This window comes from Spinacia oleracea, chromosome 3 (assembly GCF_020520425.1).
Source record: "Spinacia oleracea cultivar Varoflay chromosome 3, BTI_SOV_V1, whole genome shotgun sequence".
Classification (NCBI taxonomy): Eukaryota; Viridiplantae; Streptophyta; class Magnoliopsida; order Caryophyllales; family Amaranthaceae; genus Spinacia; species Spinacia oleracea.
This window is the reverse complement of record NC_079489.1, coordinates 108,141,721-108,208,849: the sequence shown is the minus strand read 5'-3', so window position 1 is coordinate 108,208,849 and position 67,129 is coordinate 108,141,721. Positions and strand designations below refer to the sequence as shown.

At 40.3% G+C, this 67,129-nt stretch overlaps 1 long non-coding RNA gene across 3 annotated transcripts; it reads right to left on the bottom strand.

The window, feature by feature from the left end:
* Positions 1–20,077: 20,077 nt before the first annotated feature.
* LOC110788413 (uncharacterized) lies at positions 20,078–41,895 on the bottom strand. Of its 3 annotated transcripts, none has more exons than XR_002533313.2 (5): positions 41,743–41,895; positions 41,316–41,467; positions 40,494–40,610; positions 38,699–39,594; positions 20,078–20,335 (listed from the first exon to the last, which is right to left on the bottom strand). It is a non-coding gene; the product is annotated as an uncharacterized lncRNA (long non-coding RNA). The 3 variants fall into 3 exon arrangements; XR_002533314.2 differs by having other exon boundaries at positions 41,716–41,778; XR_008930848.1 differs by lacking the exon at positions 41,743–41,895 and adding an exon at positions 41,603–41,711.
* Positions 41,896–67,129: the final 25,234 nt, after the last annotated feature.

The following is a 67,129-nucleotide window of genomic DNA, read 5'->3' as shown; positions in this document are numbered from 1 at the left end:
AGTCGTAGATGTTGCCGGAAACGGAAACATGGTACGTATCGGAAAATATTATCGGAAATGGAAATATTGCCAGAATCGGAAATATTGCCGGAAACGGAAATATTGTCAGAATCGGAAATATTATCGGAATCGGAAAATAATTCCGGAAACGGAAATATTAAATATTTGTTCGAAACGGAAATTGATTCCGGAATCGGAAATATTAAATATTGTTCGTATCGGAAATGAATTCCGGAACCGGGAATTTAATCGGAAGCGTATCGTACGAATTAGCATCGGACGAGGCCTGCCGGACGAAGGCCCAGCACGAAGTCGGGCCATCGCCCAGCAAGCCAAACGCGCGCACAGCCAAGACAGCGCCCAGGCCCACCGCAAGGCAGGCCCAGCGCGCGCCAAGGCCATGGCCTCGCTGCGTGGGCTGCTGCTCGCACGCACATGCATGGGCGGCCCTCGTGGCTGCCGTGTGTGTGTGAGTTTGTGTTCTTGCATGATTCCTAAAACTATTAGAGTTAGTATATGATTAAATTCCTATTCCTAAAAGGATAAATTAATTAATTAGAGTTCTTGTAGGATTCTAAGTTTAATTAATTCGTGTCCTACTAGGATTCCAATTCCCTTTCCATAACTCTATAAATACGTGCCTAGGGTCACATATTTTCAGAGATTAATTCAAGTATTCAAAGTGAGTTTTGAGAGAAAAATTCAGCCATATTTCTTACCTAAGAGTGCCGAAAATTCTAGTACCTTAAGGGCGATTCTAGTTGGTCAATCTTAAGGCGGATCCGGACGTGCTGTGGACTATCTACGGAGGGACGACACTTAGAGTCCTAAAGACTTGTTCTTGTTCGGTTCGGGCGCAGCTAGGGAAGGCACGCAACAAAGAGTATGCATCTAAATTATGCTATATGATTATGTGTAAATAATATTTATTCCTGGCTTAATGGTTGTTTCCGCATGATTTATGTATTGTCATATGTATCATAACCTAACAGTGGTATCACGAGCCCCTTATTATTTTCATAATCTAAATTGCATGAACATGGTTAAATATTACAAATTTGCAAGAATTAAGAGGGGTGATTAATTTTCGTAATTGTTAATTAATTGCAAATTGCGTTTATTTAATTATACGTACGCAGTTTTTCGGCAGTTTCTTCGTTACTCATCCAAATCGAGTGATTTTTGTGTCAATTCCGCATGAAAAAGGCATTCTAAAATTTTGACAAAAAAAATATTTTTCTGCCGAACCCAGAATTCTCAAATTCGAAGCCTAACTATGACTTTTCGAAGGTTTTAGTTTTTCGAATGCAAAATTTCGTAAATTTAAGATGTTAAATTAAATATTTGCGATTCTTGTTGATAAATCTTGAATTTTTGATTGACCTACTGTATATGTTTAACAAGTTTGAATGCCTAGCCTTGTTAATTATGCAATCTAATTTGTAATTATGATTAATTTGTTGAAAATTAGAATAATTTAGAATTAATTTGATTTTCATAATTAATTATAATTTAATTAGAAACCTATGATTAAAAACCACCATAAAAATTGTAAATTTATGATAAATTTTAATTTTTATGACCTAGACTTGAATCCATGACAATCGGAAATCAATTGAATAATAAATTTTCGATTTTTTCGCCCTAAAATTATGAAATTAATATTATTTATTAATTTGTCATTAATTTTAAATATAAATTTTAAATTTTTATGCGATTCGTTCATATAACTTGCACGCACAAAGCAATGGACGCTTCGTGTTACCCTTAAGGGGTGTTGTATAGTGCGGGCATGCGACGACGAGCAAGGGAGCTTGTCGCCCGTGCGGCACGAATGCAATGAGCAAGGGCATGGTGCACGAGCACAAGGCAGCAGCCCTGCCTTGTGTCGTGGGCCACGAGCTATGGACGAATGGGCATGGGCGAAAGGCAAGCCATGGCAGTCGCGTGTGGGCAGCAAGCGAGCTGCGCCACAACGCGCACTGCCTCGCGCAAGGGCGCGCAGCCTCGCGCGCAGCGAGCGCAAGCTCGCGTGCCACGAGCGCTGCGCCCAGCGTTGATCGCGCGGAATTGCTCGCGCACAGCGAGCGATGGCTCGCGCGCACAGCGAGCGATGGCTCGCGCGCACAGCGAGCGATGGCTCGCGCGCACAGCGAGCAATGGCTCGCGCGCACAGCGAGCGACGGAGCACGCGCAGCGAGCGCTGGCGAGCGCGCACAGCGAGTGATGGCTCGCGTGCGACGAGCGCTGGCGCGCGCGCAGCGAGCACCACAGCGTGCGATGGCTTGCGATGGAAGATGCAGCAGCTATGCGACGAGCGCATGGGCTGCGCGCATATGGCCAACAATGGCTGTGTGCGTGCGGCCCATGGGCGTGCAATGCGTAGGGTGTTTGCGTTGCGATTAAATCGTTTTGAATGTTTAATTTGAAATTTTTCAGTTTACGTAATTTTAATTAATTTTAAAATTAATAATTTAAATTATTTTCTTGGATTTTAATTTTGAATATTGTAATTATAATAAATTTTATTTATTCTAATTATTTTACTAAAATTAAAATCATGAATTAATTTAAATACGACTGAAATTAAATTAAACTTTTTGGATTCAATTATGAATTTATATGAGCTTTAAATTTTAATTAAATTTGTATGTTTCCGGTTAGACTTGAAATACATTTTTATGTTTAAAATTAGTAAAGCATATGAATTTATTGGTTTAAGTGGGAGCCCTTTTAGTCATAAAACTCTTGATTAGGTCTACAAATCCTTAAGGTTAAAACAACTTGATTAGAATTAATAAGGACTGAATAATTGGTAGATTATTAGTGCCCTTGATTAATTGCTGCAAATGTTTACGTGATGCATAATGTGTTTTACTAACCAGCTATGTGGGCCATTCATGATAATGAATGGGTGAATGGTATATATTGTATATGTACTGTTTTGCAGGTTATGAAGTGACTAGTATGGCCCAAATAGGATAGAAAATATGGTCTGCGTACCATTAATTTGAATGTAATTGGTCTAAAGTACCAAAGTTATTTTTCAATTCAAATATGGTCTGCGTACCATCAAATAGTTGTAATTAGTTATAGCTTATCCTATTTGAAGAAAATGGTGCCTCCCACGGAGATTTTCAAGACGGACTTTGAAGTTATAGTTTCAAGATGAAGTCAGGCCATACTAGATCACATTTATCTTATGCATGTTTTAAGTTATTTATTGCTTTTAAATATGTCTTAAAATGCATGAGATCAAAAGCTTGATTATGTTGCATGATTAAGGATTTTAGTTCACTTAAAATCTAACCAACATAGTAAGAGCCTTAAGTTCCCAACTTAAAAAATTGAGTTAAAAGGTGCCATGCCAAAATATACACTTGCTTGGATATCCTTTACATCAATCTAGTAATAGTTTTCGCTCAGCGAGGTGTTACTTATTGGTCCTAAAGGGGCAAGGTACACAAATAATTGTGAGTACATGTTAGTTTTGGTGAAACTCAACGATATAAGTAAGGAGTCCTTTTATGTCGTGGCAAAATCGATAGGTTTACCTAATAAGTTCTTAGACGTACCTATCAACCAAGAATAGTTTCTAGACTATTAGCAAAAGGCTTTTTCTTACCTAAGATGTTCTAGGATTAAGTCGACAAACTGTGCTTAGTTCTTCAATGATTTTAGGATCTTGGAATCATTTTATTCACACCTGCCGGAACACATAACTTGAATAAAATGCTTAATAAACATTGAATTATGCATGTATGCTAGAATTTAAGTTTATTAAGAGAAACTGTGAATGGTTATTTATTTGTTTATTCTTTTCAATTGTAGTTTTTAATATGGCAAACAACAATTCATTCAACATTCGATCAATTCTCGAAAAGGAGAAGTTGAACGGGAAAAACTTCCTTGACTGGCAAAGGAACTTGCAAATAGTTCTTATGCAGGAAGAAAAGGAGTATGTCCTAGATGAGGCGATGCCCGAAGCTGCAGGCGACGGGGTCACTCATGCAGCCCTCAATCGTTGGATTGATGCCAACAAGGATGTGAAATGTCTAATGCTCACCACCATGAGTGCGGATCTGCAGAAAACGTTCATCAACTCAGATGCTTTCACAATCATCAGTGAGTTGAAGAACATGTTCCAAGATCTGGCTCGAGTCGAAAGATTCGAGACTCATAGGCAAATTCTTGAGACCAAACTTAAGAAAGGCGAGCCCGTAAGTCCACATGTTCTCAAAATGATTGGACTCATTGAGAATATGAGTCGGCTGGATCAGCAATTTTCTCAGGAAATGGCTATAGACACCATCCTCCATTCTCTTCATAGCGGGTATGATCAGTTCAAACTGAACTACAGTATGAATAGTCTGGACAAAACGCTCACTGAGCTTCACGGTATGCTGAAGACCGCTGAAAAGACGCTCAAAAGTGATAAGCAGGATGTGCTTATGGTGCGTGGGGGCAAGTTCAAGAAATCTGGAAAGAAGAGGAATGCTAAGAAAGGTGGCAACAAGGCCAGCCCAACTAAGAAAACTGGCGCTAAATCTGTAAAGAGGAAGGTCAGTCAACCCACTTCTGAATCCGAATGCTTCTACTACAAGAAGAAGGGGCATTGGAAGAGAGATTGCTTGAAGCTAAAGGAAGATCAGAAGAACGGAACAGTCGTTCCATCTTCAGGTATTTTCGTTATAGACTGTATACTTGCTAATTCAACTTCTTGGGTATTAGATACAGGTTATGGCTCACACTTATGTTCCAATCCACAGGGACTAAGAAGAAGTAGAAAGTTAAGCAAGGGTGAAGTCGACCTACGAGTGGGAAATGGAGCACGGATTGCTGCATTAGCTGTAGGAACTTACTATTTGTCGTTGCCCTCCGGGCTAGTTTTGGAACTGGAAGAATGTTTCCATGTTCCAAGTCTTACTAAAAACATCATTTCAGTTTCTTGCTTAGATGCTAAGGGATTTTCCTTTTTAATAAAAGACAATAGTTGTTCATTTTATTTTAAAGAGATGTTTTATGGATCTGCTAGATTAGTCAATGGACTTTATTTATTAGATCACGACAAACAAGTATATAACATAAATACCAAAAAGGCCAAAAAGGATGATTCAGATCTCATATATCTGTGGCATTGTCGATTAGGCCATATAAACTTGAAACGCTTAGAAAGACTTCAAAAGGAAGGCATTCTAGAACCATTTGACTTAGAGGATTATGGTAAATGCGAATCATGTTTACTTGGCAAAATGACAAAGCAACCTTTCTCTAAAGTTGGAGAAAGAGCAAATGAACTATTGGGTTTAATCCATACAGATGTATGTGGACCAATGAGTACAAATGCTAGAGGTGGTTTCAGCTACTTTATCACTTTCACTGATGACTTCAGTATGTATGGTTATGTCTACCTAATGAAGCATAAGTCTGAATCCTTTGACAAATTCAAGGAATTTCAGAGTGAAGTAGAGAATCAATTAGGCAAGAAGATTAAGGCACTGCGGTCTGATAGAGGCGGTGAATATCTGAGCTATGAATTTGATGACCATCTGAAAGAATGTGGAATTCTATCAGAATTGACTCCTCCTGGAACACCACAATGGAACGGTGTGTCGGAACGGAGGAACAGAACCTTGCTAGACATGGTCAGGTCGATGATGGGTCAGGCCGAACTTCCATTAGAATTTTGGGGACATGCACTAAATACAGCTGCACTCACTATAAATAGAGCTCCGTCTAAAGCTGTCGAAAAGACTCCATACGAATTATGGTTTGGAAAGCCTCCAAATGTGTCTTTTCTTAAGATTTGGGGATGTGAAGTATACGTCAAACGATTAATTTCAGACAAACTTCATCCAAAATCTGACAAATGTATCCTTGTGGGCTATCCAAAGGAAACAAAGGGGTATTACTTCTACAATACATCTGAGAACAAAGTGTTTGTTGCTCGAGATGGTGTCTTTTTGGAGAAAGATCACATTTCCAAAATGACAAGTGGGAGAAAAGTAGACCTCGAAGAAATTCGAGTCGAACAACAAACTCTAGAGAATGCTCAAGATGACATTCAGGATGAAACTCAGAGATCTTTAGAAGTTTCTGGTGAGAATCATGGACAATCTAGAGATGTAACCCCGCGTAGATCGCAGAGATATAGATCTCAACCGGAAAGGTACTTAGGTATTTTGACGAACGAGAGCTATGACGTTCTATTACTTGAAAGTGATGAACCTGCGACTTACAAACAAGCTATGACGAGCCCTAGCTCCAAGCAATGGCAAGAAGCCATGCAATCTGAATTAGACTCCATGTCTGAAAACCAAGTTTGGGATTTGGTCGATTTGCCAGATGGCTACCAAGCCATTGGAAGCAAATGGGTTTTCAAACTGAAAAAGGACAAGGATGGGAAACTAGAAGTTTTCAAAGCTAGATTGGTTGCAAAAGGTTACAGGCAAGTCCACGGTGTGGATTACGATGAAACCTTTTCACCAGTTGCAATGCTAAAGTCTATTCGGATAATGCTAGCAATCGCTGCATATTACGATTACGAAATATGGCAGATGGATGTCAAAACCGCTTTCTTAAACGGCGTTTTAACATAAACTATGTTTATAACACAGCTTGAGGGTTTTGAAGATCCAGAGAATGCTAAAAAGGTATGCAAGCTAAAGAAATCAATCTACGGATTGAAGCAGGCATCCAGGAGCTGGAATATACGTTTTGATGAAGCAGTCAGTGACTTTGGTTTCATCAAGAACGCAGACGAATCTTATGTATACAAGAAGGTCAGTGGGAGCAAAATTGCTTTTCTAGTATTATATGTCGACGACATATTACTTATCGGAAATGACATTCCTATGTTGAACTCTGTCAAGATTTGGCTTGGGAAATGTTTTTTGATGAAGGATCTAGGAGAAGCACAGTACATATTGGGCATCAAGATTTACAGAGATAGATCTAAAAGGATGATTGGACTTAGTCAAAGCACTTATATCAATAAAGTACTTGATAGGTTCAAGATGGCAGACTCCAAGCGAGGCTACCGACCCATGTCTCATGGAATGACTCTAAGCAAGACTCAGTGCCCAAAAACACTTGATGAGCGTAGACAAATGAATGGGATTCCGTATGCATCATTGATTGGTTCGATAATGTATGCTATGATATGTACACGCCCGGATGTTGCGTATGCACTTAGTGCTACGAGCAGATACCAGTCAGACCCAGGAGAGGCACATTGGACGGCTGCCAAGAATATTCTGAAGTACCTGAAAAGGCACAAAGATGACTTCCTGGTCTATAGTGGAGATGATGAATTAATTGTTAAAGGCTATACGGACGCAAGTTTCCAAACCGACAAAGATGATTTCAGATCACAGTCTGAGTTTGTCTTCTGCCTCAACGGAGGAGCAGTAAGCTGGAAAAGTGCTAAGCAAAGCACCATTGCGGATTCTACAACTGAAGCGGAGTACATTGCTGCACATGAAGCAGCAAAGGAAGCTATATGGCTAAGGAAGTTCATAGGTGAACTTGGTGTAGTCCCCTCCATTAAAGGACCAATAGTCTTGTATTGTGATAATAACGGAGCTATTGCACAGGCAAAGGAGCCTAGACACCACCAAAGAGTCAAGCATGTACTTCGTAGATTTCACCTTCTACGAGAGTTCGTTGAAAGAAAAGAAGTCGAGATAAGCAAGATTGGAACTGATGACAACATATCAGATCCATAGACTAAACCTCTGCCGCAGGCGAAGCACAACTCGCACACTGCAGCTATGGGAATCAAGCATATTGGAGAATGCCTTTGATGTTCTTATTTAATGTTTTAAAGTTTTAGAGTTTAATACTTTGTAAAACATTATTGGTTAATCATTCACAATAAATGAATAGAATTCATTTTCCATTTAATTTGTGGTTTATTAAATGATGAGTCCCTTCAATTTGACGAAATATTCAAGATAGACTGTCAGGACCAGTCCTGTGACTAAGAAATGTCTATCAAGTGAACTTGAATGTCAAAAGTTGAAAATGGTCCCTGGTCAGAGTTTTCTATAAAATTGGACGCATAGAAAACGTTAGACGACTAGAATGCCAGATGACTAGTAGTTCTGTTTCTTGAACTATGTGGACATGGGAATGTCATAATCATTTGCATAGATACTTACTTTGGGAAGACTAGTATCGGACAGACCTATGAAACTTTACTATAAGTGATGAAAATCTGTCATAAGTAAATTTCATTAAAATTATTAGACACTAAATCCTCAATACCTGAGTGATTTGAGATTACTTGTTTGAGAACTGGTTACTTTGACGTTGACCAACCATCGCACCGTAAAAGGAGGCTATAAAGGCAACGCTCAGGTAAACACCTATCAAACGAAGTCTAATCTCAAGATCGCAAGATTGGGATTGTCCTCCCGTAAATCGGGATGAGATGCTTAAAACTTGTACAAGGCCACCCGGAGAGCTAGAAACTGTAAAATGCATCGCCGTGCTCGGATGAATCATAGGCTATGATTATCTGTTTATTTGATCAGTTGAACTCTGAAACCGAGAAACACCTCTGGACATAATAAGGATGACAACTCTTACCTTATGTTCAAGAGGAAGCATCGAGCGACAAAGGAATTAGGAAATGCACACTTGTCCCTAAGGACAAGTGGGAGACTGAAGGAAATAATGCCCTTGGTCCAAGTATGCATATAATATTAAGTCTAATAAATGCGGTTCAGTATTAATTAACAAGTTAATAATTCAGTGAGATCAAGTGAGCTGAATGCCTAGCTAGAGGCCGCTTCAGTTCAAGTGGAATTAATTATATTAATCCACAGCTTACTCTTGACTGAACCCGTAGGGTCACACAAATAGTACGTAAACGGGTCAAGTATTTAATGGAATTAAATACTCCATCTATGGATATTCGGAATCGACGGATCTTGGTTTCAGTGGGAGCTGAGATCGTCACAAGTAAGAAATGAATACTCCGGAAACGATGATATTGCCGGAAACGGAAATATGGATCGTATCGGAAATATAAATATTATCCAAGTCGTAGATTTTGCCGGAAACGGAAACATGGTACGTATCGGAAATATTATCGGAAATGGAAATATTGCCGGAATCGGAAATATTGCCGGAAACGGAAATATTGTCAAAATCGGAAATATTATCGGAATCGGAAAATAATTCCGGAAACGGAAATATTAAATATTTATTAGATCACGACAAACAAGTATATAACATAAATACCAAAAAGGCCAAAAAGGATGATTCAGATCTCACCTATCTGTGGCATTGTCGATTAGGCCATATAAACTTGAAACGCTTAGAAAGACTTCAAAAGGAAGGCATTCTAGAACCATTTGACTTAGAGGATTATGGTAAATGCGAATCATGTTTACTTGGCAAAATGACAAAGCAACCTTTCTCTAAAGTTGGAGAAAGAGCAAATGAACTATTGGGTTTAATCCATACAGATGTATGTGGACCAATGAGTACAAATGCTAGAGGTGGTTTCAGCTACTTTATCACTTTCACTGATGACTTCAGTAGGTATGGTTATGTCTACCTAATGAAGCATAAGTCTGAATCCTTTGACAAATTCAAGGAATTTCAGAGTGAAGTAGAGAATCAATTAGGCAAGAAGATTAAGGCACTGCGGTCTGATAGAGGCGGTGAATATCTGAGCTATGAATTTGATGACCATCTGAAAGAATGTGGAATTCTATCAGAATTGACTCCTCCTGGAACACCACAATGGAACGGTGTGTCGGAACGGAGGAACAGAACCTTGCTAGACATGGTCAGGTCGATGATGGGTCAGGCCGAACTTCCATTAGAATTTTGGGGACATGCATTAAATACAGCTGCACTCACTATAAATAGAGCTCCGTCTAAAGCTGTCGAAAAGACTCCATATGTATTATGGTTTGGAAAGCCTCCAAATGTGTCTTTTCTTAAGATTTGGGGATGTGAAGTATACGTCAAACGATTAATTTCAGACAAACTTCATCCAAAATCTGACAAATGTATCCTTGTGGGCTATCCAAAGGAAACAAAGGGGTATTACTTCTACAATACATCTGAGAACAAAGTGTTTGTTGCTCGAGATGGTGTCTTTTTGGAGAAAGATCACATTTCCAAAATGACAAGTGGGAGAAAAGTAGACCTCGAAGAAATTCGAGTCGAACAACAAACTCTAGAGAATGCTCAAGATGACATTCAGGATGAAACTCAGAGATCTTTAGAAAAATCTGGTGAGAATCATGATCAATCTAGAAATGTTACCCCGCGTAGATCGCAAAGATATAGATCTCAACCGCAAAGGTACTTAGGTATTTTGACGAACGAGAGCTATGACGTTCTATTACTTGAAAGTGATGAACCTGCGACTTACAAATAAGCTATGACGAGCCCTAGCTCCAAGCAATGGCAAGAAGCCATGCAATCTGAATTAGACTCCATGTCTGAAAACCAAGTATGGGATTTGGTCGATTTGCCAGATGGCTACCAAGCCATTGGAAGCAAATGGGTTTTCAAACTGAAAAAGGACAAGGATGGGAAACTTGAAGTTTTCAAAGCTAGATTGGTTGCAAAAGGTTACAGGCAAGTCCACGGTGTGGATTACGATGAAACCTTTTCACCAGTTGCAATGCTAAAGTCTATTCGGATAATGTTAGCAATCGCTGCATATTACGATTACGAAATATGGCAGATGGATGTCAAAACTGCTTTCTTAAACGGCGTTTTAACAGAAACTGTGTTTATGACACAGCCTGAAGGTTTTGAGGATCCAAAGAATGCTAAAAAGGTATGCAAGCTAAAGAAATCAATCTACGGATTGAAGCAGGCATCCAGGAGCTGGAACATACGTTTTGATGAAGCAGTCAAGGACTTTGGTTTCATCAAGAACGCGGACGAATCTTGTGTATACAAGAAGGTCAGTGGGAGCAAAATTGCTTTCCTAGTATTATATGTCGACGACATATTGCTTATCGGAAATGACATTCCTATGTTGAATTCTGTCAAGATTTGGCTTGGGAAATGTTTTTCGATGAAGGATCTAGGAGAAGCACAGTACATATTGGGCATCAAGATTTACAGAGATAGATCTAAAAGGATGATTGGACTTAGTCAAAGCACTTATATCAATAAGGTGCTTGATAGGTTCAAGATGGCGGACTCCAAGCGAGGCTACCTACCCATGTCTCATGGAATGACTCTAAGCAAGACTCAGTGCCCAAAAACACTTGATGAGCGTAGATGAATGAATGGGATTCCATATGCATCATTGATTGGTTCAATAATGTATGCTATGATATGTACACGCCCGGATGTTGCGTACGCACTCAGTGCTACGAGCAGATACCAGTCAGACCCAGGAGAGGCGCATTGGACTGCTGCCAAGAACATTCTGAAGTACCTGAAAAGGCACAAAGATGACTTCCTGGTCTATGGTGGAGATGATGAATTAATTGTTAAAGGCTATACGGACGCAAGTTTCCAAACCGACAAAGATGATTTCAGATCACAGTCTGGGTTTGTCTTCTGCCTCAACGGAGGAGCAGTAAGCTGGAAAAGTGCTAAGCAAAGCACCATTGCGGATTCTACAACTGAAGCGGAGTACATTGCTGCACATAAAGCAGCAAAGGAAGCTATATGGCTAAGGAAGTTCATAGGTGAACTTGGTGTAGTCCCCTCCATTAAAGGACCAATAGCCCTGTATTGTGACAATAACGGAGCTATTGCACAGGCAAAAGAGCCTAGACACCACCAGAGAGTCAAGCATGTACTTCGTAGATTTCACCTTCTACGAGAGTTCGTTGAAAGAAAAGAAGTCGAGATAAGCAAAATTGGAACTGATGACAACATATCAGATCCATTAACTAAACCTCTGCCGCAGGCGAAGCACAACTCGCACACTGCAGCTATGGGAATCAAGCATATTGGAGAATGGCTTTGATGTCTCTGTTTAATGTTTTAAAGTTTTAGAGTTTAAATCTTTGTAAAACATTATTGGTTAATCATTCACAATAAATGAAAAGAATTCATTTTTCCATTTAATTTGTGGTTTATTAAATGATGAGTCCCTTCAATTTGACGATATATTCAAGATAGACTGTCAGGACCAGTCCTGTGACTAAGAAATGTCTATCAAGTGAACTTGAATGTCAAAGGTTGAAAATGGTCCCTAGTCGGAGTTTTCTATAAAATTGGACGCATAGAAAACGTTAGACGATTAGAATGCAAGATGACTAGTAGTTCTGTTTCTTGAACTATGTGGACATGGCAATGTCATAATCATTTGCATAGATACTTACTTTGGGAAGACTAGTATCGGACAAGACCTATGAAACTTTACTGTAAGAGATGAAAATCTGTCATAAGTAAATTTCATTAAATTATTAGACACTAAATCCTCAATACCTGAGTGATTTGAGATTGCTTGTTTGAGAACTGGTTGCTTTGACGTTGACCAACCGTCGCACCGTAAAAGGAGGCTATAAAGGCAACGCTCAGGTAATCACCTATCAAACGAAGTCTAATCTCAAGATCGCAAGATTGGGATTGTCCTCCCATAAATCGGGATGAGATGCTTAAAAGTTGTACAAGGCCACTCGGAGAGCTAGAAACTGTGAAATGCATGGCCGTGCTCGGATGAATCATAGGCTATGATTATCTGTTTATTTGATCAGTTGAACTCTGAAACCGAGGAACACCTCTGGACATAATAAGGATGACAACTCTTACCTTATGTTCAAGAGCAAGCATCGAGCGACAAAGGAATTAGGAAATGCACACTTGTCCCTAACGACAAGTGGGAGACTGAAGGAAATAATGCCCTTGGTCCAAGTATGCATTTTATGTTAAGTCTAATAAATGCGGTTCAGTATTAATTAACAAGTTAATAATTCAGTGAGATCAAGTGAACTGAATGCCTAGCTAGAGGCCGCTTCAGTTCAAGTGGAATTAATGATATTAATCCACAGCTTACTCTTGACTGAACCCGTAGGGTCACACAAATAGTACGTAAACGGATCAAGTATTTAATGGCATTAGATACTCCATCTATGGATATTCGGAATCGACGGATCTTGGTTTCAGTGGGAGCTGAGATCGTCACAGGCAAGAAATGAATACTCCGGAAACGATGATGTTGCCGGAAACGGAAATATGGATCGTATCGGAAATATAAATATTATCCAAGTCGTAGATGTTGCCGGAAACGGAAACATGGTACGTATCGGAAAATATTATCGGAAATGGAAATATTGCCAGAATCGGAAATATTGCCGGAAACGGAAATATTGTCAGAATCGGAAATATTATCGGAATCGGAAAATAATTCCGGAAACGGAAATATTAAATATTTGTTCGAAACGGAAATTGATTCCGGAATCGGAAATATTAAATATTGTTCGTATCGGAAATGAATTCCGGAACCGGGAATTTAATCGGAAGCGTATCGTACGAATTAGCATCGGACGAGGCCTGCCGGACGAAGGCCCAGCACGAAGTCGGGCCATCGCCCAGCAAGCCAAACGCGCGCACAGCCAAGACAGCGCCCAGGCCCACCGCAAGGCAGGCCCAGCGCGCGCCAAGGCCATGGCCTCGCTGCGTGGGCTGCTGCTCGCACGCACATGCATGGGCGGCCCTCGTGGCTGCCGTGTGTGTGTGAGTTTGTGTTCATGCATGATTCCTAAAACTATTAGAGTTAGTATATGATTAAATTCCTATTCCTAAAAGGATAAATTAATTAATTAGAGTTCTTGTAGGATTCTAAGTTTAATTAATTCGTGTCCTACTAGGATTCCAATTCCCTTTCCATAACTCTATAAATACGTGCCTAGGGTCACATATTTTTAGAGATTAATTCAAGTATTCAAAGTGAGTTTTGAGAGAAAAATTCAGCCATATTTCTTACCTAAGAGTGCCGAAAATTCTAGTACCTTAAGGGCGATTCTAGTTGGTCAATCTTAAGGCGGATCCGGACGTGCTGTGGACTATCTACGGAGGGACGACACTTGGAGTCCTAAAGACTTGTTCTTGTTCGGTTCGGGCGCAGCTAGGGAAGGCACGCAACAAAGAGTATGCATCTAAATTATGCTATATGATTATGTGTAAATAATATGTATTCCTGGCTTAATGGTTGTTTCCGCATGATTTATGTATTGTCATATGTATCATAACCTAACAATTTTTGCTTGAAAATCTTACCTTTTGAATACTTCAAAATCTCAATATAAATTGTGAACCCAGGCCACATATTTATAGGGGTATGGAAAGAGAATTAAAATCCTACTAGGATACGAATTAATTAAATTAGAATTCTAGTAGAACTCTTATTTAATTAATTTATCTTTTAGGATTAGGAATTTAATCATATATCGAATCCTGATAGCTTTAGGATTCGTATAGCACGCACACGAGCATCGCACGAGCACCGCACACTCGCGCAGGCCTTGCGGCCCACGCTGAGCGCACAGCGCCTCGGCCCATGCTTGCTGCCTGTGTCCGCGCGCGCGCCCAAGGCCTTGGCTGGGCCTGGCCTTGCGCTGGGCCTGGTCGAGGCTTGGCGTGTGTTGGTGATGCGTGTGGCTTGCTGGGCGATGGCCTGGCTTCGTGCTGGGCCTTCGTCTAGCGAGCCTCGTCCGATGCTAATTCGTACGATACGCTTCCGGTTAAATTCCTGATTCCGAAATTCATTTTCGATACGAACAATATTTAATATTTCCGATTCCGGAATTAATTTCCGTTTCGAACAAATATTTAATAATTCCGTTTCCGGAATTATTTTCCGATTCCAATAATATTTCCGATTCTGACAATATTTCCGTTTCCGGCAATATTTCCGATTCCGGCAATATTTCCATTTCCGATAATATTTCCGATACGTACCATGTTTCCGTTTCCGGCAACATCTACGACTTGGATAATATTTATATTTCCGATACGATCCATATTTCCGTTTCCAGCAATATCATCGTTTCTGGAGTATTCATTTCTTGCTTGTGACGATCTCAGCTCCCACTGAAACCAAGATCCGTCGATTCCGAATATCCATAGATGGAGTATTTAATTCCATTAAATACTTGATCCGTTTACGTACTATTTGTGTGACCCTAAGGGTTCAGTCAAGAGTAAGCTGTGGATTAATATAATTAATTCCACTTGAATTGAAGCGGCCTCTAGCTAGGCATTCAGCTCACTTGATCTCACTGAATTATTAACTTGTTAATTAATACTGAACCGCATTTATTAGACTTAATATTATATGCATACTTGGACCAAGGGCATTATTTCCTTCACATCTAAATCCCCTAACTCTAACTCATTTAGGCTAGAAAGAATATGGTCTTGGCTATGGTTAAAGGTACATTTTTATGGATCTTACTGCATTTCACAATCTCACCGGTTGGTATCACTATGGGTACTTCAATCTCTTCAGGTTCTTCCAATCCTAACTTCTCTAAGATACCCTTTGATATAAATGATAAGTCGTACCAGAATCAAATAGTACTTTAACTAAAATGGAGTTAATAGAAAAAGTACCAGCTATGACGTTAGACGAGTTTTTGGCTTCTTGCCTAGTGATTACATTCAGCTTTCCTTGGGCAACTCCCTTATTATAGCCACCTCCATTGGCATTTCCATTGGCATTTCGGTTCCCATTCTGCTGATAGTTCCCTCCGGTTTTTCCATTACCATGACCATTATTGCCATTGTTACCATTCTGGTAACCCTTTTGGTTTCCACCATTGTTCCCTCAATTCCGGTTTTGGTTATTACGATTGTTATTCTGGCGGTTGCCTTGGTTGCCTTGGTTGGGTTTCCCATTCTTGGCCCAACACTCAAATTCTCTATGTCCTAGCTGCTCACAAAACCTAAAGACAACTTGGTTCCCATTATAGTCTCGACCTAGGTGATTAGTATGGCAACGTCTACACTCATAGACTCTCGTTCCATTCCCTGCAGACTGATTCTTATCTCCATTGTTATTGTGGAAGTTGTTTCTGTTTCCACCCTGATTTCCCCTGAACTGGAAATGGTTGTTTCCCTTGTTTTTCTTAAAGTTCCCCTGGTTCTGCTGGCCACCACCTTGGTTCTGGTTACCAACATCCTTCCTCTTTTCACCAATTCCATTCTTCCTTTGCTGCAGACCATACAAATGGGCAGCTTTTCCATACAGCGTGTCAAGAGATGTAAAAGTCTCTCCAGCAAGCATCAATTGCAAAATCCATAGTCAATCCACTCTCAAATCTCTGAGCTCTAAGCTCCTCCGTTGCCACCACTTCAGGTGCAAATCTAGACAGCTCTTTGAACTTAGAATAGTATTCAGTTACAAACGTCCCTTCCATTTTCAACTCGATGAATTCTTGGGCTTTCTGCTTCTTCAGATATGGTGGGTAAAACTTGTTTCTTAAGGCTACTTTGAATGATTCCCATCCAAATCTAGGTGTAGCTCTCAAAGCATCCTCACACCTCTGCCACCACAAATCAGCTTCTCCCCTATACAAAACACTATTAACCCTAAGGTTTTCTGGGTAATTGACAGCTAGGATAAGCTTATCGAACTCCCTTAGCCAGTTCTCAAGTACAGTTGGGTCTATTTCCTCTTGATACAAAGGAGGCTTACTCTAGGCCACCTTCTTAAACATCTCACCAGCCGGATCAACTCCCTGGTTATTCCTATTCTGTGCTAAGGTCTGCACTACTTCAGCTAGTTGCCTAACCACATCGGCAATCCCTTGGGTAGTCATTTCCCTTCTCCTGAATAAAACAAAAGACTAACTTTAACAACTGAGTTTGGACACTGCCTTACTGAAACATTGCACTAACTAGCCATACAATTAGTACACATGCACTAAAATTTCAAACCCTAAGCAAGATAGGCGCCTATTATGGGCCGCTTTCTCTCTAAGTCCGCATCACAAAGTTCAAGTGACCTTGCAAGTATAATTTCATTGAAGAAATACATGAAATTATTTTGCGATAATCGCTCAAAGAGAACATAAACTTAGAATTAGAGGTAAAAGAAAGAATTCTAAACTTTATTACTTCAATGGGAAAATAATACATCCTTTGGATCGTACTTTATTCGAAAAAACCACAAAACTGAACTACTAAAACCATAAATAGTAGTTTACTACTTTATTACTTCACTAAAATTTAAGCACTAGCTTATTACATTAGAAAAGTCTTTAAAATTATACTCTACTATCCAACCTCCTTCATAAATTGTTGAAGAGTGCTCATGGCCTTCAAAGTCATCAAAATCTTCCTCTGGATCAGACTCATACTCCATATCCTCATTGTTCTGTTGTAGCTCACTGTTTACTTCATCATTGTTAGTCTCAGGCTCAATCTTTGTGTCACTAGAGATCTCAATAGTAGGCTCAGGAATGATAGAATTAGGGTTCTCAATCTCAACAACATCATCATCACTATCCTCATCCATCTGAGTTTCTGCCTCATTATATAATCCTACATTGTGAACACTCGACACTATCTTACCATCCACAAAACATTCCTCCGCAAGCTCTATAACCGTGGTGATAATCTCCAAATCGTATCTCCATCTACCATCTGGAGTACCATACTTGTAATAGTTAGGAATACCATTTTCCAAATGCGCGCATATCACGAAATCGATTCTTAAGCTCTATGTATGGGTTCCTAGAAGGTAAGCAATGAATAACCATTTCTGCCATAACATCTTTCTTCCTTAGTTCGGGCAAGTTCTGCACTGTAGCAAAATAGTTGCAAGCAAACTCGATCTTCTTCACATAAATGTGTGGGGTTTCACAATCTAGCTTCTCTAGGTTTCTTAGGTTTGCGTACTTGGAAAGCAACATCTTAAATCCTGAAAATTAGCAACTACAAAGTCTTACTAAAGTGTTTCAAAAACAAAGTAAGTTCGTTGAGCCATACAATTTCAATGCACAAGTACATGCTTAATCATGAATCGTGATGCAATTAATCACATAAAGCAAAACAAAACATGATCAAACTTTAAATAAAAGATCACATAATCAAGGCATAATCACATAAACACTTGATTAACAATGCATACGTAACTTAAATGCATACGTAGTCTAAATATGCCCTTCTTAATCTACCCTTTCCTCACTTAGAGTAAATAAAAAATTTCGAAATTAATTTAAATAAATAACTTCAAATATACACGAAATTATTAAAATTAAAATCGAAAATTTAAATAAGTAATCGAATAATTTAATTAATTAATTCGATTATTTTTAAAAATAATTAAAAGAAATAAATAAATAAATAATTAAATAAATAAGTATTTCGGAAATAAGGAATTTTTTTTACTTTTTTTTACTTTTAAATTCGGAAAATCAGAAAATATATATATATATATATATATATATATATATATATATATATATATATATATATATATATATATATATATATATATATATATATATATATATATATATATATATATATATATTTGAAAAATACGAAATTATTTCGGATTTCGAAAAATAATTCGAATTTAATAAACTCGAATAATTAAGATAATTTTCAAATACTTGAAATAATTGGTATTTGGCTTTTCAAAAATTTGAGTACTCAAAAACAACATTTTGACTTTAGGAAAATAGTTTTCGAAAAATCCTAAAGTTCCGCAATCGTAGTTTAAGGATTTACCACTTTGCACTATTAATTAATGCAAAGCAGCTCTCAAACTAGAGCTCTACAAATACAACTTTGTAACACCCTAATAATTCCTTGCTTTTTATAAAACATTTTCCGACTTAAAACACAGGAATTACCAAGATATTACCGCCACCGTGATAACGGCTAAGACTATTTACTAGAATTACGCAGGGGAATTAACTAACTTTCAAAACACATTAAATAAATAGTTAATGGTTATTAAAACAAGTTGGAGCCGTTGAGGCCCAAAACCAAAATAAAAGTATTTCAAAATCCATTAACTATAAGCAGTAGTCATGACTATAAATAGTGTTTATAAAATACGGAAGAATTAAACTCTCAACCCGAATCCCGTGATATATCTCTACAAACCTGCTTTATTGAAAATCTACTCCCCAACACCGCAAATGCAATTGATGGATCATCACAGGGTCATTAAGGCAAAGGCCATGACCAGAAGACATGAAGCACGAAGTCAGCAAAAGCTGAGTACGAACAAGCTAGAATAACATTCTATCCTAACATGCTCCACTCGACAAATTAAATGATCCACATGCAAAAGCCATATAATAAACAAATAAACATGGAGACAAGACTCGACACTTGACACGACTCTTGACTCACAGTTTAATAAAAAGTAGCTTCGAACGGGTAAAGTAACGTATCCTCAAAAGGAAAGAAAAGGGTGATGGGAGCCAACCATACACCAAAATATGTCGGGCTACTACCGACAGTCGGGCCATACCGACAGGAATTCCAATGCACAACGGCATAAAAGAAGAATGAAACGACGTCTTGTATCATTCTAGGAGTACAAGTTTTCCGGCAAGAATCCCCTCATTGTTCATACTCAAGGTATATACGTTCCAAGAACAAGAGTTTCGAAGCTCTTTTGGGTTACACGTTACGTTAATTAGTATATTATGTTCAAGGCGACTCAAGAATCTACACAAGACACAACATACAAACAATTGAACAATTAAACAATTCAACAATGACACTTCATTATTTTAATTCTTTAGGACTTGTGATCAAGCATAGACTCAAGTGAAATTACTCCCATTGTTCCTTCTCAAAGACACTGATTGAGATAACCCGACATTGCCTATTAACAAGCGGGGTGTGCCCTTAGCACGAATTGTCCTTAATTCAATTCACATACACTCTCTAACATATTCTACCCCTTGGTAGAATATATATTGCTCACTGGCAATATTCGACTGGCTCAATATATATGCTAGACATCCTGTACTATAGCATAATAATAATAACTTGCATGCCTTGGCTCAATATACATGCAAACCAACTTGAACAACATGCTTGACATAATTCAACAATTATAAAAGTCCATAACATGATAGTTCAATAGAATCTATAAAGCATAACTCAATTCATAACATGCTCGCTCACATAAATTCAATAATAATAATAACATGCTCGTTCTCAATATCAAACATTAATTCATAATAACATATTTATTCCCAATCATCAAACATTAATTGATAACAACATATAAGTTCACATGATTCGCATTCAATACACTTCACAAAGTCCTCAAGGGATGGTTGGTCACCCTAGTCTTGTACGTACCTGGAATACCTAAGTACGGGGGCCACTGTGCGAATCACGACTCACTAGAAATCAACTCCTATAAACACAAAAGGAGAACTAAATTATTATCCATGTTTACTAAATTTCCAGCAACTATTTAAGATTCTAAAACTCTTAGTTTAATTAGAAATCATTCATTAATTGTTAATTTAATAGTCTCAAATAGTCAACTCAAGCCCTAATATAAAGACATTGACTTTTTAGCTTTAAAACCATCAAAAATCAAATTTTTAAAGCTTAAAAACAATCTGAAAATTTAAGTTGATTCCCATAATTTAAATTGTCATTAAATTATGTGAATCAATCTCTTAGTCAATTGGAATTAAAACCCTAATAATAGTTTATCATAAAAACATGTTTTGACTTCAAAAATTAACACTTTATGAACTCATTAAATCTGAAAATAATAATGTCAATCATCAAAACCAATCTCTTAAATTAAAATACAACAATAACCCAATACGATGTTCATAACCGTTCTAATCAATTTAAATAACCCAAATATTTAAATAATCATAACAATTAAAACAATTTAAAACTGAAAATTAATGTTTTTCAAAAATATAGTTTGATTATCCCAATTCAACAACACACACACACACAACAATGAATTGTTTTGTGTGTGTGTGCGCCGATCAAAATAACGCAACAACAACAACAAACAACAGCACCGCACGCACCGCACAGCGCGCGCGCAAGGGCGACGAGATGGGGCGAGGCTTCGGGGCGGGCGAGACACACACGCAACACACAGCGAGGCTGCGCTGTGATGCGGGACGAGGCAAGGAGAAGGGCAGCAAGGGCACAAGCACGCAGGCACCTTGTGTGTTACGCTGCGGCTGCGAGGCTGGGTGATGAGCGGCATTTATGTCGCTCTAGGCCTAGGATTTTATAGAATTTTATTAAGCTTTTCGATAGTTTTGCGTAGTTTTGTTGCATTTTTATCCCCTTATTCCATCTTTGTACTTTTCAGGTAAAAATGTTGAAAATGATGGAAAATAGCTGAGATTTGCTCGAACAAGGCCCGTGCGATCGCAGGGAATTGATGTGCGTTCGCACGGGTCAGCAAAGTTGCCTCCAAAGTCAAGCAGGTTCGTGTGCTCGTGCCCCAGAAGTGTGTGTTCGCACAAATTTGGAAAATCGATGCAGGAACTATATGGGAATTTGTGCGATCGCATCACAGAGGAGCTCGTTTGCACGAATCTGGAAAATCGATGCAGGAACTTGTGAGGGGGTCGAAAAAGCACGAGGCTAATGCGTGACCTCGTCCCTCGTGGGTGTGACGCTTCTTTTTGTCAAATCAAGTGTAATTGGATTTCCTGTGAGTTTACACCCAATTGACTAGTAATATAGGAGTCGCCATTCAGTTTTTAACGACAATGAGAAAAACTGACAAAACCCGGTTATCGTGACATAAAGGGAGTGCAATTATGTTTGACCACGACGGCCGTAGGTTCCCTTGTGATCCCTGGTGGTGGGGATCGCTCAACGTACACCCGCAGGGTAGAGATTGAGGGTTCGGGGGACAGTAACTACCGAGAGGAGTACTCGCTCTTCGATAACTCCAGAGGCAGGATATCCTTACTAGCTCAACATAAATAAGTGAAGGGACATGCGTTAACTATTAACTAATCTGAGTTGATTTTAATAATATGCAACATATAGTACTAGATCGAGCGCAGTTATCTGATTTAGATTGTTTTAAGGGACCAAGCATGATAATCCAATTTCCCAAAAATATCATATTTATTAAGCGTGATCGAACAATCAGATTTTAGTTAGTTTAACAGTTCATAAAAGGGCGAGGAAAGCAATTAAACCATGGAAAAGGGACACATTACGACGCACCCTTGAGAGGTGCGTCACGGTTCTCAGAAAACTAACCACTTTGACTTTGCTATTTCTCCTTTTATTTAACGAATCTCAAATTATGGGACGGGATACGTTCTGTTCGATTTATGGATCGATTCCGACAGAACGCGTGATCAGTTTTGCAGCGTGAGGCTTAGGCTTAGGGGTTTAGAGTCAATACTCAGAATAATAATTGTGTGTTGTGTGTCCTTTTCACGTCGAACTTAAGGCCCTATTTATAGAAAAGAGTTCATGGAAAGATAGAATTGCAGAACTCTAATCCACGAGGAATTAGGAAAAAACACGTACCAGGTATTTTCAGCGCCCAGGCCTAGGCGACGAAGATTTCGGCGCCCAGAGCCAGGCGTTGAAAATAGGATCTGGGCTGTTTTGCTTAGTCAGATTCGGATTCCTAGAATCCGGAGCATTTGAGATTTAATTGAGTCTTTTAGTGCGTATTAACCTTGTGACGGGATGCGTTGGGCCCGTTACGAACTCTAGGCTCGTTAGGATTTTAATTAATACGTAACTCTTATTTTCGAATCGTATTAGGAACAGGATTCTCTCGCAATTTCTATCTCATTTAGGATTTATGTTGGAGTGCAACACCTAATTCTGACAGGTTTCTATCTTTTATGACTTGCCACTTTTAACAACTACCCATTACGGCAGTTACTATTTTTAGCAGGTTTCCATAAATAGCAGGTTTCTATAAATAGCAGGTTTCGGGTGAAATGAAAAGGGGAATTGAGATTCGTTATTTTATAGGAGATGCGTTGTCAAGTGGAGATTTACGCTTTCATCATCGAACCTTCCCTTTCGGGAATGGGGACAAAAGTAGGTGTCTATAGTTAGCCCCCACTTTGACTGAGTCTTGGAGTAAGACGATGGTCAAAGTATTAGACGGAGTGCGTCGCACAAGCCATGGTGACCTGTTTTGGCGAGGGTCTCACGAGCCCCCGAGTGATAACATTTGACTTAAGGGTCATCACTTGAAGTGTCGACATATCCCTCACGTGTCATTGGGATTTATCAACGGATAGTATAGAAACTTCCTCACTTTGTCATTGGAAGGATCTAAAGGTGCGCATAAACTCCCTCACTTTGTCATTGGGAGTAGCTACAGATGTTTTCGAAATCAAAGCTATAAAGTGTAATTGGGCCTGGCCAAGCCCAACCACGAGGTAAAAAATGTTTTTAAAGATTCTCATTTTCAGGGCTAGCTAAACGAGAAAACCCCCTTGTTTTTATGGGACGTAAAACGAAGGAAAATCCAGCACATCGTTCTTTTTTGGAAAAAACGGAAAACCAATTTTTGGAAAAAAGGAAAGCTACTCACATCGTTCTTTTTTGGAAAAACGGGAAACCAGAAAAAGTTATCGCTGCAGCGACTAAGGACCTGCGCGGTTAGTGACGCAGACCTCGCCGGCTAAAGATGGCGAGCATGTCCGCTAAGGGTGGACACCCCGTCCGATAGAAGTGGATGAATCTATTTTTGAAATTTGAAAATAAGGACCTACGCGGCTTGTGACGTAGACCCCGCCGGCTAAAGATGGCGAACCTGTTCTTTTGAGATCATCCAAACATGGGACGGCGTATAGCGCAGCCCGGGAATGTGATTTTGATTGCGCGCTCCCTGTTGGAGTATACTTTTCGCGAGCCCCCAAGCACTTGGGCTTTGGTGGTCATTTTTCGCATACTTCATAACGTCTTTTAATCATGTTTGGGGTCGAGCTCGTATGTGCGAGCGACCTTTCATAGTGGTGTGCTACTTTGGCGAAGTCATGGGGTGCGACTTCAGTCTTCGGGCGACAAGGTTTAATATCATTCGGTTTAGCTTGACCCGATTCTATCTTTTGACAGACAAACATTTTTATTTGAGAAACTAACGACTTAACAACATTTTTTTTGGTGTTTCGAAGAATGACCTTGATATTTCATATTTGTTTTGAAAAGTGTACATGTATGTTTCTTGAGATAAGTCTAAGTTTCGACCAAGTTTTACCATCCATTTTTGCTATTTGGGAGCTTAAAGGTGCTTTTGGGCTTGATCTTAATTGCAATAGGGCCTCGTGTCTACCAACGCGGTTTTAAGTCTTTTCCTGGTCCGCGTTTTGTGAAATCTGGGCCTTGGGCTGCATTTTCGGCGCCCAAGGCTGGGCGTTAATTATTTCGGCGCCCAGCTTCGGGCGTTGAAAGTCCTTTCCTGGCGAATTTTGACTTTCGGATTTCTTAACGCGTTTTCGAATGGGATCAGGATGTCACTCGATGCGTTCAGCTATATATAGGGGCTACATATGTCCCTATTTTCCATCACTCTCAATTTCCTTCTTTCTTTGCTGTGTTTTAATTACTCCTTGCTTTCGTCATGTCGATTCCCACTTTCTCACTCCAACGGGCTGTTAGGCGTTGGCTACGGGCCCTAAATCCTACAGAAAAGGCTTTGTTGAAAGAATACCACTTAGAGGCACTTTTAGGCTTACAACAAATTAACATTGACTATAATTTTCTGCACGCAGCCCTAACCTGTTGGGATTTCGATCATCATGTTTTTGTCTTTCGGGGCAACGAAATATGTCCTTTACCAGATGAATTTGCTGCGATCCTTGGTTATCCTACTAATGCTACCCCTGCCACTCCTGGCACTATTGAAGAGAGTAAAACAACCATAGGGGCTTTCCTAGGACTAGATGCTAACATGCTTGCTGAAGTTGTTGTAGGTGATGAGGTCAATTTGGCAAAACTTGTAAAACACCACTTTAGGCCTAGTAAGAATATGACCGAACAGAAATTGAATATTCGAGCCCTTGTATTTTGCTTGTTGAATCATTATTTTCTGTCGAATAACAATGGTGAGTTCGGTGACATAAGGTTGATCCCTTTGATTAGCCAGATGGAAAGTTGCTATTCTATTATGCCGTTGGTTGTTGCCGAGACTTTGCTGAGTGCGGATGAGCTGAAGAAGGACGCCAAATCTGAATATTTTAAGGGAAGCCCCCTATTACTGCAGGTAATCGATTTTTTTTTGCGCACGTATACGTTTTTTTTTCATATATATTTTTTATTCGTCCTGTCTTGGGGCTGAGTTTCAGCGCCCAGGGCTGGGCGCTGGAATTTTCGGCGCCTGGTCCTGGGCGTTGAAACTGCGCCCCAGGAACCGTTTTCTTTTTATTATTTTTTTTTTTTGATCGTACCCGTTTTTTGCAGATTTGGCTCGTGGAACGGCTTAGGCTCTTGGAAGCTCCTGCCGATCCTAAACATTATCGCCCTATAGCCTTGGGTAACCGAAAATATTTGCACCAAGGCCAGGATGAGGCCGAATGGGCCTCCTTTTTTACTTATGGCATCTGTTCTATTAAGTGGGTGGTACCATGGTGGGGTTTGACTACTATGACGGGGGGTTCTGATGTATCGGTTTATGTTTCTTTGTTGGGGCTATCTCGGCCCATTTATATTTTCCCTTACCGAGTCATGCGTCAATACGGTTTAAGGCAGACTATCCCCTTTTCTGATACGGTACCACCTAAAGTAGCGGCCTTTTCACAAGCACGGGTTCAAGCGTGGGCTAAGTATTATGATGGTCTCCCGCGTTGGGCCGTAGCTACAAATGGCTTTGTGGGTCTTTCTGAAAACTACAAGTTGTGGATGAGCTCCGATGATAAAGCTGTGAGGACCGAGGCTCGAAATGGGGAGCCGGCTGAGCTTTTGATACCTCGTATTCGTGTTAAGTATGAGGGTCCTGATTCTGCCAAACCTCGTACCCATGGTATTAAGACTCGTCCTGATCGAAAGCGAAAGGAAGTTCCTCCCCGTTTCAGTTTCAGGCCTAAAAAGATGCCTAACATGAAGGGGCCTGCTGTTGTTAAAAGAAATGCAAGCTCTCGCGGAGATCGTCGCCGGAACAATGTATGGGTTAGGAAGGCTGAGCCGCCTGTAGAAACAGTGACTAGTCTAGTTGATGATAATAATCCTTCTCCCACCATTGTCTGTGCCCTTGAGGCTGAGCGGGCTATAACTGAGAATGTTTCTGAAGCCTTGGAATCTTTGGAAGTTAGTGTCCAGGAGCCGGTTCTTATGGAGATTGATATTGGGGCAGCGCAGAAGACTGTGGGGGTGGATCCTGCGAACATTGCTCTCTACAAGACTTTGTTTGATGATCCGGAAGAACTAGAGTAGTGTAGTTCTTGCTAGGGTGTAGGTGCCCTTTATTTATTTCAGTTGTGTTTGTTTTTTCATTTCTTAGCACTTTGTTTATCTTCTTATTATTTTTCAATAAAGGCGTATTTTATTTTTTCATTTTCATTTTTTTGTTTCTCCTCCTTTTTTATATTTTTATATGTCTAACACTTTTTGCACAATTTATGTATGTTTTTTTTTTTTGATTGGACCGAATCCTTGGTAAGGATTGCCAACGTATCTTGTCAGAATCAGGCCGCGCGTAGTTCTGGCTAGAACAAGTTCTAGGATGCCAGATTTTAATAGATATGCCCTGAGGTGGTAGCATATTACTTAATCGGTCAAATGAGTGAAGTATTATCATTATTTTCGTCTGCCGTTTTTTTGTTTGCCGAAAGTCGCGTAAAAAATGAAATTCGACTACTTTTTGTATGGCTATATTTTTTTGGTGAGCCTATTTGGATACGTGCTGTACCCCCCAAGTGTTCGTTATTTTTCCGTTATGTGCGGATAAAATGACTAGCACTTCTAAAAAATAATAATTTAGGCAGGCAGAGAGTTTCAACGCCCAGGCTGGGGCGTCAAAGATTTCGGCGCCCAGCCCTGGGCGCTGAAAATGATTTGGGCGGTCAATTTTGACGCTTTGCTTCACGTGTTCTTGCATTTCTTTGTTTCTCTCTTTTTTGTTTTAGTGTTTTGATTTTTGCTCGTATTTAAAATCAATTTGGAGGCTACTTCGGAGACTTTTTTGACTGTTAGCGTGAGATGCATTTTTGTCCGGATTATTTTTTCTATCCGTGACTCGAAACGACTTTGAAAATGGAGTTAGGGTGTGGAAGATATGAAGATTTTTGTGTAGGCTTTTGGGTGGATTGAGGTGCGCGTTGTTAGTGAAGGGTATGATGGAATTATGTTTTATGAATCTGTTTTTTTGGTAACATTTGCATTGTTTGGATTTTTTTTAATATATTTTTTGGTTTCTTTGGGTTGCACGGGTCCGATCCTTATGTTTTGGAGATATGATGGGGATGGTGTGGTTTATTTTGTGGGTTTTCGGGAACTAGTTCCCATGGCACTATTTCAAGACCAAATGGGCCTCGTTTGTTGGGCCTAGAGTGGGCCGCCTCTTTATTTTTGTATTTTGCAAGTACATTTGGTGTTTACTTAGTGTTAGAATAAAATTTTAGGAGAAATATTACGCCTTTATTAATTTGAAAAGTAAGGAAAACATACTGAAACAAACTTGACCTATATTCTAAGGGGTCTTAGGACCATCTAAAGTCTTTATTATTTTTCTACCAATCTAAAGAACTACTAGGCGCTTTTTACTACGGTGCTCTAAGTGGCTCAAGCCTGGGGTTTAGTCTCGTAAAACTTTGGTCCTTCACCGGTACTCATCTTGAATTCTATTCCTTTTGCATTGACCCACTCATATGTCTTCACCCATTCGTTCTCGATCTCTTCTAGTGTTGATGAAGGAGCGATTAACCGGGTTGGATCGAAACCTTCATCTTGTAAAGCTAGGGTAGTCATCACAGTCTCGTCCTCCATAGGCCTCGATTCGTTAAACAATGTCCATAGAGCCTGGTCGTCCAATATTTCGGCTGTTCTAGTCTTGGTGAGGTGGGGTGCCTCATCCAAGGTGTGGCAGTCATGGAAGATTTCAAATCCTGGTTTTAGCAAGCCATCCTGAATGAAGGGTTCAGGGAAATCACAGCATGGGTGTCCTTCTCCTTCCCGAACGAACATCCTGTTAAGGGTTCTTTGATACGGGGGAAGGAGGGTGGTTTGTTTGGCCTTGTTAAGGCGTAGCCCAGACAGGCGGTCAGCAATATCTTCCTCCGTTGGTTCATAGCCTAAGCCAAAGGGAGTAGATTTGTCGGGTAAAGGATGGAATGTGCATTCCTTCTTCCTTATGCCCAATGGGGTTCCAGGGAAATATCCTTGAGCTAACAGCATTCTAGGGATGACTCGGGATGCGTGCGGGTCTAGGAATGCTGGATCATAATCTTCGATGAACTGGATTGTTTCTTCTATTTGAAACCCGTAAAGGTCGTCTGCAGTTTTGGCCGTTCCGACCATAGTACAACTGACGTCTAGAGGAGGGGCGCGGATTTCTAGTATTACCCCGTTATGGTTAAGTTTAACCATTTGGTGCAAGGTAGAAACCACACCTCCTAAGTCTTGGAGCCAAGGTCGCCCCAAGAGGAGGTTGAAAGTGGGCTTGATGTCGATTATTTGAAACTCCGTGGTGCGTGCCACAGGCCCGGTCGTTATGGTAAGATTTATTTTTCCCCATACAAGCCTTCGGGAGTTATCATAAGCTCGTACCCCTTGCGTGGAGGTTTGGAAGTCATCGTTTCCTAGCCCCAAGCAATGGGCGGTTCGTAATGGGCAAACATTGACTGCCGAACCGTTATCTACGAGCGCTTGGGGGATGTTTTGTCCTTTACATCCAACCACTAAATAAAGGGCTTTATTGTGGGCACCCCCCTCTTTGGGCAAGTCTTTGTCAGTGAAAACTATGGCCTTTTCTCCAGCATCTCTCGTGACGTGGTTAACCAATGAGTCAGGTGTAATATCTGTAGGCACCGAGATGAGGTCGAGTGAGCGAATAAGCTTTTCGCGATGTTCCTTTGAAGTACACATGAGATCCCAGATGGTAATTTCGGCTTTAGTTCTTTTTAGTTGTTTCAAGAGAGGATTTTCAATGACTTCCGCGACGGTGGTGTGCCGTCCATTCTCAGGAGTTTGCCTAACTGGGATATCGTCCATAGGAGGTGGGCGAATATCCGGTTGGTATATTCTTCCGGATCGGGTGAGGTTGTCGACCTCGGGCTCCTGAGGGGTGGTGTCAATGAGAGCATGCCCGGGCCAAGTTTCAGTAAAGAGGTCCTGGCCCGACACTTGAGATAGGTAAATATCTTCAGCATCATCATCCCACACACCGCACACTTCCCTCTCGATTCGATCCATAGGGACCACAGCGAGTGGTGCACCTTGAGGTGTAATATACACCGTGGGGTCGAAGTTCTCTGGTTGGTCGAGAGAGATGTGACAAGAGCCGAGTGGGCTCTTGTTGTTGTTGGGTTTGCCAACGTTAGGGAGAGGTATCACTTCATCCTCTATCATGTCCTGGATCGTATGTTTTAGATTCCATCAGTTTTCAGTGTCATGCCCATTTCCTTGATCAAATTTGCAGTAAGTACCTTCGACCCAACAGGAGGGTCACGGGTTGGGCCTATGGGTCTCAACTTTCCTTGATTGGTTAGTCTTTCGAAGGCTTGTACCAAAGTTGACCCGAGTGGGGCGAACTTTCGGTCTCGGACCCATCTTCCAGGGCTTCTTCGGGCGGGAGTCTCCTCTACGGCATGGACTTCTTGGGCTTGGGACGTGTTGCCCCTGTTGTAGGTGTTGCTTTTGTATGCGGGTTTACTTTGTATTGTTTTTGCGAGATCATCCTCGATCTTTATTCCCACATCATAAACTCTTTTGAAAGTGTCAAGTCCCAGGTACCTAAGGTGCTGTCTGTAGGCCGGGTCCAGGTTGTCAATGAATTTTTGGACCAATTTTGTTTCGGGAGGCCTATTGATTAGCTGGGCCGCCTGATCCCTCCATCTAGCAAAGTAGGTTGTGAAACCCTCATTTTTCTTTTGGAAGAGAACTTCCAGCTCGCGCATGGTGACTTGAAAATCCATGTTTGACGAGTATTGCTTGATGAAGACATTGACAAAGTCTTCCCAAGTGGGAAAGAGCTTAGGGTCCTGGTGATAGTACCATTTGAGCGGCACAGGTTCCAAGGACAAAGGAAAGGCAGGTAGATACATGGACTTTTCCACGCCTTTCAAGTTCATGGCATTCACAAAGCTCAATAGATGATCACGGGGATTGTCCGTGGCTTTAAACTTTGGTAAGTCAGATGAACTAAACTTTTCTGGTAGTTTGCCAGGAAAAGGTTCGGGATCGAGGGAGAAGTACTTGCTCCGCATGGTTTGCTGTAGGACCACTTTTTCAATCCTCTTCTCGTTATCGAGGTCATTTTTGGCTTGTACAGCCGCTAAGGCTTCGTTTTCCATTTTCAGTTGGCCCATGAGTTGGGTTATTTGAGCCATCTGCTCTTGCAATTCTTCGATGGACATGTTTGAGGGTGCGAATCGAGGTTGGGGAAGCGGAGATCCTTGAAATGAGGGATGACGGACGGAGCTGGGAGTCACTAAACCTGGTGTTGGCGATGTATCTTCGAGGCGCACTAACCGTTGATTTCCCGATTGGCACCAAGTGGCAGGACCAGTCCTATGCATAAGATAAGCTAAAGTTTAGGTCCCAAAGTTTCAAGTATTACTTAGTCTAGACTTCGACTCTCTCTATTGGTTTTTCACTCTTTCTTTTGTTGGTACACTTTTTAGTTCTTTCTTTTGGTCATTCTTTGGATTTTCGAAACACTTGCCCGTGTGACATTCATAATTATTAGCATGTTCGGTTTTGGTGCCGAACATTGTCGTCGTAGGAGGCCTAACAACGACGCAAAGAGTTATTTTTTTTATGAGTCGCTTTTAGAATCGAGTGCTTTTCTTACGCCCTCGTAGCAATTCTTTTTACGAACGGTTTTTTTTTGTGCTACGTATTTTCCTTTTGCGCGGGCACCGAGGCTGCTGCGCCTGACCAGAAGGTCAAACAGCAACTTCAGCGCCTAGCGTCGGGCGTGAGAAATTCTGGCGCCCAGCCAGGGGCGTTGAAAATGCGTCCCTAGCTGGTTCTCGTAATCTGTTTGCGTCTACTTTTGTTTATGCGACTTTGATTTTGCGTGCTTGCCTAATAACGTCCTTTACGCGTTGTGCAGCGTTTGTGGGATTCGTTACAGGCCATCCCGAGCGTCGCTTATTTTTGTGGCGATCGTTCGGGTTTGCGGAACACGTATTTCGGTATAACTCTTTGGCAAATTGGTTTATAAATGTTTGGGCAATTTTTACGGTCGTTGGTTTTTCTAGGATAGTTTGTCACACATAATCATATATTTCGCTACACATAACTAACATTCCATCATGAGGCAATAATAATATGTCATGTAGTTTATGATAGGCTTCTATGGGTAGTTTTTGCGCCTGGCTTGGTACCGCTTCTATCGCAGATCCACCACATGCCCCGGTCGGGGTAGTGCTTTCAACAGACGAATTTCGTCCCAGAAGGCCAACCCGCAAGTGCAAGCCAAGGGGGCATGTAGGCGAGAGGGACCTAATGAGCGAGCGATTGGGTTCGGGATAGGTGTACTACATGCACAAGTACCGAGTGGGAAACATGCGCGGCGTGTGCACCCCCCTATTGGCAAAAAAAGGTATCCTTAGTCCCAACTCCCGAGGGAGCCGAGATTCGTTATGCGGTTCTGCCCGTTCACATTAATATGCTGATTTTCAGGTCGTCCCAACTTGATGGGGAAATAAACGCGGGGTAGGATCGTTTCACCCTTCGGCTATTTTGATTACCTACAAGCACGAGTATTTCCTTCACTATCCCCAGTGGAGTCGCCACTGTGAGGGGGACGAAAAAGCACGAGGCTAATGCGTGACCTCGTCCCTCGTGGGTGTGACGCTTCTTTTTGTCAAATCAAGTGTAATTGGATTTCCTGTGAGTTTACACCCAATTGACTAGTAATATAGGAGTCGCCATTCAGTTTTTAACGACAATGAGAAAAACTGACAAAACCTGGTTATCGTGACATAAAGGGAGTGCAATTATGTTTGACCACGACGGCCGTAGGTTCCCTTGTGATCCCTGGTGGTGGGGATCGCTCAACGTACACCCGCAGGGTAGAGATTGAGGGTTCGGGGGACAGTAACTATTGAGAGGAGTACTCGCTCTTCGATAACTCCAGAGGCAGGATATCCTTACTAGCTCAGCATAAATAATTGAAGGGACATGCGTTAACTATTAAACTAATCTGAGTTGATTTTAATAATATGCAACATATAGTACTAGATCGAGCGCGGTTATCTGATTTAGATTGTTTTAAGGGACCTAGCATGATAATCCAATTTCCCAAAAATATCATATTTATTAAGCATGATCGAACAATCAGATTTTAGTTAGTTTAAAAGTTCATAAAAGGGCGAGGAAAGCAATTAAACCATGGAAAAGGGACACATTACGACGCACCCTTGAGAGGTGCGTCACGGTTCTCAGAAAACTAACCAATTTGACTTTGCTATTTCTCCTTTTATTTAACGAATCTCAAATTATGGGACGGGATACGTTCTGTTCGATTTATGGATCGATTGCGACAAAACGCATGATCAATTTTGCAGCGTGAGGCTTAGGCTTAGAGGTTTAGAGTCAATACTCAGAATAATAATTGTGTGTTGTGTGTCCTTTTCACGTCGAACTTAAGGCCCTATTTATAGAAAAGAGTTCGTGGAAAGATAGAATTGCAGAACTCTAATCCACGAGGAATTAGGAAAAAACACGTACCAGGTATTTTCAGCGCCCAGGCCCTTCGGCGCCCAGAGCCAGGCGTTGAAAATAGGATCTGGGCTGTTTTTCTTAGTCAGATTCGGATTCCTAGAATCCGGAGCATTTGAGATTTAATTGAGTCTTTTAGTGCGTATTAACCTTGTGACGGGATGCGTCTGGCCCGTTACGAACTCTAGGCTCGTTAGGATTTTAATTAATACGTAACTCTTATTTTCGAATCGTATTAGGAACAGGATTCTCTCACAATTTCTATCTCATTTAGGATTTATGTTGGAGCGCAACACCTAATTCTGACAGGTTTCTATCTTTTATGACTTGCCACTTTTAACAACTACCCATTACGGCAGTTACTATTTTTAGTAGGTTTCCATAAATAGCAGGTTTCTATAAATAGCAGGTTTCGGGTGAAATGAAAAGGGGAATTGAGATTCGTTATTTTATAGGAGATGCGTTGTCAAGTGGAGATTTACGCTTTCATCATCGAACCTTCCCTTTCGGGAATGGGGACAAAAGTAGGTGTCTACAGAACTATGAGTGATTTTGTGCGATCGCACCACAGAGGAGCCCGATCGCACGGAATTTCGGTGGGCTTGCACTGAATTCCCGTGCGAGCACATGAGGATTTATGAAGATTTGGCCAAGTCAGAACCGTGCGATCGCACGGTTGCTGAGCACGATCGCACGGCGCGAAGGAGGAGAATCGTCGCTGAGCTCGTTCGCATGGATCACAGCACGATCGCACTGGTGCGATCGCAGCTGGGTATGCCCGCTCGCACAGCTGCGCGGGATTCAATTTTCGAGTTTAAATCTCTTATTTTCGGGGTTTAGTATAAATAGAATTTTCTTTATTTTCATTAACAATTAATTTGAGAAATAGATTTTAGGAGGTTTTTAGATATTTTGCTCTTCAAGCTAGTGTTCTAGAGAGAGAAACTCATTGATTTTCAAGCTTCAATTCTGTAATTCCTTTAACTCTTCTCTTTTTCTTGCAATTTAATTCTTAGTTTCTTAATTCTTGCTCTTGCTTTGTTGTTGATTGTTCTTCAATTCCTTAATTTCTTGAATTCTTGATTTCATTGATTGAAGTTACGTTGATTTTCAATTTGTGATTTGATTGTGCAATTGAACTCTTAATTCTCTTCTCCTACTCTTTCAATATCATGCTTGCTAGCTTATTCTTAATGGATTGCTTGATTTCTAGAATGACTAGTGAGTAGAATTAGGTTAGGGTAAGAGGAGAATCTAGGGGCTTAATTAGGGGAAATTGTTGATTGATTGTTGGTTGATTCATGTGATTAAATATGATTTGATGATAGGATATCCATGCTAGTTGAGTGGTAGTTGCAAATGCTATTCGATTAGAGTCACGTGGAACCATAGGATAGGTTTGGCGAGAGATTGTGGGCCTATCTTGTGTGATCAAATGGCGGTGCCTATTATATGCTAGTTAGTTTAATCTAGGATTAGGCGAAAGCTCTTCCGTGGATTAGACGCTTAGCGTTCCCTATCCGAGAGGTGGCGGGTTCGTCTTTAGATGCCATTTGCCTAATCACCATTTCGTTGCATGATCACCATTGCTAGATAGTTGAATTCATTTCCCCCGGTTTCCCTAGCCTATCCCCGACTCCCTAACGTTTCCCTTTCTTGATTCAATTTAGCATAATTCTTAGTTTTTAGATTCTTAAAAGTGACAATTCAAAACCAAATCCTTGTTCGAACTAGATTGACTTTCAAACTCATTAACCACCGTTTCTTTGGGACGATCCCTTTGTTTACCGCTAGCCGGTAGTTGAGTGGTACCATAAAATTGTTTGCATAGGTTGTTTTCTATCAACGACGGTAAATACACTAATCTTGTTTTCCGGCGCCTTCGCGGTGTCTCGAGACGCTATTCTCAAGGGTGGATAGGATCTAGAGATTTGACGTGGTATGCTCGGTTGTAGGGGAATTGATAAGTGTTTACCCTTAGTTTACTTTGCTTGGCACTTGAATCTTTCACTCGACTTAGGACATTGGTTAGCGTGCATTCGTTTATTTAGTTAGTAATATTAGCATTCTTTTGTGCTCGTTCCATAATAAAGGCCCTTATCTTGAGTTTTGTAGTTTCGTTTTTCATTTTCTTTTCCTTTCTTTTCTTTTTCTTTTCTTTTCTTTCTTTTTCTTGTTTATTTTTCATTTTTTGTTCTTGCCTTGATTCAAATTTTTGGAAGAGTTATGGGTGTTTCTCTTTGGAAACCCTTGCGAGATCCCACTCGCCCTCATGAGCGATTGTGGGGTTCAAAGAGCTTGTTGCATGCGCTTAAATGCAACCGTGATTCCTACGAAAGTGAGTTAGTGTGCATTCTTGTAGATCTTATTTTCGTAATTTTGATTTTTAATAAATAAGCTCATTCTCCTCCCCGTGTCTCATTCTAGCTTTGCTTGAGGACAAGCAAAGGGTTAGCTTGGGGGAGTTTGATGAGCGACATTTATGTCGCTCTTAGCTTAGGATTTTAGTTAATTTTATTAGCTTTTTATTATTATTTTCGCTTAGTTTTATCATTTGTAGTTCGTTTGTTACATTTTTGCATTTATCGTTACATTCTCTCGTCTTGCGTATATTCTAGCCGTTTTCGCTCTAATTATGTCTTTTATGCTCGATTTGATAGCGTGGGGTCATTTGGAGTGTTAACGTGCTAAATAATGCGACTTTTGGCTTAGACGATGATTTAAATGGCTTTACGATTTGCGAAAATGTCAAACGAATTAAATATGTGATTTTCCGATTCAATAATGCGTTTTCTGATTTTAATAATGTGCTATACGATTTTGTTCTTTGTGCAGCGACGAAGCAAGGCATGAGCATATGAGCAGCCAGCACACGCGCCATAGCATGGCACAGCAGATCACCAAAGCAACATGGCACAGCAGCCACAACAGATCAGTCGCAACACACGCAAACAACCACAGTTTAGTAGCCTTGTGCACTCGCTTTTACAGCAGCCTTGGTGCTCACTTGAGAGCTTTGACAACAGCCCTTGAGTGCCATGATCCTTACCTTGCAGCAAGTTTGGGACAGCAATACACACAGCAGCATCACAGCAAGAGTACAACAGAAGCAAAGCATCACAGAACAGTCACAGCAGTAGCGCGCAACAGCAGTCAGTGCGAGCGCAGCAGCAGTTCTGTGCGAGCACACTGCAGTTCTGTGCGAGCACACTGCAGTGTCGTGCGACCACACGAATTGTCAAAATCGATGCAGGAACTCAGTTATGATTCGTGCGATCGCACAGCTTCTTTCGTGCGAACACACGGCTGTGCGGAGCTGTTTAAATACGAGAAATCGCGAGTTAGTTTTTACGTAGAATTAGTTTTAGTTTTCATTTTCAGATTTTAGAATTAGAATTCTAGAGAGAGAAATAGTTTAGGGCTTAGATTAGAGATTAGGATTAGGATTCATTGCTTAAAATTCTTCAATTCTTAGTGAATTCAATCATCATTTTCAGATTTCTTTTTCTCTTTGCTTTGAGTTTTGCTCTTCATTTTGTTCTTCAAAGTTTGATGCAATTTCTTCATTTCAAGTTATAATTCTAATTCCTCTTTTGATTTTGTTCTTCAATTCTTTAATTGCTTTGTTAATTTCGTTCTTGCTTAGATTTTATGCTTGAATTCTAGAATTAGTTTGATATTTTGAATTTGCTTGATTTTTCCCAAATTTTTGTAGTTTGAATTTTCTGATTTTCTTTGTTTCAATTAGCTTCATTAATTCAATTAGTCTCATGATTAGGATTAATATTAGTTTAATGTTGATGTTAATCATGATAATTGAGTAGTTTAGTCTAGAGGTTAGAGATGAAGCTTTGGGATTGAATGTGGAGAAGTTTTGGGGAAATTCATGATTGATGTTGTGATTAAATGTGATTTAGTGATAGGATTTGCATGACTAGTTGAGTAGTAGTCGCGAATGCTATTCGATTGGATTAGATTGGAATGTATGATTAGGTTTGGCAAGACATTGTGAGCCTAATTTGTGCAAGTGAATGATAGTTCCTATTATATGCTAGTTAGTTTAATCTAGGATTAGGCGAAAGCTCTTCCGTGGGTTAGACGCTTAGCGTTCCCTATCCGAGAGGTGGCGGGTTCGTCATTAGTTTTCATTCCCCCATTTGCTATGTCGTTGCATATTCATGAATGTTTGGACCTTGTGCTTCCTTTGATTCGATTTCCATTGCCAATTCCCGAAATCTCTAGAATTTCTTTATTTGTTTGCTTTTCTAGCTTTGATTAGTTTAATTCAAAAACTCAAATTCCTTCCGAACTAGCTTGTGAACGCATAGATTGAATAGTCAAACATATCCATTCCTATGGGACGATCCCTATGCTTGCCGCTATAATCAATATAGCCGGTAGTTTAGGTGTTTTATAAATTTTGTTTGATTAGGTTGTTTTCTATCAACGACGGAAAATACACTTATCACTGGGCGCGCACGGGGCACGATGCGTGAGGTTGGGCGAGCACACACACGCACGGCTGGGCGTGCCTTAGGCTGCAAGCAAAGACGGACGAAGGAAGGGGCGTGTGGGGTGCCGCAAGGAGAGAAAAGAGAGGAGAGAGAGGGAGTGCTGAATTTTCTTGTGAGGGTTTAATGAGAGGGTCTATTTATAGTTTTTCTCTCCCATGTGGGCTAGGTTATGGTAGTTTGAGTTGGGCTTATTACCGGGCTCATTTAAATTTACTCCTTGCAAGCTTTGTTGGGTTTGATCATGGGAAAACGACTGGGCTTTAATTAAATTAAATTCGTTTTCGAAATACGACCCAACAAATCCCGATTAAATAAATTCGTTGAATCTATTTAATAAAAATACGGTTTTCGTAATTAATTAATAATTAAATTAATTAAAAATAAAATGCATTTAATTCTCATGAAATGGAATTAATTTATAAAAATACTTTATAAATACAACGAAATTCTTTATAAATATAATAAAATATATTTATAATTATAGAAAAATACGAGGTATTACAATTCGGAATTACCTAGTTAGGATTAGATTGGATTTCTGATTAGTGCTCCCAATTGCTTAAATACTTGAAATTGTATAGGAATTTGTAGTTTAGAATTGGATTTTGTATTTTGATTTTGAGAGCATATTTTGAAACTACGACGTTGTGTTTATGATTTGCTGCCCCAAATGCTTAGGAAATGAGGGCTTAAATAGAGAATTAATCGGCTTAAACCAAAAGCTAGCTACGCCTGGCGCAGGTGACGTGGCTCAGAATCCGCCAAAGCAAGGACGATGACGCCGTCCTTGCCTTTGTCTCTTATGGTTGTACCTTTGTAAGAATTGTACGAAGTTGGCACGTAGTGAATGCTTAAGGATTAAGGCTTGATTTGCGTCTAAAAACAAGCCGTTTTGAATTTTGAAAGTGTGTTTTGACTCGGTTTTACGGGACGGGGCCCGGCATGCTCAGTTTTGTGGGTCGGCGCCCGAATTTGGATTGCTTAGTGCCATTTTGACTGGAAAAGGCCTTGTAAAGCCAATGGAGATGTCCATTGGGTGAGATTGTGTTTGGATTTTGAAATTGATTTTCGGAAATTGAATTTTGTAGCGAGTTCCGTAATGAGAACGAGCTCGGAAATTGGACCTTGGATTTTGGACTTTGGAATATATTTTAGCAATTGGGACTTCCGCACGGAATTGCACCAACCACCTAGCAAGGATAATAGTATCGTCATCATCCCATTAGGGGAGACACGATTTATGTGTCTACAGAAGCCCCCACTTTGACTGAGCGTTCGGTTAGGAAAGTGATAGTCAAAGTTTTCGAATAGGGACGGAGAACGGTCAAGATGTTCTGCAATCAAGACCATTCTTTGTACGCCGGTACCTGCACAAGACAAGCGTTAGAAAGAAGGATAGAGTCTACCTCCGTGCGGTTGTGACGACTCTGATCTTTGTATGGATTGTATTTCTTTTCCGCCTTTGGTTCAGGACGGAGCTTGGCATCGAAAATTTGGAATCTTGAAATTTTGAATTTTTTTGAATTTTGAATTTTCGAAATTTGAATACCCGGAGTTGATCCGCTGGGGATATGTCCACTGGGGGAAAGAGTTTTTTATTGACTCTTAAAATTTTGAAATTTTGGCTGACATTCCTGGGGGTTGCGTCCGTTTGGAGTCGAACGCCTGAATTCTTGTATTTTTCGGACTTTGTATTCTTGAGATATTTATCTGTTAATGTCGGAGAAACAGATGTATACCAGTATTCATCGGAAGGTAGCATGATTTGATGTTTGATGCGTGGTGTAGAAAACCGTACACTAGTAGAATAAGGGGATTTGTTGCGCACAAAAAAGCCTCATTTGCCTCGTTATTCGTGGTGCGGCAACATTGGGGGCTGCAAATGTGATATCATATGCCGCGCAAAAAAAATGCAGCAAAAAAAAGTCATCTGCAACATTTTTTTCAAAAAAAATGGGGCAAATGTAAATATCAATTGCTGCATTTCTGTAAATAAAACGAGGAAAATGTTGTGAATTCTTTTTAAAAAAAAAATTACAGCAGCTACACATTAATATTGTAGCCTAAAACTATAATACATACCAACTCCTTGGGGTTAAATTAGCTGAAAAATGCCCATTTACAATCTGTTTGCTACCAATGCATAATTAACAAGAATGACAACAAAATACTCCTCCTACTATTGAAGAGTACACAACTGGATAATCCTATTAAAATGAGTAGCATGAGTACGTAAATGTGTTTCATCACAGGTTGCATCTTGTTTTAAGACCCTTTCTAGCCGATATCTTCTGAACATATCCTGCAGCCAAGGAATAAGATGCAGAACGAGTTATAAGCTGTATATTTAACTTCCACTAAAGCCTACACAAGTACTTATAGCCTACACATCAGTAAAAGAATGAGATGATACAGATAGATAAGGCACAGGACCCACAACCCTTATATTACCCAATGAAAAAGTCGCAAGATGAGAAACTCAAAATGCCACCACAATTCCAAGATTAATTTTACACTCGGGAGTAGGATGGACATTTGGATACCCTATAATGACAGTGTCAAAGGAGAAAAGATATGAAGAAAGATGAAAGTAATGGTGATAATGATACTCAAAGGAATGACCTTAGGAATGCCGCAGTCAAGTAATCTTATTACAATCCGTACTGAGAGGATTACAAGTAATGAACACCAATGTTCCAAATTGGATTACACATCAGAGAACACAAAAATGAATATAAACATAATACCACTAATCAAATACTTGTATGAACAATCAGATAAACAGGTGCGGACTCGTAGAATGTCATTCAGACGCGCACTTGTGAACTGCGAGTACGATATTTCTCATGAAGAATGGTGCACGTACACAAAGTTCTTACCATTTGTTAGAGACAAACACTTCAAACTTATGATTAGCCTATATCTAAATACTCTTAATTTTGCAGAGAAGCTTTGATCTTTACAAAATAATTCCTCTCCCTCTATTATCCTCAACGTTCCTAAAGGAACTACATACTAAAGCTAAAAAAAATGCAGTTTATTAATTAATCCTAACTTTAAACTTTGTGACTGAATCTAAACAACATCACAACTTTGAAAATATAGAGTCATAAAGATTACTATGACTAAACTTGCCTCGGAAGAAAAGGAATTCGAAATTAAAACTAGATATAGAACAATTCAAGAGTTCTTAATTCTTACCAATTCCATACATGGTATGCATTTGCAAGTAGTTTTCCCTCTTTTGTTGTAGTAGTTGACACCGCCTCTCCTTCCAACTAGCCTTTGCATGAACAGCTTCGAGGTCTCCAGAGAAACCTTTCAGAAACATTTGTTGTCAACAAATTAGTAAATAAATTAGAAACTACTCCCCATTTAGTTGTAAGCAAATCAAATCAGCTGATAAAAAGTTGTTGATGTATTTCATGGTTTTTCTACTAGTGAGTAATCAAATCAATTCATCACCAAAATAGACCTGAACCGGCAACCCACCCATATGGGTTGACCAGAACCGAGCCCTCGAACCAGATTACAAACCCCAACTACAAAAACAAGAAAGAATAACTAATGATTGAGTTGAGGTAGAATTATAGCAAGCATACCAATAAACAACTTGCCTATAAAATCCACCCCCCCTACCATCATATAAAACCAACAGCAGAACGAGTTAACTTTATCCAGGACAATAACTCACTAGAATCTGTCTATTCCATCTACAAATCATCCCAGCCAGAACCTGACCATAGCAAGCTCAACCAACCCTGAAACAAGAGCCAAATCCCAAGCTTCTACACAGACCAAGAAAATGTTGTTGATCTAAACCAATTCACACCAACTTGTAGCATCTACAACAACTCAAATAAAACTTTTACATGTTATTCAATGAATAAAACCAGCCACAGTCCTCCACATACTACTTTTCACTAATCACAGATTAATAAAAACCTCAAACAGTCAGCAAATACAACTTCAATTAACACTAAAAATTATGTAAATCTTAAAGAAGAAAAAAGAGAAGAATACCGATGGCAACACTTCCAGCAGAGGAACAACAGTAGAATTCCCCTCAAGAAAAGTAGCATCAGCAAAATTGAATCAACCTCGATGCATCCCAAAATCTAATTGTAGAGTTTGCCGATGACATCCTGATAATTAAGCATCCTCAAATCCTAATCCTGAACGAAAAAGAAAAAACGAAACCCTAGATTAGTAGTTCTTCCCTCGTTCGATTAAAAAATAAGAGAACCCAAATCCCAAATTGTCTATAGAAAAAATGGTGTAAAATGGACAAAAATTAAACGAAATCTAACCAATTTATCCCAAAAAAACAATTGCATTTTGAAGGGAAAACAATAATTCATCGGGATGTTTCCAAAATTAAGATGTATTTTGATCTAAAACGTAATTCATACAAAAATCTAACCTTGAGAGTTGAGAGGGAGATTGTTACCTTTTCATATCAAAACAGTAGAAAGGAGGAGAAGCAACCACGATCAAAGAGAATAATAAGGCAACAGTGTACGTGACTCACAGGTGCAGCTGTTAGGTTATGATACATATGACAAAACATAAATCATGCGGAAAACCTTAATGCCAGGAAACATATTATTTAAGGTTACTAGGAATTTCGGCTATTGTGTTTGCAAGAGTATGGCTGATTTTTCTTTCAAAAACTTACCCTTTGAATACTTCAATTATCTCTATAAATTATGACCCTAGGCACTTATTTATAGAGGTATGGAAAAGAAATTATAATCCTATTAGGATATTAATTAGTTTAATTAGAATCCTGCTAGGACTCTATTAAATAATCATTATCTAATAGTTTTAGGATTTAATCATATTTCGAATCCCGATTGCTTTAGGATTCCCGCACGAGCATTGCACGAGCATCGTACACCCGCGCAAACCTTGCGGCCCACGCTAGGCGCACAACGCTCGGCCCACTGCTGCTGTGCTCTCGCGCGCGCGCCCTAGGCCTTGGCTGGGCCTGGCCTTGCGCTGGGCCTGGTCGAGGCTTGGCGTGCGATGGTGCGTGTTGGCTCGCTGGGCGATGGCCTGGCTTCGTGCTGGGCCTTCGTCTAGCGGGCCTCGTTCGATGCTAATTCGTACGATACGCTTCCGATTAAATTCCCGAATCCGGAATTCATTTCCGATACGAACAATATTTAATATTTCCGATTCCAAAATTAATTTCTGTTTTGAACAAATATTTAATATTTCCGTTTCCGGAATTATTTTCCAATTCCGATAATATTTCTGATTCTGACAATATTTCCGTTTCCGGCAAGATTTCCGATTCCGGCTATATTTCCATTTCCGATAATATTTTCCGATACGTACCATGTTTCCGTTTCCGGCAACATCTACGACTTGGATAATATTTATATTTCCGATACGATCCATATTTCCGTTTCCGGCAATATCATCGTTTTCGGAGTATTCACTTGCTTGTGACGATCTCAGCTCCCACTGAAACCAAGATCTGTCGATTCCGAATATCCATAGATAGAGTATTTAATGCCATTAAATACTTGATCCGTTTACGTACTATTTGTGTGACCCTACGGGTTCAGTCAAGAGTAAGCTGTGGATTAATATCATTAATTCCACTTGAACTGAAACGGCCTCTAGCTAGGCATTCAGCTCACTTGATCTCACTGAATTATTAACTTGTTAATTAATACTGAACCGCATTTATTAGACTTAACATTGAATGCATACTTGGACCAAGGGCATTATTTCCTTCAGTCTACCACTTGTCCTTAGGGACAAGTGTGCATTTCCTAATTCCTTTGTCGCTCGATGCTTGCTCTTGAACATAAGGTAAGAGTTGTCATCCTTATTATGTCCAGAGGTGTTTCTCGGTTTCAGAGTTCAACTGATCAAATAAACAGATAATCATAGCCTATGATTCATCTGAGCACGGCCATGCATTTCACAGTTTCTAGCTCTCCGAGTGGCCTTGTACAACTTTTAAGCATCTCATCCCGATTTATGGGAGGACAATCCCAATCTTGCGATCTTGAGATTAGACTTCGTTTGATAGGTGATTACCTGAGCATTGCCTTTATAGCCTTTATTTACGGTGCGACGGTTGGTCAATGTCAAAGCAACCAGTTCTCAAACAAGTAATCTCAAATCACTCAGGTATTGAGGATTTAGTGTCTAATAATTTTAATGAAATTTACTTATGACAGATTTTCATCTCTTACAGTAAAATTATGACATTGCCATGTCCACATAGTTCAAGAAACAGAACTACTAGTCATCTTGCATTCTAGTCGTCTAACGTTTTCTATATGTCCAATTTTATAGAAAACTCCGACAGGGACCATTTTCAACTTTTGACATTCAAGTTCACTTGATAGACATTTCTTAGTCACAGGACTGGTCCTGACAGTCTATCTTGAATATTTCGTCAAATTGAAGGGACTCATCATTTAATATTAAACCAAGATTAAATGGAATATGAAAATACATTTCATATATGATAAATGTTTAACCCTAACGTTTTACAACCATGGGCCTCAAACCCATCTTTAAAACAGTTCATGGAATTCAAAGCGATGCTTGATTTCCAGTGCTACAATGTAAGTGTTGCTTCTCACTTGTTGCATAGGTTTAGTTATCATGCTTTGCCAATCTTAATATCCTTTTCATCGAATGTTCTTCGAGATATGAGGATAAGATCTTTTGAGTTTGTTTATTATGTGATCTAGTCTTTCTTACTACATTAGTGGTTCTACGCATTTTGCAATGAAGAACCATTAAGTCAACAGACATGTGATCTTCCCAAGTTCAATGAAGAACTCATTAACATAAACAACCCTATTTTATTGCTTCTTAGGCAATAAGTACTTTTACTTCAACTTTATAGGTTGCTAGTGATGCTTTGTTTGGAATTACTTATCCAAGCAGTTCACAGATATGTGGAATACTTTCCAGTTGTATCTTAGAACATAGAAATTAATATTTTAATATCCCACGCAACAACTCATGGTCTCCAATCCATGTTGCCATTTCAAAATACGATGCTCTTTAGCTCGTCCTTGTCAATGGTTAACTCCAAAGGGTCTTGCTTGATCCTTTGCCAGTGTTTATGCGTGTAGCATCAATATTTAGCATATCTTTATTTCCTTGAATCAAGAACTATTCCTATGTACTTTTTCAAGTACCATAAGTATTCTTGATCTCAATCTAGTTGATCTTCACTTAGATCAATAGAGATTGGTTTATGTTCGTCATACCTAAAGACATACGATACATTTTTGGCGATCCTCATATTATATCATACATGATAAATTCTTTGCAGAATAATTCCCAATTGAATTCTATTCATGTAACTTTAGCTCATTCAATTTCAGTAGATACTGAATCCAGCTAAATTCTTTGACATATAATATAGGTTAAGAATCTATTCAGATCCTTTGATGTTTAACTTAGTGTAGACACCTACTTTTGTCCCCATTCCCGAAAGGGAAAGGTTCGATGATGAAAGCATAAATCTCCACTTGACAAAGCATCTCCTATAAAATAAATGAATCTAAATTCCCCTTTTCATTTCACCCGAAACCTGCTATTTATGGAAACCTGCTAAAAATAGTAACTGCCGTAAAAGGTAGCTTCTAAAAGTGGCAAATCATAAAGGATAGAAACCTGTCAGAATTAGGTGTTGCATTCCAACATAAATCCTAAATGAGATAGAAAACTGCGAGAATCCTATTCCTAATATGATTCGGAAATAAGAGTTACGTATTAATTAAAATCCTAACGAGCCTAGAGTTCGTAACGGGCCCAGACGCATTCTGTCATAAAATTGATACGCGCTAAAAGACTCGATTAAGTCTCAAACTCTACGGATTTCAGGAATCCGAATCTGACTAAAGAAAACAGCCCAGACCTTATTTTCAACGCCTGGCTCTGGGCGCCGAAATCTTCGGCGCCCAGGCCTGGGCGCTGAAAATACCTGGGTACGTGTTTTTTCCTAATTCTTTGTGGATTAGAATTCTGCAATTCTATCTTTCCACGAACTCTTCCCTATATATAGACCCCTAAATTCGACGTGAAAGGAACACACAACACACAATTATATTCTGAGTATTGACTCCAACCCTTAGCCTAAGCCTCACGCTGCGAAATTGTTCACGCGTTCTGTCGCAATCGATCCATAAATCGAACAGAACGTATCCTGTCCCATAATTGAGATTCGTTAAATAAAAAGGAGAAATAGCAAAGTCAAAGTGGTTAGTTTTCTGAGAACCGTGACGCACCTCTCAAGGGTGCGTCGTAATGTGTCCCTTTTCGATGATTTAGCTGCTTTCCTCGCCCTTTTTATGAACTGTTAAACTAACTAAATCTGATTGTTCTATCACGCCTAACAAATATAATATTTTTGGGAAATCGGATTATCATGCTAGGTCCCTTAATGTTATTTAAATCATATAATCATGATCGAATTAGTATTATATGTTGCATATTGCTAAAATCAACTCAGATTAGTTTAATAGTTAACGCATGTCCCTTCAATTATTTATGCTGAGCTAGTAAGGATATCCTGCCTCTAGAGTTATCGACGAGCGAAGTACTCCTCTCGGTAGTTACAGTCCCCCCAACTCTCAATCTCTACCTTGCGGGTGTATGTTGAGAGATCCCCACACCAGGGATCACAAGGGAACCTACGGCCGTCGTGGTCAAACATAATTGCACTCCCTTTATGTCACGATAACCGGGTTTTGTCAGTTTTTCTCATTGTCGTTAAAAACTGAATGGCGACTCCTATATTACTAGTCAATTGGGTGTAAACTCACAGGAAATCCAATTACACTTGATTGAATAAAAAGAATCGTCACACCCACGAGGGACGAGGTCACGCATTAGCCTCGTGCTTTTTCGACCCCCTCACAGTGGCGACTCCGCTAGGGATAGTGAAGGAAATACTCGTGCTTGTAGGTAATCAAAATAGCCGAAGGGTGAAACGATCCTACCCCGCGTTTATTTCCCCATCAAGTTGGGACGACCTGAAAATCAGCATATTAATGTGAACGGGCAGAACCGCATAACGAATCTCGGCTCCCTCGGTAGTTGGGACTAAGGATACCTTTTCCCGCCAATAGGGGGTGCATACGCCGTGCATGTTTCCCACTCGGTACTTGTGCAGGTAGTACACCTATCCCGAACCCAATCGCTCGCTCATTAGGTCCCTCTCGCCTGCATGCCCCCTTGGCTTGCACTTGCGGGTTGGCCTCTTGAGCGAAATTCGTCTGTTGAAGACACTACCTCGACCGGGGCATGTGTTGGATCTACGATAGAAGCGGTACCAAGCCAGGCGCAAATAAACTACCCATAGAAGCCTATCATAAACTATGTGACATGTTTAACATTCAAATCCATGTTTGTAATGTAGTTATGTGTAGCGAAATATGTGATTGTGTGTTAAAAATTGCCCAAATGTTCATAGACTAATTTGCCAAAGGGTTATACCGAAACACGTGTTCCGCAAACCCGAATGATCGCCACAAAAATAAGCGACGCTCGGGATGGCCTGTAACGAATCCCACAAACGCTGTTACGCGTAAAGGACGTTATTAGGCAAGCACGCAAATCGAAGTCGCATAAACAGAAGACAGAAAACGAGAACCAGCCAGGGACGCATTTTCAACGCCCCTGGCTGGGCGCCAGAATTCCTCACGCCCCTCGCTGGGCGCTGAAGTTGCTGCTTGGCCTTCTGGTCAAGCGTAGAAGTCTCGGTACCTGCGCGAAAGGAAAATAAGTAGCACAAAAAATGTTCGTAAAAAGAATTGCTATGAGGGCGTAAAAAAAGCACTCGATTTCAAAAGCGACTCGTGAAAAAATTAATAACTCTTTCTGTCGTTGTTAGGCCTCCTACGACGACAATGCTCGGCACCAAAACCGAACGTGCTAATAACTATGAATGTAACACGGGCAAGTGTTTCGAAAATCCAAAGAATGACCAAAATAAAAAAAAACCAAAAAGTGTACCGACAAAAGAAAGAGCGAAAAACCAATTTAGAGAGTCGAAGTCTAGACTAAGTAATGCTTGAAACTTTGGGAACCTAAACTTTAGCTTATCTTATGCCTAGGACTGGTCCTGCCACTTGGTGCCGATCAGGGAATCAACGGTTAGTGCGTCTCGAAGATACATCGCCAACATCAGGTTTAGTGACTCCAAGCTCCGTCCGTCATCCCTCATTTCAAGGATCTCCGCTTCCCCAACCTCAATTCGCACCTTCAAACATGTCCATCGAATGACCCGACTCATGGGCCAACTAAAAATGGAAAATGAAGCTTTAGCGGCTGCGCAAGCCAAAAATGACCTCGATAACGAGAAGAAGATTGAAAAAATGGTCCTACAGCAAACCATGGGGAGAAAATACTTCTCCCTCGATCCTGAACCTTTTCCTGGCAAACTACCAGAAAAGTTCAGTTCATCTGACTTACCAAAGTTCAAGGCCACGGACAACCCCCGTGATCATCTACTGAGCTTTGTGAATGCCATGAACTTGAAAGGCGTGGACAAGTCCATGTACTTACCTGCCTTTCCTTTGTCCTTGGAACCTGTGCCGCTCAAATGGTACTATCACCAGGACCCTAAGCTCTTCCCCACTTGGGAAAACTTTGTCAATGTCTTCATCAAGCAATACTCGTCGAACATGGATTTCCAAGTCACCATGCGCGAGCTGGAAGTTCTCTTCCAAAAGAAAAATGAGGGTTTCACGACCTACTTTGCTAGATGGAGGGACCACGCGACCCAGCTAATCAATAGGCCTCCCGAAAAAGAATTGGTCCAAAAATTCATTGACAACCTGGACCCGGCTTACAGACAACACCTTAGGTACCTGGGACTTTACACTTTCTAAAGAGTTTATGATGTGGGAATAAAGATCGAGGACGACCTCGCCAAAACCATACAAAGCAAACCCACATATAAGAACAACACCTATAATCGGGGTAACACATCCCAAGCCCAAGAAGTCCATGCTGTAGAAGAGACTCCCGCCCGAAGAAGCCCTGGAAGATGGGTCCGAGACCGAAAGTTTGCCCCACTCGGGTCGACTTTGGTACAAGCCTTTGAAAGACTAACCAATCAAGGAAAGTTGAGACCTATAGGCCCCACCCGTGACCCTCCTCTCAAAAGCAAATATTGGGTCGAAGGTACTTACTGCAGATTCCACCAAGGAAATGGGCATGACACTGAAAACTGCTGGAATCTAAAACATACGATCCAGGACATGATAGAGGATGAAGTGATACCTCTCCCTAAGGTTGGCAAACCCAACAACAACAAGAGCCCACTCGGCTCTTGTCACATCTCTCTCGACCAACCAGAGAATTTCGACCCCACGGTGTATATTACACCTCAAGGTGCACCACTCGCTGTGGTCCCTATGGATCGAATCGAGAGGGAAGTGTGCGGTGTGTGGAATGATGATGATGAAGATATTTACCTATCTCAAGTGTCGCGCCAGGACCTCTTCACTGAAACTTGGCCCGGGTATGCTCTCATTGACACCACCCCTCAGGAGCCCGAGGTCGACAACCTCACCCGATCCGGAAGAATATACCAACCGGATATCCACCCACCTCCTATGGATGACATCCCGGTTAGGCAAACTCCTGAGAATGGACGGCACGCCACCGTCGCAGAAGTAATTGAAAATCCTCTCCTGAAACAACTAAAAAGAACCAAGGCCGAGATTACCATCAAGGATCTTATGTGTACTTCAAAGGAACATCGCGAAAAGCTTATTCGCTCACTTGACCTCATCTCAGTACCTACAAATATCACACCTGACTCATTGGTTAGCCATGTCACAAGAGATGCCGGAGAAAAGGCCATAGTTTTCACTGATAAAGACTTACCGAAAGAGGGGGGTGCTCACAATAAAGCCCTTTACCTAGTGGTTGGATGCAAAGGACAAAACATCCCCCTAGCGCTCGTAGATAATGGTTCGGCGGTTAATGTCTGCCCATTGCGAACCGCCCATTGCTTGGGGCTAGGAAACGATGACTTCTAAACCTCCACGTAAGGGGTACGAGCTTATGATAACTCCCGAAGGCCTGTATTGGGAAAAATCAACCTTACCATACAAACTGGGCCTGTGGCACGCACCACGGAGTTTCAAATAATCGACATCAAGCCCACTTTCAACCTCCTCTTGGGGCGACCTTGGCTCCATGACTTAGGAGGTGTGGCTTCTACCTTGCACCAAATGGTTAAACTTAACCATAACGGGGTAATACTAGAAATCCGCGCCCCTCCTCTCGACGTCAGTTGCACTATGGTTGGAACGGCCGAAACTGCAGACGACCTTTACGGGTTTCAAATGGAAGAAACAATCCAGTTCATCGAAGATTATGACCCAGCATTCCTAGACCCGCATGCATCCCGAGTCATCCCTAGAATGCTGTTAGCTCAAGGTTATTTCCCAGGAACCCCATTGGGCATAAGGAAGAAGGAATACACATTCCATCCTTTTCCCGACAAATCTACTCCCTTTGGCTTAGGTTATGAACCAACGGAGGAAGATATTGCTGACCGCCTGTCTAGGCTACGCCTTAACAAAGCCAAACAAACCACTCTCCTTCCCCCATATCAAAGGACCCTTAACGGGATGTTCGTTCGGGAAGGAGAAGAACACCCATGCCGTGATTTCCCTGAACCCTTCGTTCAGGATGGCTTGCTAAAACCCGGATTTGAAATTTTCCATGACTGCCACACCTTGGATGAGGCATCCCACCTCACCAAGACTAAAACAGCTGAAATATTGGACAACCAGGCTCTATGGACATTGTTTAACGAATCGAGGCCTATGGAGAACGAGACTGTGATGACTACCCTAGCTTTACAAGATGAAGGTTTCGATCCAACCCGGTTAATCTCTCCTGCATCAACACTAGAAGAGGTCGAGAACGGATGGGTGAAGACATATCAGTGGGTCAATGCAAAAGGAATGGAATTCAAGATGAGTACCGGTGAAGGACCGAAGTTTTATGAGACTAAACCCCAGGCTTGAGCCACATAGAGCACCATTAGTAAAAAGCGCCCAGTAGTTCTTTAGACTGATAGAAAAAAAATAACTGAGACTTTAGATGGTCCTAAGGCCCCTTAGAATATGGGTCAGTTTTATTTCAGTGTGTTTTCCTTACTTTCCGAATCAATAAAGGCGTAATATTTCTCCTAAAATTTTATTCTAACACTAAATAAACACCAAATGTACTTGCAAAATACAAAAATGAAGAGGCGGCCCACTCCAGGCCCAACAAACAAAGCCCACTCGGTTTTGAAATAGTGCCATGGGAACCAATTCCCGAAACCCACAAAATAAACCACACTATCCCATTCATATCCCCAAAACCTAAAAAGCCAAACCAGTGTCATCATAAGAATCAATCCATGCAACCTAGAATCAAAGGAAATCAAAATCCAAAACAATGCAAATGTTACCAAAAAAGAAACAGATTCATAAAACATAGATTCCATCATACCCTTCACTAACAACACCTTAAAAACCTACACAAAGATCTTCATAACTTCCACACCCTAACCCCATTTTCAAAACTGTTTCGAGTCACGAATAGAAAAAATTGATTCGGACAAAAACGCATTTCACGCTAACAGTAAAAAAAAAGCCTCCAAAGTAGCCTCAAAATTGGCCTTTAAATACGAGCAAAATATCAAGGCACAAAAAAAAAGAAAAAAAAGAAATGCAAGAACATGTGAAGCAAAGCGTCAAAAATTGACCGCTCAAGTCATTTTCAGCGCCCAGGGCTGGGCGCCGAAATTTCCGACGCCCCAGCCTGGGCGTTGAAACTCTCTGCCTGACAAAAAAAATTTCTTTTCAGAAGTGCTCGTCATTTTATCCGCACACAACGGAAAAATAACGAACACTTGGGGGGTACAGTACGTATCCAAATAGGCTTACCAACCAAGAATATAGCCATACAAATTAGTCGAATTTCGAATTTCATATTTTACACGACTTATGACAAAAAAAATGGCAGATGAAAATAATGATAATACTTCACTCATTTGACCGACTGAGTAATATGTTTCCACCTTAGGGCATATCTACCGAAATCCGGCATACTAGAACTTATTCAAAAGCTAGAACTACGCGCGACATGATTCTGACAAGATACGTAGGCAATCCTTACCAAGGATTCGGTCCAATATATATATAAAAAAAAACAAATATTCTTTGTGCAAAAAGTGTTAGACATATAAAATACATAAAAAAGAGGAGAAACAAAAATAAATGAAAATGAAAAATAAAAATACGCCTTTATTAAAAAATAATAAGAAGGAAAACAGAGTGCTAAAAATAAAAACAAACACAACTGAAATAAATGGAGGGCACCTACACCCTAGCAAGAACTACACTACTCTAGTTCTTCTGGATCATCAAATAAAGTCTTGTAGAGGGCAATATTCGTAGGATCCACCCCCACAGTCTTCTGCGCTGCCCCAATGTCAATCTCCATAAGAACCGGCTCCTGGACACTAACTTCCAAAGATGCCAAGGCTTCGGAAACATTCTCAGTTATAGCCCGCTCAGCCTCGAGGGCACAGGCAATGGTGGGAGAAGGATTATTATCATCAACTAGACTAGCCACTGTTTCTACATGCGGCTGAGCCTTCTTAATCCATACATTGTTCCGGCGATGATCTCCGCGAGAGCTTGCATTTCTTTTAACAACAGTAGGCCCCTTCATGTTAGGCATCTTTTTAGGCCTGAAACTGGAACGGGGAGGAACTTCCTTTCGCTTTCGATCAGGACGAGCTTTCACAGTCTTAATACTATAGGTACGAGGTCTGGCAGAATTAGGACCCTCATATTTAACACGAATACGAGGTATCAAAAGCTCAGCCGGCTCCCCATTTCGAGCTTCGGTCCTCACATCTTTATCATCGGAGCTCATCCACAACTTGTAGTTTTCAGAAAGACCCACAAAGCCATTTGTAGCTACGGCCCAACGCGGGAGACCATCATAATACTTAGCCCACGCTAAGACCCGTGTTTGTGAAAAGGCCGCTACCTTAGGTGGTACCGTATCAGAAAAGGGGATAGTCTGCCTTAAACCATACTGACGCATGACTTGGTAAGGGAAAATATAAATGGGACGAGATAGCCCCAACAAAGAAACATAAACCGATACATCAGAATCACCTGTCATAGTAGTCAAACCCCACCATGGTACCACCCACTTAATAGAACAAATGCCATAAGTAAAAAAGGAGGTCCATTCGGCCTCGTCCTGGCCTTGGTGCAAGTATTTTCGGTTACCCAAGGCTATAGGGCGATAATGTTTAGGATCGGCAGGAGCTTCCAAAAGTCTAAGCCGTTCCACGAGCCAAATCTGCAAAAACGGGCACGATCAAGAAAAAATAATAAAAGAAAACGGTTCCTGGGGCGCAGTTTCAACGCCCAGGACCAGGCGCCGAAAACTCCAGCGCCCAGCCCTGGGCGCTGAAACTCAGCCCCAGGCAAAAAAAAAATATGCAAAAGGGACGTAAACGTGCGCAAGGAAAAATCGATCACCTGCAGTAATAGGGGGCTTCCTAAAATGTTCGGATTTGGCATCCTTCTTCAACTCATCCGCACTCAGCAAAGTCTCGGCAACAACTAACGGCATGATAGAATAGCAACTTTCCATCTGGCTAATCAAGGGGATCAACCTTATGTCACCGAACTCACCATTGTTATTCGATAGCAAATAATGATTCAACAAGCAAAATACAAGGGCTCGAATATTCAATTTCTGTTCGGTCATATTCTTACTAGGCCTAAAGTGATGTTTTACAAGTTTTGCCAAGTTAACCTTATCATCTACGACAATTTCAGCAAACACGTTATCCTCTAGTCCTAGGAAAGCCCTTATGGTTGTTTTACCCTCTTCAATAGTGCCAGGGGTAACAGGAGTAGCATTAGTAGGATAACCAAGGATCACAACAAATTCATCGGGCAAAGGACATATTTCGTTGCCCCGAAAGGCAAAAACATGATGATCGGAGTCCCAAAAGTTTAGGGCAGCATGCAGAAAGTTATAATCAATATTAATTTGTTGTAAGCCTAAAAGTGCCTCTAAGTGGTATTCTTTTAACAAAGCTTTTTCTGTGGGAGTAAGGGCCCGTAGCCAACGCCTAACAGTCCGTTGGAGTGAGAAAGTAGGGATCGACATGGTAAAAGCAATGAATAATTAAAGCACAACAAAAAGGAGAGAAAGAATTTGAGAGTGGTGGAAAATAGGGACGTATCTAGCCCCTATATATAGCTGAACGCACCCAATGACATCCTGATCCCATTCGGAAACGTGTTAGGAAATCCGAAAGTCAAATATCACCAGGAAAAGACTTTCAGCGCCCACGGCTGGGCGCCGAAATGTTTAACGCCTTGCCTTGGGCGCTGAAAATGCAGCCCAAGGCCCAGATTTCACAAAACACGGAACAGGAAAGGACTTAAGACCGTGTTGCTAAACACGAGGCCCTATTGCAAGTAGGATCAAGCCCAGAGCACCTTTAGCTCCCAAATAAGCAAAAAAAATAAACATTAAAAACTCGGTCAAAACCTAGACTCGTCTCAGAAAATGCTTATGTACACTTTTCAAAAAACAAGTTAAATATCATGGTCATTCTTCGAAACACCAAAAATGTGTGTCGTTAAGTCGTTGGCTTTCCAAATGAAAAATGTTTGTCAGTCAAAGGATTAATCCGGGCCAAGCTAAAACCGGATGTTGCCTAAAAACTAAAGTCGCACTCCACGGCTTCGCTAAAGTAGAACACTACTATAAAAGATCGCTCACACATACGAGCATGACCCCAAACATGATTACAAGATGCGAAAAACACTGACGAGCCCCAGTGCTTGGGGGGTCGCGAAAAATAGACTCCAACAAGGAGCGCACGATCAAAATCATATTCCCGGACTGTGCCATACACCATATCATGTTTGGATATCTCAAAAAAAAAACAACAGGTTCGACCTCATCGAAAGGTCGTCATTGACACTTGTGCACGGTCCTCTGATCGAAGACCAAGTCGAGCCGTAAAGACTAGCTCAAAATCACGAAAGCAGACGGTCGCAAGACAAAGGTCCGTCTGAACACGTTGTCAGCCCACGTTCAGGTTACAACTAAATTCGAGCATCCCTCGAAAGAATTCGCTCTTGCAAGAATGAATAAAAAGAAATTCTCAAAAGAAATCACAAAGAACCAAAGAAATAGGAACTTGCCCATCTTCAGTCGGCAAGATCACGTTACAAACCGCGCGAGTTCCCAAATCGAAAAAAACGAATTCAGGGACGTCCACCCTCAGCGGACAGGGCTCGCCCACCCTCAGCGGGCAGGGTCTGCGTCACTAGCCGCGCAGGTCCTCAGTTTTCGAAAAAATAAAGTCTTCAAATTTAAAATAGGCTCGCCATCTTTAGCCGGCGGGGTCTACGTCACAAACCACGTAGGTCCTTATTTTCAAAAAAGCAAAACAAATTTCAAAATAGATTCGTCCACTTCTATCGGACGGGGTGTCCACCCTTAGCGGACAGGTTCGCCATCTTTAGCCGGCGGGGTCTACGTCACAAACCGCGTAGGTCCTTATTTTCAAAATTCAAAAACAGATTCGTCCACTTCTATCGGACGGGGTGTCCACCCTTAGCGGACAGGCTCGCCATCTTTAGCCGGCGGGGTCTGCGCCACTAACCGCGCAGGTCCTTAGTCGCTGCAGCGATAACTTTTTCTGGTTTTCCCTTTTCCAAAAATTAAAAGGATTGGTTTTCCGTTTTTTCCAAAAAAGAGCGATATGCTGGAATTTCCTTCGTTTTACGTCCCATAAAAACAAGGGAGTTTTCTCGTTTAGTTAGCCCTGAAAATGAGAATCTTTAAAAACATTTTTACCTCGTGGTTGGGCTTGGCCAGGCCCAATTGCACTTTAAAGCTTTGATTTCGAAAACATCTGTAGCTACTCCCAATGACAAAGTGAGAGAGTTTCTACGCACCTTTAGATCCTTCCAATGACAAAGTGAGGAAGTCTCTATACTATCAGTTGACTAATCCCAGTGACACGTGAGGGATATGTCGACACTTCAAGGGATGACCCTTAAGTCAAATGTTATCACTCGGGGGCTCGTGAGACCCTCGCAAAACAGGTCACATACACCATGGCTTGTGTGACGCACTCCGTCTAATACTTTGACCATCGTCTTACTCCAAGACTCAGTCAAAGTGGGGGCTAACTGTAGACACCTACTTTTGTCCCCATTCCCGAAAGGGAAATGTTCGATGATGAAAGCATAAATCTCCACTTGACAACGCATCTCCTATAAAATAAACGAATCTCAATTCCCCTTTTCATTTCACCCAAAACCTGCTATTTATGGAAACCTGCTAAAAATAGTAACTGCCGTAAAAGGTAGCTTCTAAAAGTGGCAAATCATAAAGGATAGAAACCTGTCAGAATTAGGTGTTGCATTCCAACATAAATCCTAAATGAGATAGAAAACTGCGAGAATCCTATTCCTAATATGATTCGGAAATAAGAGTTACGTATTAATTAAAATCCTAACGAGCCTAGAGTTCATAACAGGCCCAGACGCATTCCGTCATAAAATTGATACGCGCTAAAAGACTCGATTAAGTCTCAAACTCTACGGATTTCAGGAATCCGAATCTGACTAAAGAAAACAGCCCAGACCCTATTTTCAACGCCTGGCTCTGGGCGCCGAAATCTTCGGCGCCCAGGCCTGGGCGCTGAAAATACCTGGGTACGTGTTTTTTCCTAATTCTTTGTGGATTAGAACTCTGCAATTCTATCTTTCCACGAACTCTTCCCTATAAATAGACCCCTAAATTTGACGTGAAAGGAACACACAACACACAATTATATTCTGAGTATTGACTCCAACCCTTAGCCTAAGCCTCACACTGCGAAATTGTTCACGCGTTCTGTCGCAATCGATCCATAAATCGAACAGAACGTATCCTGTCCCATAATTGAGATTCGTTAAATAAAAAGGAGAAATAGCAAAGTCAAAGTGGTTAGTTTTCTGAGAACCGTGACGCACCTCTCAAGGGTGCGTCGTAATGTGTCCCTTTTCGATGATTTAACTGCTTTCCTCGCTCTTTTAATGAACTGTTAAACTAACTAAATCTGATTGTTCTATCACGCCTAACAAATATAATATTTTTGGGAAATCGGATTATCATGCTAGGTCCCTTAATGCTATTTAAATCATATAATCACGATCGAATTAGTATTATATGTTGCATATTGCTATAATCAACTCAGATTAGCTTAATAGTTAACGCATGTCCCTTCAATTATTTATGCTGAGCTAGTAAGGATATCCTGCCTCTGGAGTTATCGACGAGCGAAGTACTCCTCTCGGTAGTTACAGTCCCCCGAACCCTCAATCTCTACCTTGCGGGTGTATGTTGAGAGATCCCCACACCAGGGATCACAAGGGAACCTACGGCCGCCGTGGTCAAACATAATTGCACTCCCTTTATGTCACGATAACCGGGTTTTGTCAGTTTTTCTCATTGTCGTTAAAAACTGAATGGCGACTCCTATATTACTAGTCAATTGGGTGTAAACTCACAGGAAATCCAATTACACTTGATTGAATAAAAAGAATCGTCACACTCACGAGGGACGAGGTCACGCATTAGCCTCGTGCTTTTTCGACCCCCTCACACTTAGTAAATGCTTATACATAGTTCAAACATTCTTTACTTAGATTTATTCATATGGGTCGAATATCTCCAATGGAGTCTTTCGTGTTTTATTTAGTAAATGCCATTACTTAATCTAAAACAATATCATAAGATCTTTGTAAATAGATCTTAATACCTAGTATGTACTAAGTTTCGCCATGGTCCATCATTGAAGAATAATTTCAAATCTAAGTCATTAGCATTTGAATGTTCTTTCATAATAGAGAGATATGTGTGTGATACACATAGGACCAATTAAGTTTTACGTACTGCCACTAAACTTCTTATATATCCATAAGAATTATGTACATTTTATGAAACTAAAATACTTATTAGCTTCACTAAAATACATTTCCAATTTCCAATTGCTTGCTTAAATCTGTACTTAGATTTCATAAGCCAGCTTTCTATTCAAGCATTTATTTGGATCCACAAATCCTATGACATACCATGTACATAGTTTCTTCCAATATTTGATTGAGGAATACGTTTTGTCATCCAATTGTCATATGTACCAATATGTAATTATTGCTTGATTTATAGACTTGAGCATTAAGATTATGCATAAGGTTTCAACACAATCCATGCCATGAATTTGCTTGTAGCCTTTAGCAACTAATCTAGCTTTGTGTGTGAACACAATTTCATGTTTGATGGTTTTTATCCTTAAAACAAACTTGCAACCAATAGGTGTGAAACTATTCTTGCAAATCAACAAAATTTCAATTTTGTCATCAAAACATTGAGTATGTTTTATGGCCTCTAACCATTTAAAACATTTGAGTCTATATATGGCCTCTAACCATTTTAGGGAATCTGGGTTTCGTCATAGCTTTCTTACAGGTCACAAACTCATTAATCTACATGATAATAGTTTGACTGCAAGTTGTAGGTTTCTTCACTATCTAATAGAAGAATTGCATAGTTTCAGTGACCCGAACTCCATGTTTCTTCACTATCTAATAGAAGAATCTCATAGTTTCAGTGATTTGAACTCTATGCCTACTTGGGTATAGAACATCAAACAATAGAATATCAATAGCCACTTGAAAGTCCTTTGAATATTCTGTTCTCCTTGAAGCACTTGTAAAGTCTTCTAAGTGATGTCTATTCTTTAAAGCCACTTCTAAAGTCCTTAAAGAATAAGATCGGATTTTCTGAAGCACTTCGAAAAGCCTCCGGAATGTCCATTTATGTTTGTTGTTCGCCTCGAAAACTTTCGAGGTCTATTTTCTCCCACTTGTCATTTTGGAAACGAATCTCCAAAAGGACATTATTTCGAGCAAACAAACATTATGTTCTCAAAAATTCGTGGTAGAAACAATACCCCTGTGTCTCATTTGAATAAATCACAATGAAACATATATCTATACTTGGGCCTTAGTTTGTTGAATGACAAACACTAAGCTCCCACTGAGTTTTGCAACTCTCTAGATATATTTTATGAAAAGTTATTCTGAAATTACTTTTCAATAGCTTTGACGAATTTGGTTTAGTTTGGTGGTAGTTGAGCATTTTGTTTTAGAAGTTGTAGGAAAAGTCTTTATGATTCATCATTAATCGAATCAAGTACTAATTGACTTCGATTATTCCAACTAAGATATGCCATATTTTATGGACCTAGATTGTGAAATTACAACACACAATCATTGATGATCATATTTGGTCTCAAGTAATCATCAACATGATCTAACCTAGATCTTTATGATTTCTTGCCAAGTGGATTTTATACTTCTGAATCTTTGAAATAGCCAAACAGATTCAACTTATATCACATTTGAGTAAATAAACCTATATTCACTCAAATCCATGTGAAATAATAAAGTCTTAAAATCTTTCTTTAGCTTTGAACTCTATTGTCTAGGCGTTCTAACAATAGTTCATATCTTTTGTTACTTTCAACAAGTAAGACTAGTTGTCTTGAATTGATCTAGAAATCAATGAACTTTCAAAAGTCCATCAAAATAGAGCTTTTGAATGTTAACTTGTTGATATGGTCTAAGCAACAATGCCAAAGATTAGTGGAACTCAAATCAAGGGGTTGATTTGAACCTAGTAAAGTTCTTATTGTTAAAGAGTTGTTTGTTTTAATCAAGCATATTGACTCAACCCGTAATTGACCATTTCATTCAAATAAACAAACAAACATTGTTTTTGTTTTTCTTGAATGTGAGTCTTTCTGTGTTTGAAACAAAAATCTAGGTATGCTGATTATGGAACAAAATAGCCATTAAGTTCCAGCCTTTGAAAGGACTTAAAACAAACTAGATGACTCTACAACTAATGTAGCATTGCCATGCTTCATTTCCCACTTGTAGGCCATTAGTGTAGCCTAGCTTCCATTGTTTGAGTTATTACCGAAGTAAGAACCTCAAGCGGTATATGATACCAAGGAAGTTTGATTGATAGGTCACTTTTCTTTAAACATAAACTTATAGGTAGAAACGGAATCGTAAATTCCTTTCATATGTTCCTTGTTTTCCTATTTCTTGTACCCTTTCTTATAGTCTTAAGAATTGAATTCTTTAGTGTTGACTTTTATACATTGTTTAGACATGTCCAATGTCACTCCAACAAAGTTCTTACCATTTTAATTTATGTTGAATATTTTATTTCAACTAGATGATCTTACCAGAAGCTTCTAAAGTTCTCTAAGCATCGATCTATTCGAATGTCTAGGGACTAGACTCATTCGAGAATTAAATGGAAAAAGATATTAGGTTGTTAACCATTGGTTAAGCTGAGCGTTTAAACTCAATGCTTTATGATCTCAAAACTACAGTGTATTTTGAATTCACAAGCACCAATCGGTTTGCCATTCGATTTTGATATCGAAAACAACCATAAAAGCCGCTAAAAGAAACGTACATTTTAAGTTGCTCATTTTCTCTCATTTCCGTGAATCGTTCTTGGATTCACTACCAATCGAGGAAATTTACTGTTACCTTTCTAAAAGGATTTATTGCAGTGCAAGATATTTAATTATAAACAATAATTAAAACATACATTGAAGCATGCAAAGTCTAAACATTTATCATGAGTAATAACTTGAAAATTAAAGCAATCATGCAATTTAAACAAGTTATTAGCATTTTATTCGAGTTATGTGTTCCGGCAGGTGTGAATAAAATTATTCCAAGATCCTAAAATCCATTGAAGAATTAAGCACAGTTTGTCGACTCAATCCTAAAACATCTTAGGTAAGCAAAAACCTTTTGCTAATAGTCTAGAAACTATTCTTGGTTGATAGGCACGTCTAAGAACTTATTAGGTAAACCTATCGATTTTGCCACGACATAAAAGGACTCCTTACTTATATTGTTGAGTTTCACAAAAACTAACATGTGCTCACAATTATTTGTGTACCTTGCCCCTTTAGGACCAATAAGTAACACCTCGATGAGCGAAAACTATTACTAGATTGATGTAAAGGATATCCAAGCAAGTGTATATTTTGGCATGGCACCTTTTAACTCAATTTTTAAGTTTGGAACTTAAGGCTCTTACTATGTTGGTTAGATTTTAAGTGAACTAAAATCCTTAATCATGCAACATAATCAAGCCACAATCTCATTCATAATTAAGACATATTTAAAGCAATAAATAACTTAAAGCATGCATAAGATAAATGTGATCTAGTATGGCCCGACTTCATCTTGAAGCTTCAACTTCAAAGTCCGTCTCGAAAATCTCCGTGGGAGGCACCATTTTCTTCAAATAGGATAAGCTATAATTAAACTAATTACAACTATTTGATGGTACGCAGACCATATTTTAATTGAAAAACAATTTTGGTACTTTAGACCAATTACATTCAAATTAATGGTACGCAGACCATATTTTCTATCCTATTTGGGCCATACTAGTCACTTCATAACCTGCAAAACAGTACATATACAATATATACCATTCACCCATTCATTATCATGAATGGCACACATAGCTGGTTAGTAAAACACGTTATGCATCACATAAATATTTGTAGCAATTAATCAAGGGCACCAATAATCTACAAATTATTCAGTCCTTATTAATTCTAATCAAGTTTTTTTAACCTTAAGGATTTGTAGACCTAATCAAGAGTTTATGACTAAAAGGGCTCCCACTTAAACCAATAAATTCATATGCTTTACTAATTTTAAACATAAAAATGTATTTCTAGTCTAACCGGAAACATACAAATTTAATTAAAATTTAAAGCTCATATAAATTTATAATTGAATCCACATATTTAATTTATTTTCAGTCGTATTTAAATTAATTCATGATTTTAATTTTAGTAAAATAATTAGAATAAATGAAATTTATTATAATTATAATATTCAAAATTAAAATCCAAGAAAATAATTTAAATTATTAATTTTAAAATTAATTAAAATTACATAAACTGAAAATTTCAAATTAAATTTTTTTAAAACGATCTAATCGTAACACAAGGTACGCAACATCACCATGCAACGCACAGCCATAGGCCACACGCACCCAGCCATCGCTGGCCATGTGCGCGCAGCCTATGTGCTGCGTCGCATCTGCTGCTGCTCACCATCGCAAGGCATCATCGAAGCACGCTCGCTGCTCACCATCGCTGGGCTTCGATGCAGTCGTAGCGCTCGTCGCACGCGAGCCAGCGCTCGCTGCGCGCGAGGCTTCGATCGCTGCGCGAGGCAGTGCGCGTTGCACGCGACTGCTCGCTGCCTTGCTCTCGCCCTTACCCACTCGCCCATCGCACACAACACACGACACAAGGCAGGGAAGCTGCCTTGTGCTCGTGCACCATAGCCTTCCTCATTGCATTCGTACCGCATGGGCGACGAGCTCCCTTGCTCGTCGTCGCATGCCCGCACTATACAACACCCCTTAAGGGTAACACGTAGCGTCCATTGCTTTGTGCGTGCAAGTTATATGAGCGAATCGCATAAAAATTAAAAATTTTATTTTCAAAATTAATGACAAATTAGTAAATCATATTAATTTCATAATTTTATGGCGAAGAATCGAAAATTTATTAATTAACTGATTTCCGATTAACATGGATTCAAGTCTAGGTCATAAAAATTTAAAATTTAACACAAATTTGCAATTTTTATGGTGGTTTTTAATCATAGGTATCTAATTAAATTATTAACTAATTATGAAAATCAAATTAATTCTAAATTATTCCAATTTTCAACAAATTAATCATAATTACAAATTAGATTGCATAATTAACAAGGCTAGGCATTCAAACTTGTTAAACATATACAGTAGGTCAATCAAAAATTCAATATTTAACAACAAGAATGCAAATATTTAATTTAACATCTTAAATTTACAAAATTTTGCGTTCGAAAAACTAAAACCTCCGAAAAGTCATAGTTAGGCTTCGAATTTGAGAATTCTGGGTTCGGCCGAAAATTAATCACATGCGGAATTGACACAAAAATCACTCGATTTGGATGAGTAACGAAGAAACTGCCGAAAAACTGCGTATATATAATTAAATAAACACAATTTGCAATTAATTAACAATTACGAAAATTAATCACCACTTTTAATTCTTGCAAATTTGTAATATTTAACCATGTTTATGCAATTTAGATTATGAAAATAATAAGAGGCTCGTGATACCACTGTTAGGTTATGATACATATGACAAAACATAAATCATGCGGAAAACCTTAATGCTAGGAAACATATTATTTACACATAATCATTTAGCATAATTTAGGAGCATACACTTTGTAGCGTGCCCTCCCTAGCTGCGCCCGAACCGAACAAGAACAAGTCTTTAGGACTCCAAATGTCGTCCCTCCGTAGATAGTTCACAGTACGTCCGGATCCGCCTCAAGTTAGACCAACTAGAATCGCCCTGAAGGTTACTAGGAATTTCGGCTATTGTGTTTGCAAGTGTATGGATGATTTTTCTTTCAAAAACTTACCCTTTGAATACTTCAATTGTCTCTATAAATTATGACCCTAGGCACTTATTTATAGAGGTATGGAAAAGGAATTATAATCCTATTAGGATAATAATTAGTTTAATTAGAATCCTGCTAGGACTCTATTAAATAATCATTATCTAATAGTTTTAGGATTTAATCATATTTCGAATCCCGATTGCTTTAGGATTCCCGCACGAGCATTGCACGAGCACCGTACACCCGCGCAAGCCTTGCAGCCCACGCTAGGCGCACAGCGCTCGGCCCACTGCTGCTGTGCTCTCGCGCGCGCGCCCCAGGCCTTGGCTGGGCCTGGCCTTGCGCTGGGCCTGGTCGAGGCTTGGCGTGCGATGGTGTGTGTTGGCTCGCTGGGCGATGGCATGGCTTCGTGCTGGGCCTTCGTCTAGCGGGCCTCGTCCGATGCTAATTCGTACGATACGCTTCCGATTAAATTCCCGAATCCGGAATTCATTTCAGATACGAACAATATTTAATATTTCCGATTCCGGAATTAATTTCCGTTTTGAACAAATATTTAATATTTCCGTTTCCGGAATTATTTTCCGATTCCGATAATATTTCCGATTCTGACAATATTTCCGTTTCCGGCAATATTTCCGATTCCGGCTATATTTCCATTTCCGATAATATTTTCCGATACGTACCATGTTTCCGTTTCCGGCAACATCTACGACTTGGATAATATTTATATTTTCGATACGATCCATATTTCCGTTTCCGGCAATATCATCGTTTTCGGAGTATTCACTTGCTTGTGACGATCTCAGCTCCCACTGAAACCAAGATCTGTCGATTCCGAATATCCATAGATAGAGTATTTAATGCCATTAAATACTTGATCCGTTTACGTACTATTTGTGTGACCCTACGGGTTCAGTCAAGAGTAAGCTGTGGATTAATATCATCAATTCCACTTGAACTGAAGCGACCTCTAGCTAGGCATTCAGCTCACTTGATCTCACTGAATTATTAACTTGTTAATTAATACTGAATCGCATTTATTAGACTTAACATTGAATGCATACTTGTACCAAGGGTATTATTTCCTTCAGCAGCAACATCGGATCCTCTTCTTCGGCGGCAACATATGGAGAGTTTGGGAGAGAAAGATAGGGTTTCGTGATTTAGCGCTGAATGGCCTGGGAGGGTTAGGAACAAAAAGTGACAGGGGAGGCCGAGAGGGGTAAATTAATTAATGATTTTTAAAAAAAATAATAGATTTGCTGCATTTTTGAACTTAAATGAGGCAAATACATTGTAATTTGCAGCATAAGTGAATAATGCGGCAAATCAAGTGCGGAAATTTATCATTAATCTACTAGTGGTACAAGCAAAGTACGTGCAATCAGCACGGAGGACCGCACGTGGATTCTTCCGCGCATGGTCAGAGGGTCTGGGTCTGGCGCAGGGTCCTGCGTCCAACGTAGGGCTGGTCTATATAAACCCCCTCGCCGTGCTCTTGTAGGAGCACATTCACTTGTTTATTTTGTTTTCTCAAAGGTTGATTGCTCTCTCCCCTTGGTTTAGTTGCTCTTGCCTTGTCCATGTAAGTATTTCATGTTTTGTTTATGAAATAACTTGTAGGATTGCATGTAGTTTCGATTCTTAAACTTGACATATTTTTGTATTTGTTGATGTAGTACTTGTAGGGTAGTAGACTTCTTGTATCTTGTAGGAAGAAAATTGTTTGGTAGCCACTTGAACTTGAACTGTTGGAACTTTGTAGAATTTTGAACTTTGTTTTTTTTTTTTTTTTGTAATTTTGTATTTTTTTGAATTTTGCACTTGGCCTTCGTAGATAGTGACTCCATTGGTGACCTTGCTGGGTCTTATAGGAGAGTAGGCTAGGATAGCCTAGACGTTGTTGTAGAATTCTCGAATACCTGCTTCGGCATGGATAGCGTAGACGCTGGTGTAGAATTTGAATACCTGCTTCGGCGTGGATAGCCTAGGCGTTGGTGTAGAACTTGAATACCTGCTTTGGTGTGGATAGCCTAGGCGTTGGTGTAGAACTTGAATACCTGCTTTGGCGTGGATAGCCTAGGCGTTGATGTAGAATTCTCTATTAAAGTAGAGGTCCCTGGCTAAACTTGTATTGCCACTGGGGATTTTTTAGGACCTTGATTTTTGTGCGGGCTAGTATAAGATAGCCACCAAGTTTGGATGTTGATTTTTTTTTGTATTTTGAATGCTTTAGCATGCCTCGTCATACTAAGAGGAAGCTCACTGAACGCTCGATTGTTCGAGCTGCTATGGAGGATGATTTAGACAATGAAGCGGCTGAGGTGGATGTGCCACTGCCAGGCATGGTACCACGGACCAGACCGGCTTTCGAGGGGGATGGCTGGCAGTCCTCAGATCTTTCATTTTGTCCCGAGTTTTATATGTCTCAGGGGCCACGCGGTGGCTTGGTAGGTTTTGCACTGTGTTTTGAACTTGTTTCTTGAACTTGTATATGTTTGAACTGATCCACCCTTTTCGTAGGCTGATGGGGAGGCAATGCGTACCTATTGGTCCTTGAAGGATCTTTGGACCATTTATCCTACTGTCTTCGACGCCGAGGAGACTCGAGCGATCTAGAATCAGACGAGTTTGGCTCCTTTCTGGGAGGCATTGAGAGGCTTTCGAGGGCAGGCGAGCGTCAAAGCCCGGACACAGGTCCTGCTGGAGCGGTGGTGGGATACCACCAACACCTTTCGTATGGTATGAGAAAGATCACCATCACCCCTTTCGAGTTTCTATGATTACATGCCTCCCTTTTTCCGAGAAGGAGGTGACCTTTGATACCCGACTTGAAATAACAGTCGGAGGGCGTCAGGGACTTAATTGGCCCTATCGTTGATTTGATTTAGGAGGGCACCCATACCTCCGTGGCGGTGATTATGGATGGGCTTCGCACGACAGACATATCAACGGAGCAGAGGGTTCGGCTCTTCCTCTTGGCTCTTGTAGGTAGTGTAATGGCCCCGGGAAGGGATGGCCACGTGCTGGTGGGCTTCCGGGGATCTTTGAGGGATTTAAGGGTTGTTTCAGGCCTCAACTGGGGTGGTCTGGCATACGGCCACCTTTTGTACGAGATGAAGAACGCCTCCAAGACTGCACTGGAGAGCAAGGCGAGTGTAGCTGCTTTGTGGAGCGTGCTGGAGGTATTTTGGACTCCTTGTATTTTGTATTTTGTATTTCGTACTTGCATGTTTGTATGTTGAATTTTGTATGCATAAGACTTATAGATGCCTTGCTTGCTTTTGAAGATTGTTAGGGGGGAAAATACCCTCTTGGTGACGTGGTCAGATATGCCAACATGGAGTACACATGGCTGCCAGCAAGGCATGACAATGCATCTTCCCAACTTGCTCACAACGGCTAAGGGAAGGGGAGCGGTTACAAACCGATTAAAACAGCCCTAATTACCTACTTAATGTCCAATTATGTGCATTTAATATTTGAACGTTACAGTTTATCATGTAAAGCCTATAAAATGACTTAGATGAATCAGTTTACATATACGAAATTCTTACCAATAATAATACTCTCATTTAATGTTTTGACGACTTACTCTCGTTACCTTAAATTGTCTTGCTCAATCGATTGTTAGCACCATCCTCAAGGCAAGTTCGGCTCTAAGTAGAATTTGCCCAAAACAAAGATTTGGGTGTATGAGCACTTTCTGAGCTTGGCGCCGAAACGCCCCAGGGTTGCGGCTTACCCGTTTGCTGCCTTTTGGGAAGGAGCGGAGCGCAAGGATGTGTCTTTAGCGACCTTCCGTAGAGCTTTATGGGTCTTGCCTGTTAGAGAGGTAGGCCTTTGTATTGTTCTGGATCTTTATCTTTGTTGTATTTGTATACTTGTATGAGCTACCTGTCTTGTAGGTGGTCTGGCACCCTTTTGATGATGCGCTACACCTGCTTCGGCCATGCGGGCCTATTACTTGTTTGGACGACGGGTGTTGTTCCCGGAAGTGTACCATCCGATATGGTATCTGGGTGAGCGGGTGACTCTTCAGCATAATGTGAGAGGCAGGTTCGTCCCTATGGATCCTCCGGAGTCCATGCTGGCGAAGATTGTTGATGTTGCCCGGCTTTATTCGGATGACATGGAGGCTGGGGGCGAGTCCATTTGTCTCCCATGGGAGAACTTTGTGGATAGGAGGAGCCGGTATGATGACCTATT